The 72089-nt window shown below is 43.1% G+C and overlaps 1 protein-coding gene and 1 long non-coding RNA gene across 3 annotated transcripts; one reads left to right on the top strand and one right to left on the bottom strand.

Annotated features, from left to right (window-relative positions):
* The first annotated feature begins 4389 nt into the window (after positions 1 to 4389).
* LOC306917264 (dipeptidyl peptidase 4-like) lies at positions 4390 to 33084 on the top strand. Of its 2 annotated transcripts, XM_079495406.1 has the most exons (25): positions 4390 to 4524; positions 8141 to 8228; positions 15182 to 15283; positions 16590 to 16681; positions 18218 to 18292; positions 18393 to 18445; positions 18724 to 18793; positions 19796 to 19922; positions 20842 to 20996; positions 21513 to 21610; positions 22040 to 22169; positions 22884 to 22922; positions 23409 to 23510; positions 24578 to 24660; positions 25107 to 25160; positions 25350 to 25462; positions 26758 to 26919; positions 27233 to 27302; positions 28258 to 28452; positions 29103 to 29157; positions 29509 to 29608; positions 30161 to 30216; positions 30948 to 31020; positions 31720 to 31793; positions 32489 to 33084. In XM_079495406.1, exons 1-25 carry the CDS (start codon positions 4414 to 4416, stop codon positions 32579 to 32581), a joined length of 2370 nt encoding a protein of 789 aa, XP_079351532.1. In that variant the 5' UTR covers positions 4390 to 4413; the 3' UTR covers positions 32582 to 33084. The 2 variants fall into 2 exon arrangements, with proteins under 2 accessions (XP_079351532.1, XP_079351533.1); XM_079495407.1 differs by lacking the exons at positions 4390 to 4524; positions 8141 to 8228 and adding an exon at positions 12851 to 12974.
* Positions 33085 to 45526: 12442 nt separating this feature from the next.
* On the bottom strand, positions 45527 to 48414 carry LOC306916908. The gene is made up of 3 exons (XR_013789050.1): positions 48316 to 48414; positions 47118 to 47251; positions 45527 to 45827 (listed from the first exon to the last, which is right to left on the bottom strand). It is a non-coding gene; the product is annotated as an uncharacterized lncRNA (long non-coding RNA).
* Between the last annotated feature and the right edge of the window lie 23675 nt (positions 48415 to 72089).

A 72089-nucleotide genomic window follows, 5' to 3' on the forward strand; every position in this document is an offset into this window, starting at 1 on the left:
CAAGAGATTTCGGAAGCATAATTTTTGATAGAGGGAATGCTAGTGATCGTTTATCCTGGCGTCCCGACTTAAATGTATAAAGCAATTAGTACAACTAACAACTACAGATGGATATCACCATCATGTGAAGTGTTTTAAGATAATATAAAAGGAGATCAATCTGATCATGGCCAGTGCAGTGGACACTAGCTCAGGTCTGTAATTGATTATGGAAGCCCTTTAAAATATTGTGTTTGATAATCACTGATCTAGGCCCATGATTGGCACAGGGAAGAGTATAAGAATAGTTTAAAAAAATTCCATCACTAGCTAACATATTATTTTTAACATTGTTGGGGGGCTTCTATTTATTAGAAACCTACTAGAAAAATACTAAAAGAGTTTAATTCCTGAAAAAAAACGATCTCACTAACCATCTCAATTATCAAACTATAGATCCTACTAACGGTGTTGCCTTCTCTGACCTACACAATGCATTGTGGACACTAAAACTACGCACACAAGTAAAACGTAATAACTGTAGAAAAGCGAATGTATAAAATGTGAGATTATATACTGAGAATCTATTTTATAGTAAGATATAGACCAAAGTGCACGTGATTTATGCTAAATAGTAATGCTTCTCGCCTTCTCCAATCAAAGTGCACTGTTGGGACAACACCGTCATATCTTATTTGACCAGCAGATGGAAATCCAGAGCAGAGTAAACAGTAGAGAAAGAAACCACAAAATCAAATGTGAAATTATTAAATAGCATGCATAGACCACTGGTGGAAAAAAATCTATTTATTTTTCATGTATTTTACAGGCCTAAAAGTAACCTACCAATTTGTTACAAACATCTTATTTTATCTGGAGAGAGAGAGAGAGAGAGAGAGAGAGAGAGAGAGAGCATCTTATTTACTCTCCCTCTCTTCTGCTTTTTCTTTGTTAAAGGAGTAGTTCACCCAAAGAATGACTTATTTTCTATCAATGACACACCCCATGAGAAGTATTTTTGGGAAAACTAATCGTTTAAGATATGTCAAATTGAAATGACACTCTTTTGGCCATGCTTTCGACAACCATGACTGAGATGGTATGTTCACTATGGTCCTAGTGAGGAAATGTAGACTAATCATTAAAATGGGTTTCTGCTTTGTTTGACACAGAGAGGTTGGTGAATAACCGACCTTTTTGTGGAATCGACATCAAGAGATTTCGGAAGCATAATTTTTAATAGAGGGAATGCTAGTGATCGTTTATCCTGGCGTCCCGACTTTAATTTGTATAAAGCAATTAGTACAACTAACAACTGCAGATGGATATCACCATCACGTGAAGTGTGTTAAGATAATATAGAAGGTTATCAATCTGATCATGGCCAGTTCAGTGGACACTCAGGTCTGTACTTGAGGATTATGGAAGCCCTTTAAAATATTGTGTTTGAAAATCACTGATCTAGGCCTATGATTGGCACAGGGAAGAGTATAAGAATAGTTAAAAAATGCCATCACTAGCTAACATTTCCTTCCAGAGACTACTTAGGAGAATGTCTTTATTAGTCACTGTGATGAAAAGTTAATCTATAACATTTCTGCAGAATATACATATTTTTTTCAACATTGTTGGGGGGCTTCTATTTATTAGAAACCTACTAGAAAAATACTAAAAGAGTTTAATTCCTGAAAAAATAAATGATCTCACTAACCATCTCAATTATCAAACTATACATCCTTCTAACGGTGTTCCCTTCTCTGACCTACACAATGCATTGTGGACACTAAAACTACGCACACAAGTAAAACGTAATAACTGTAGAAAAGTGAATGTATAAAATGTGAGATTATATACTGAGAATCTATTTTATAGTAGGCTAAGATATAGACCGAAGTGCACGTGATTTATGCTAAATAGTAATGCTTCTCGTCTTCTCCAATCAAAGTGCACTGTTGGGACAACGCCGTCATATCTTATTTGACCAGCAGATAGAAATCCAGAGCAGAGTAAACAGTAGAGAAAGAAACCACAAAATAAAATGTGAAATTATTAAATAGCATTCATAGACCACTGGTGGAAAAAAATCTATTTATTTTTCATGTATTTTTACAGGCCTAAAAGTAACCTACCAATTTGTTACAAACATCTTATTTTATCTAGAGAGAGAGAGAGAGAGAGAGAGAGAGAGAGAGCATCTTATTTACTCTCCTTCTCTTCTGCTTTTTCTTTGTTAAAGGAGTAGTTCACCCAAATAATGACTTATTTTCTATCAATGACACACCCCATGAGAAGTATTTTTGGGTAAACTAATCGTTTAAGATATGTCAAATTTAAATGACACTCTTTCGACCATGCTTTTGACAACCATGACTGAGATGGTATGTTCACTATGGTCCTAGTGAGGAACTGTAGACTAATCATTAAAAAGGGCTTCTGCTTTGTTTGGCACAGAGAGGTTGGTGAATAACTGACCTTTTTGTCAAGAGATTTCGGAAGCATAATTTTTAATAGAGGGAATGCTAGTGATCGATTATCCTGGCGTCCCGACTTAAATGTATAAAGCAATTAGTACAACTACCAACTACAGATGGATATCACGTGAAGTTTGTTAAGATAATATAAAAGGTGATCACAGTGGACACACAGGTCTGTAATTGAGGATTATAGAAGCCCTTTTAATAATGTGTTTGAAAATCACTGATCTTGGTTGGCACAGGGAGGGAAGAGCATAAGAATAGTTAAAAGAATTCAAATTCCATCACTAGCTGACATTTCCTTCCAGAGACTACTTAGGAGAATGTATAACATAATAATGTATAATAAATAACTCTGACCTACACAATGTTTGTGGACGCTGAACCTACACACACAAGTAAAACATAATAAGTGCAGAAAAGTGAATGTATAAAATATAAGATTATATCTACTGAGAAAATATTTTATAGTAAGATAGACCGAAGTGCATGTGGTTATTTTGTCTGTCGCAGGTGGCTGATTCGGCCCAGCCCGTGGAGAACCTGGCAGGGGCCTCGATGCGGCGGCTGTTAGACCTCCGGCCCACGAGCAGATTAGCCCCTCGCTCAGGGCTTCAGGGCTGTCCTAACGCTCACCTGCATGGGAAACTCCCTCTGGATGCAGGTCATTCCACTACAAAGCCCCATTTGACTGAACAATCTTCCTCTTTCTCTCGGATCTGTTACCTGTCCTGTCCTGTCCTGTGAGGATTTCCTTGTATTCACACCTCAAAACATAGAAACAGAAAAAGAAAAAGTCACTGTACTGTACTGTACTGTACTCACAATTTCTTTGTCTAAAAATAGTTGGGGGGGGGTGGAGTGGGTGTGAGAGGATGAGCAAGCTCTATTGTGTATTGTGTACTGTACTGTCTATTGTGTAACTGCACTGTAATGTTTTGCCTGTGTATAGGACCGCCTCTAAAATGAGATGCTGCATCTCAACGGGCTATCCTCTTGTTATATTATTAGTTGCCCATGTACATCTTAGTCTGTGTAGTGTGTACTTGAACTTGAGATACAGTGTACTTGATATGGATTGTGTACGGTAGCATACTTTATGGATGGGCTACGAGAGACATCTCAGCCTTGCTGCATTAGTCATTATCATGTCACGTTTCTATGTCTCATATCTTGTTGTCACTGCATTATGATCCAGCACTATATGTTCCTGTTGTGTAATAAACTTTGTGAACCTTTAGCGTGATACTGTCTCGTGTCGCGTTATTGTTCTCCCGGGCCCGCTGCCGCAATCTCTGTACCAAAGGAATATATAATACCGGATTATCACACACCACCCAGCCTGCACACACTACCTGTCTGTCAGAACCAGACGAGGGTCCAGTTTAGAGATTACAACACCTCTCACTGACTAAAACATTCTGACCCTCCAGGCTCCACCCCTTTGCATCATGGAGTTTTAGTCTTAGATAGTTGGATGACTACAGCACTAGTTCTCAAAGTGACCCCTGTTCACCAGGGTTGTTTGGGGGGATTCCAGGTGGTCCCCAGCAAAATAAGTTTTTAAATAGCAAGTCTGTTTGTCAGTACATTGGATACTTGAAAATAGCTGATCTGCAAGCATGTCATATATCGCAACGTGTTGTGAGCTTGTAGATCTGCTATTTTCTAGACATCTTGAAAGAACTCTGGCACTCTGGTGGAGCTGTTGCCCCCGCGACCCGACTACGGATAAGCGGTTGAAGATGGATGGATGGATGGATCTTGAAAGAAATGTTACTAAGGAATGTGACTGGCCCGGATTGGCAAGTGCTGCGCTAGAAGAAACTTAAGAAGAAAACTATACACAGAGAGAGAAGAATAGACACCGAAGAATAGACACAAGGGAAGTTCCGCGGGAGAATGACCATTTCAGGGAGAAATACAACAGGGAATATACTGTAGCTCTGTTCTGACCGACATGAAGCTGCTATGGGAAACACCAATGGAGGAAGTAAGAATAATGCAGGAGGTTGATGACGTCACAATCCCCAGACACATCAGAGTGTTAAACTGCCTCACAGGACAACAGGTAAGAGCACTCAGGCAATTATAGCTAACAACAAGAATGCATTGCTGTCAGGCACAAAATTACAAGCATTGCACCAATTAAAAGTATTAAAAAAGTGCTTCTGATCCTCGAAACTGTTAAACAAAGTAGGAGAGAGTTGTTTTTTCATCATTGACGATTGATTTAAATGACGAAGTCAGAGGGGGGATCCTATCTCCACATTAATGGTAGGCCTACAGGCGTAAAGTGATGATAATGGCTATACACGTCTTTGATGAGGAAGTATTTTGTTGTCTAAAAAAAACACAAAATCAAAGAAGCAAGTTAAAAACACAGGAGATATATTTCCAATCAAGCTGGGAATTTGAAGTATAGGCTGATGGAGCTAAATTGTGTGCCACTTTCAAGAAATGTGGTGAAACTGGCAATTCCATTTCAACCTGCATTATCACGACATGGGTACCCTTTGAACAATGGGATAGAGAAACTCTCCTCCAGCACTTCAATCAATAGAGAGTATGCACATGCATAATTTTCCCATCAGGACACGCCCCCCTCATCTAGACTGAGTGGCAAAACATTGAGCAGCATGGAGTGTTGGAGTTTGGAAGCGCTCGTTGGAAATCACTCAACCGCCCTGCGTACCACCTGTTTCTAAATGTCACATAATGCAGGAGGCAGCAAAATGTTGTGTTATTGAAAACAAGCACTTCCAAACTCTGACACTTATAATAATCAAATGCAGGGCATTTCTTGACAGAAAGTAGCTCATAACTTTTTATGAAACAAAAACTTTGCAGATAGAAAGAGGATAATTCAAGCTTTTCGTACAGCTGCAATGTTGGTGAGTTTAACGTTGTTTAATGCAATCAGACAGGACTTTTCTGTTTGGATGAATGGGCTGTCAAGGCCAGCAAGTAGTTTGTTGCCACTCAGTGGGCGTTCCCACATAACTTCCAGGTACGATGATGTCACGTGCATACCCTCTATAGAAGTTTCAGGTATTCAACAGAATCCAGTAATAATGTAATTTGACCTCTAACTAATTGCAAAAAAAACAAACTCAACTGATTTTGCATCTTCAATATATCCTGAATAACAGAAAGAAAGTTGCCTGGAATTGTCTGAGGGGAAAGTGTTGAAAATGGCCTGTACAGTATGGCCACCATTGACATCCTATTATAAGGCAATATTTTCTAAATTTCCTTATGCTTTAAGTAGCATGTGACATATCAAACTAGGTTGTGGTCATGATGCTGAAGCCATTCCAAGCATTAGTTTTGCATAAAAACACTCATTGGGCTAAATTTGGCCATAGCAACTTGCCAAAATGTAATGAGGTCAGCACATTTGGGCAAGTTGCTATGGCCAAATTTAGCCCAATGAGTGTTTTTATGCAAAACTAATGCTTGGAATGGATTCAGCATCATGAAAACCCCCTAGTTTGATATGTCACATGCTACTTAAAGCATAAGGACATTTAGAAAATATTACCTTATAATAGGATGTCAATGGTGGCCACACTGTACAGGCTATTTTCAACACTTTCCCCTCAGACAATTCCAGGCAACTTTTTTTCTGTTATTCAGGATATATTGAAGATGCAAAATCAGCTGAGTTCGTTTTTTTTGCAATTAGTTAGAGGTTGATCCTGTATTTTCCATAGATTTCCTGTACTACCATGGAAGAGACAATGGCAAGTGAATACAGAGACAAATGTGTGGGGTCATTTTAGCACTCCAGACAGTTTTTAAGTCACTTGATTTAGCTATTTGATATTCATTTTTTCAGACACGCACCCTTTCTATAGGAATACCATTTTAGCCATGATAGATATACCCAGCAAGCACAGTCAGGACCTGGACGAATTAGTGTCCAGGTGCAGGTCTATCAGTTGTGGTGACTGATATTAGCTTCTGGCTAACTCTGGCCCATTTGCATGGATGTGAAAGCTGATGTGTTGATTAATGTGCATTGTCCCTGTCAAATACATGTATAAATAAATAAATGATCCTTCTAATATGTGAGGTGCCTTTTTCAATTAGGTACTGTTTTCATTAACACAAAGAGGGGAAAAAATGCATATCTACAACAGAGGATGGGTCTGGTCCACAAGATTCGATACACCACCAAGATACCCATGTACCTGTCTAAATCCTTTTACATTTTGGACGGGAACCCCTTTTGGTGTTTTAACTAAGCATTATGTTATACTTTAGCTATTGAAAAATAGCAGATCTACAAGCTCATAGTGCGCCACTCGCGCTACGAGTATGACTACAGCACTAGTTCTCAAAGTCATACAGTATACCGGTGTGTGTGTGTGTGTGTGTGTGTGTGTGTGTGTGTATACCGTATATATATATATTTTTTAAAGGGTTCCCCTCTGATTACAAGCCATTTTCTGATGCTAGTTAGAGAGTGTAGACGAACTTTACTCCTCCAGGTTTTTATGGTGTCACCTTTGAAACGGAACCTGAGATAATGTTTAACAGAATTTGGATAGCAGATAGCAGCAGTACTGTCTAGCGCTGCAGAAGTACAACAAGCCGCTGTAGGAATACAGACCACTGTCCCTGTAGCCATCCATGTGGCTACATGTGAGGTGAACGGAGTACACCATACGCTTCACGTCAGAGCACGATCATGGTTCGTATATACCGCCATTTTTGGAATCATTATTCACGTGTTGAATTCGGGCCGATTATATATAGAACACACAAATTCTAAATTGATTATTCGTATTGACCACACAACCCTGTATTATACTTAGTTGTACATTGGTTGCGTGCAAAAATAGAAGAAGTAGCCGACATAAGCTCACTATAGCAAATTGCGAGGCAATGTGAGCTTGTAGATCAACTATTTTCACTATTGCTTTGCTTTTTAATAATCGTTATTAATCGAGGCAAATAAAAAAATCATATAACCCAGCCCTACATTGAAGCAAATGTTGGGTGGGGATAAATTATTACACATGCTCTTCTGCAACCCTGCGTAGACAACCCACAAAAAAGACATGAGGTCGATTTTGTCTTCTAAATCCAGGTTCTGTCTCAAACCTTTTCATGTCAAGGACCCCCAGAATGATGTGCATGTATTCGGGCCGCTGTCCGACCCCCATCTCAATATATTTTGTTCCAGAGACCCCCGCAGAAGCAAAGATTTGAGTAAAAAAATGTTTGCTAAATAAATATTCAATGATTTGCACACGTCGTCACAGTTTTAAAAAAATAGCAGATCTACAAGCTCAGAGCTTGTAGATCTGCTATTTTTCAATAGCTAACGTTTTGAATAATGGTTAAAGTGGGTAAGAGCTAAGGTGACACAGGTACGTTCCAGGTCTTAACTCATTCTGGGCGGGAACCCCTTTTGGTGTTTTAACTAAGCATTATGTTATACTTTAGCTATTGAAAAATAGCAGATCTACAACCTCTACGAGCTTGTAGGTCTGCTATTTTTGAAAAATCTTGAAAATGCGGCACAAATCTTTGAATATAATATATTCAAAGATTTGTGCCGCATTTTCAAGATTTTTCAGAAATAGCAGCATTATATTCTTTCAGAAGACTTTTTCTTTATTTCGACGTCAGGCCTGAATGGGTTAATGGGCTAATGTTATATTTGACTCCACCAGGTGCAGTGGTCCAAGGTGCTCCTCGGCGTGCTCGGGTTGGCCGTGGTGGTCGTCCTGATAGCCGTGCCCACGGCCATATTTTTGAATGGTGAGTCTCGGTCATTATTATGTCGAATGAGTGGTGGTCTTCGATCGTATGGGCCGAATAAAGCACCCGAGAGGGGGAAAGAGACAATTGCGCAGTGGCGGTCTTTTATTCTTTCCTTTCATTTTTACAGACACACACACACACACACACACACACACACAGTCACACACAGTCACACACACATTCCTATGGAACTCAATTCCAGCTTGCATCGAGCTGATCCTCACCCTCGCCACACTCAACACCCACCTTTTCATACTTGCATTCCCTATCTAATCACAATGCCCTTTTTGAGTGGTGCAACCACTCCCTTACGGAGCTATGTGTGTGGGTGGGTGGCTGGCTGGGTGCGTCTGAGCACGAAAACAGCATGGTTGTTTTTCACCACCTGTGCGCAACCTAACGCACAAACACACACACACACACATATTAACTGTAGTAGTAGTAGTAGTAGCAGCAGTAGTGTTATCTTTGAATTCATTCAACATTCATTCCAATACTTATTGGACTGTCCTATCCAATCCACCACCTTGAGGCCTATTTATAGTTCAGTTTTCGGTGAACCATTTGTAAAAACAGATGTGTTGTGTGAGCGGTGACCATGTGTGACGTCATGTCCTAGTCTTTGGTGGTCATCTCTTCACCAAAAACGGGACTATGAATGGATATGCCTTTAGGCTTCATCTGAGGTGTGTGTTTATACCAAGAAGCTGTATTGTGAAATTATACTTTATGTTTGTAGCTGTCTGGAGCACGAGACTGCATGATCATTGACTCTACAAACATTCCCACGATCACATCATCATGATTCATGAATGAACTCAGGGACATTTCTCACATGAATCATCACCCCTCTATCCAACAAGTCAGAAACCTACAGTGAGGCGGCTCCTAAAAGTACTCATAAAGTACATGGCCGCGGGAAGATGTTTACAGTAGGAGGTGCGTTAGCGCGCGCCGCAAAATGCGTGTGCACGCGCCTCGTGCACGCGCATTTTCACGCAGAAAAGTGGCTTTTAAAGTGGCCTCTCCCCACGCATGAGCAAACTGACACAGGCAATTAACCAGGATAAGGCGCCGATACTGTGATACAGCATATTTATTAGTCCATTAACAGAAATCTGTTTTGATTACAATTATTATTATTTTCCCCCTCCTGTCTGAGGGGGGGCTGTGCCTGGGCGGAGAGGGTGCTCCACCCCCCCCAGCACCCCTACTTCCCTCAGCCATGCACACGCACACACGCACGCACGCAATTTGTTTACCCGGTTGAACCAGCTAGCCTAGCTACAGTATACATATTGTTCAGGGCATGGACAATATGTACTTTAGCATATATCCCTGAAGCCCCTTTTCCACCAGTTGGTTCCCAATGGGAACCGGTTCAGTTTTTTTTGGTTCTTCCATGAGCCTAGAGCTCCAAAATTGGAACGTTAATTATGAATTGAATGTGCAAAACCAAACCATACCTATATGAAATTGTTATCACCATGAAACTTCCCCAGTTGATTACTTGCACAAAGACAATGATTTATTGTATTACAAATTTAATATATCCTATTTATATAGGAAAATATGCAAACAATTGAAAATATGAAAAAGCTACTGTGGAAGGGTTATCATATGTTAATTTACTTATATTGATCCTATAAACAAGTGTATAGTTTAAAAAAAAACATCACATTCACAAGGTTCTGGAAAGTTTCGGTTCTGGGTTATAGCCTACCCTTCATAGTCAAAAAGAGCCATGCAGCCAAATGTCAACCCATTCATTAAGTTCCATTCATTCCATTTGTTTGAACTCTCTGAACTGCGAACGTGCATCTTCTTCTCACCAAGACACTAATGTGCAGTATGTACTCATGCCAAGGCACCTCTCACACAACACATGAAAGATATGTACTATAGCATTTCAGACCAGAGTTCAGTAGTATGTAGGTGTTAATGCATGCATGATGCAAGTCCCAAGTCCGAGATGTTTTCTGTGAAAAAAAAACATCAGGTTGAATGTGGTTTAAATTGTTATCACCATGAAACTTCCCCAGTTGATTACTTACACAAAGACAATGATTTAGGTTAAATGCATGTGCATAAACTGAAGTATAATGAAGATTATCTGGCGGTATACAAGGAGACAGTATAAACACGTGTTGTTTTGTGATGCATTTGTCAGAAAATTATATTAATCCAATTCAGTCCAGACTTCATGTTGGAGGAAATGCTACACCTGTACACTGTGACATACACTGTGAAATGTGTATCATATTCTATAGTAATTAGTAATTACTGGTGGGTTTACGAGCTCAGCTCTTGACACATACATACTCGGCCATAAAATAAATATTTAAATGAATGACATAAAGCTGCACATCGGGAATCATAGGTCAGTTTCTGTCAGACCACAGCCTTGGTGAACGCTTCTCTGGTCAGTTTGTGTGTCTATATTGTAGAAATAGACCACCTGGGTTGGGTGCAGGCAGGCCCCAAAAACAAGGTTTTGGGGCCTAACATGTCCTAGCTAACATGTGCAATGTCAAGACTCTAGAGTCTAGACCAGGGGTTCTCAACCCGTGGGTCGCGACCCCTCGGGGGGTCGCCAAATTATTTTAGGGGGTCCCCAAATTATTTAAAAAAAAAAAAAAAAAAAAAAGTTTTTTTTAATTTTATTTTCACGATTTTTCAAAAATATCAGACCTACAAGCTCGTAGCGCGCCACTCGGTGGCGCGCTATGAGCTTGTAGATCTGCTATTTTTCAATAGCTAAATTATAACAATGCTTAAAACACCAAAAGGGGTTCCCGCCCCAAAATGGTTTAAGGTTATTGTAGCAGTCAATTTATATTGGGGGTCGGGAGGGGGCGGGGCGGGGGTCCCGAGACATTGCCAAAGCATTTCCGGGGGTCCCCGGCCAAAAACGTTGAGAACCCCTGGTCTAGACTACTGTTGTTGGGCACATTGTACCTGGGCCGTACTGGCAGAACATTTCATGAACCACTTCTGGCGCGGTAGCAGTTCTCTGGTCTGGAACTTCATCATGTTTCTGCATGGCCACGTGGTGAAATAGTCTATTGCTACTACGATGACATGTAGCGGTTCACCATGTTAGTGACAGGAAAGTGGCACAGGATGTTGACTCCCACACCTGCCACCCCGCCTTGTATATACCGTTGCCACGGGGAATAGTAGTAGGCCTAATATTCTGAAATTATAAATAGTTATTTATTTCGAGACAGTTTCTCATTATAATGACATTGGAGCTGCGTAGAGCTGGGTTTCCAGCCAGGGGGACAACCAGATTGATTCTAATAGAATGGGTTCACAGTTCACACTATAGGGTGACCACCAGATTCAAACTGTTCATTTGAGGGACAGACGTTACGTATCACTTGTGTGGGACAGGGGGGACGGGACAGGGTTAACAACTTATTAAGTGCCTTGATTGTCATATTCGACCATAGGCCTAATATTGCCTACAATTTTGTTATTAAACCCCTCTGGCGTCTCACATTTCGTTTTAAAATGTAAATTTCGGGTGGTATGGTCGAGTTGGTACTGTAGCCTATAGGGGATATTTCTCGCAGGAAAAGAGACAATGACAAAGCTTTACAACAGAAAGCCAACTATTAGGGGAATAACTATAGAGGGTATGCGCATGCATAAAGTGAGTGGCAAAATCGAGTGGCAAAGTGAGTGGCAAAGTGAGTTTAACGTCGTTTAACATCGTTTAATGTAGTCAGATAGGACTTTTCTGTTTGGATGTATGGGCTGTCAAGGTGTTGTATCTGGTCTATACCATACTGTTAAAACTGGGAGAGCACCGAAGAAAGTTTGTGAGACACGGCAGACAGAGCAGATGAGATGTTGTTTTTTATTTCAGCTAAGTACAGCACGGCACAGGTTAAGGCTCACGCCAGCAGACATGCTCCACACACAGGGCTCACGCCCAACTGACAAAGTGGTCGTATTCTAGTTAACCGTTTAAGCATTTTACATGAGTGTGGGGTGTCGACAGAAAGATGCATACACTTTAGTGACAAGTCCTTTGATCAACAAGTCTGTTCCTTCAGGTCAACAAACTCCTTTTTCATACAAACCATCACCCTCAGGCAGCTGAACACACATGCTGAACACACATGCAGGAACACACATTACTTAGAATTATGGAATTCCAGATTCCACACATGAAAGTCGTTTAACTTGAAGGTATGATGATAAAGTACTCAAATTCATAGAAGATCTAGTGCTGTACAACACTGTAACTTTAATGTGTGGTAATATGCTGCCGTCGTTTACAAGGGCTGAGAACTGTGAGCTTTTATTCTGATGTTATGGTCCAAAATTCGTAATCAACTCAACAGCAGGAAGAATTCACACCACCTCAGGCCTCAGGGCCTGGGAGTGGGATGTAGCGTATAGAATAGACAATGTGGATGAGGGGTCACTTGGGAGTAGGCACCAATATACTATTAAGATTGCACAGGGTATGGATTAGGTTCTAGAAATAAGTTTGACTTTCGTCTGATCCACGCACGGGTCAGAAGGGGGCGGTAATGCAACTATTTGGATGCCAACCGCCAAAAAACCCCACGAAGAAGAAGAAGAACCCAACAGCAGGTGTGAGTGATGAAAGCACAGAAGTCAGTCAGTCAGTCAATGTCAGCTGTTGATGCTGAATGCACAGCAGCATGTCAGTCCTGCAAGTGTTCTGCTTCGGCTTATGTTCTATTCTTTTCCAGAACATTGTCGGTATGTATTTGATACATTGTGTTTGTAGAGATTGTTAGAGCAGCGACTGCTCCAGAAAATGGTGACTGGGGGGGGGGACTATGGGGGGCTGGCTATTTAGAGGGGGCTAATGAATGTTGGTTTACATAGAAGTCAGTCAATTTGGTTTGTGGGGAGGGGGGGACTAAAGCCAGGTCCTTGTAGAGATACAATACCTGCATTGATGTTTTGTGTGTGTGAATTACAATAGCACATTTTGTTGTTTAAAGAAGTGGTTTTCAACCCTTTTCATCCATTATTTATTCAGCATTTGAGCCAGCAGAGCCACAAACCACCATTTGATGAGATTTAACCTCTCAGAAAGAGGAAAGAGTTTCTGTTGCAATTTGTTTGAGGTTAACCCCTTATTATCCATTGCCTATACTAATATGGAACCTCAGAGCTGTGACATTCTAAATCTTACACAGTTTGTGCTTATAACCACACCCCGCTTCTGTGGCCAATGTGGAAGTGCCTCTTGCCTCTGGGCCTCTCGCCTCCAACAACTGCAGACTAGAGCTAGTATATTAGAGTATATTACTCTATGGACTAGACCGCGACGGAGGCCCGCCGTCTCAAGTGAACTTCAGCCATGTGAGACACCACAGAGCGAGCTATAGCGAGCGAGTTGCCACGTCGAACGTTGCGAAGTTCGCTTAACCAACTCGGGCCCATTCGAGGTGCGACCCGATAGGCAGAGAATAGTAAATAATGTTCTGGTGAGAGCGTTTGCCCCGACTGCCACTCAAGTCACAGCGCGTCCTTGCACAACCCATGTAGGCTTGGACTGGGGTCCCATATGGGGCTACTCACAGTGGTACTGCAGTGCAGATGGGCAACAGGCGGCCATTGGGCCAGTACTAGCCCGACACTTTATTTTGTAAATCATTTACAATAGCTGACACAGTGACAGTCCAGGTAGGATATGGACAGCAAGCAAATGGCTTTGAATTGATGAAACCGGGTAGGATGAAGAAATAGTTCTATTTACATTCTTTGAATTATGTTTTCACTGTCAACTTTCCTCTTGAGACTGAGAGATGAAAAACAAAGCAAAGCTGTGTTTCACATGCCTTTTTATGAGACCTTGTTTCTCTCCGTTCGAAGAGACCTTGATAGAAAGAGCTCTTGTTCGAAAGAGAGTCTCCAGAAATTTTTTTGTTTTGAAACTAAATATCCTCTTAAGTCCCACATTCAAGGATGAAACATGCACAAAAACAAGTGCATTAAGCATTTCTGTGTACACCTGTAACATTTGATTCTACATGCTTTTCTATCTGTATGCATTAACTTTTATAACACTTATCTTTATTATTGTATGTAAGGTTGTTTGCAAGGCATATTTCTTGCTGTGGAGTTGTAGCAAACTTTAATGGCTTACTATGGGAGCGGTGTTGACATGCAGCCCAGCGGGCATTGAGGCGTCTACCTATTTATGTCTATGGCTGAGACCCAAGACAAACAATTGAAAAGCAAGATCCGCCAACTCAGCTATACCTCCTGTATCTGCTGTGTGGCGTATGTGACCGCCTCTTTCTTTAGTACAGTGATTCTCAACCTTTTTCAGGGTGCAACTATGATTATTTCCCCAGAAATAAAAATATTTCAACTGGGGAACCACCAAAACGATCATATTTGCACTGGGGACCCCCTCACCCATAAAAGTCCTTAACATTGTAAATGTACTGTCATCTGGGACCCCGCCCCCTGACATCATGTGGGGACCCACAGATTGAGAACCACTGCTTTATATTTTTAAGCCATTGACGGACACATTATAATTACAAATATTGGTGAAATATTGGTTCAGTTCAATCGGAATTATTTTGATATCTGTTCAATACCGATATTGCATTTTTTTTTTTTTTTTTATCAATGTGTGTCTGTTCTCTCCTATGTCACCACATAAATACAGCATGGAATTGTGGGCAAAATCTCATCCAACGATAACAAAATATTCAAAGTTTTAGGTCCGAGAGCCTAAATATCATCAAATAGGTGGTCTGTGGATCAAATACCGGAAAAATACAGGGCAAATATGAAAACTCACTGGACAATAAAATAAGAAGGCATTACAGTAAAAAATGCCCTTATCTTGCTATAATCTTTACGATCATCATGATCTTCCGTGTGCGAGTGTGACATAATGCCTGTCACTGGGCTAATCTGACTGATGTTTCCGTTTTCAGCGGACGATGAGCCCGAGATCAATTCGAAGAGGACTTTCACCCTGGAGGATGTCTTCAACAGCTCCTACAGCCCTCGGTCCTACGCCATGCGATGGATCTCAGGTGACGCACTCGCAATAAGCCTATCTCACAGAATTTCCCCGCCCCCTAAATACGCCCCCTTTCGGGGTTAGCGTGACGTCACTCCATAGACGCTACATGTTAACAGAGATAATTTAAGAAGTCTACAACTTTTGTTTTCTCAAGGTAAGGTTTGTTCTATCTGTTCGACCTGATTTACCATCTTGTTTGCTTCATAATAATATTGGTCTGTCACATTTTTACATTAGAAAATGTACTTAGATTCTCCAGAGAAAAAAACGTGTAAATGCTCATGTTAAAGACACCACTATTTACCGGAAGTGGGCGTGGAAAGCGGGCTGTGAGATAGGCCTATCCGACCGGATCTCCAACGTACCGTCACTTTACAGCCACTACAGTAAAGGCCTCCAACTCCTGAGAGTGTGCAAATGGAGCGGTACGGGTTCCATGTGCACACTCTCGGAGTCAGAGTACACACAGTACAGGTCATGCTCATTTATTTTTTTTATATACTGGGACCCCATTTTATGGCGGACTTTTTGAGGCTGCAGAATTAATTTGTAGCTCAAAATAGAAATAAAGCAAACATTTGTATACTTAAATACTAGGTATATAAATATACGTGCATATAAATGAACGTGCATTTTCAAAGCGTTGATTAGTACTGATATCGATTACATGTCTGCAACTCTGAGAGCGTACAAATGGAACCAAATGGACCCTGACATAATATCTGTAACTCATCAACTCATTTGTTTTCATTTGTACACTCTCGGAGAGAGAAAAAACAAAGTTTGAGAACCAATGTGCTAGGCCAGGGAGGGCATGGCGTCACTGTAGCTAAAACAATACATCTTGAGTAATTAACCCATTTTGGGCGGGAACCCCTTTTGGTGTTTTAAACATTATGTTATAATTTAGCTATTGAAAAATAGCAGATCTACAAGCTCATAGCGCGCCACCGAGTGGCGCGCTACGAGCTTGTAGGTCTGCTATTTTTGAAAAATCGTTAAAATGTGGCGCAAATCATTGAATATATATTTCAGAGCAAACATTTTTAACTACAATATTTGCTTCTGGGGGGTCCCTGGAACTACATATTTTGAGATGGGGGTCCGTGGCCCAATGGCGATAATTCTGGGGGTCCTTTGACGTGAAAAAGGTTGAGCACCACTGACACAGAAACATGGGTTTTTCAGGAAACTATAGGATTTAGAAGCCTTTTTTTTAATCGACATCAATCCAAAATGGGTTAAGTGTTTCCTCACTCAGCTTGTCTAACACTAAAGGTTCCACGTACGTCGTACGTTCTCCTTCTCCTCTGCAGATAGTGAATATCTGACCAAGACCAACGGCTCAGTCTTTCTCAACGATGTGATCGCAAACACCTCTGTAGAATTTCTGAGCAGAGCAACGTTTGTAAGTGATTTCGCTTGAGTGAAATATTTGTTTATAATATGATGTGTGCTTATACTGTATACAAATTGTGTCTGTGGGCATTAAGGGACATCTTTTTGGGGTTAAAACGAAAAGTTTTTGTTAAGTTGCTTTAGAGTGTTCAGTAGTAACTAACAGGGTTCTCCCAGTCTCTCCAGTTCTTTATTATACAGAACATTTTACCGATTCAAAGTCCTTTACCGGATACCAATTCCATTCAAATTCCACAAAGATCATCAGGTTTAATTATATAGCGTTCCAATTGTGTCTGTCTAATTGTTTTATTCATCACTTCCAATATTGTGTGTTCTTGCTTACTGTAAATCACTCTGGATTAAGAGCGCCTGCTAAATGCCTAAATTGTGCTTATTTAACCCATTTAGACCTGGGAACGATTCTACAAATGTCTTTGACAGTTTTCTGAAAAACCCCATGTTTCTCTGTCAGTCGTTCCAGGGACCCCCCAGAAGCAAAGATTTGAGTTGAAAACGTTCACTCTGAAAGAATATATATTCAAACATTTGGGCCACGGTTTAAAAAAAATAGCAGACCTACAAGCTCGTAGCGCGGCACTCGGTGCCGCGCTATGAGCTTGTAGATCTGCTATTTTTCAATAGCTAAAGTATAACATAATGCTATAAACACAAACGGGTTCCCGCCCAGAATGTGTTAAATTGCATCCTGTATGAGTTTCCTCACCTGATTGGATAAATGTGGTATCCCGACCTGAAAATGTATTTTCTGTTTGGCCCAAAGAGCTGGAGGGGCAGGAAGACCTTACTTACGTGCACTTATTTTAACAAAACAATATCACTTACAATACATTACCTTTTACAGTAAGTGCAAAAGTGATGAATATGTGAGTCGGCTGTAGGCTATACAAGTGGTGGACAGAAAATAAGTACACTTAAAGGGGCATTCCACTCATTTTCAACATTTGACTATGTCATTAATGTACCTTAGAGCTGTTGTGTGAAAATAATAAAGTTCCCCCCATTCTGTGTTTCCTAGAACTGGAGGTCTGAAAAAAATCATTAACATGGTGAAACACATCTTGATGACATCATCAAGATGTTTTTCACCATGTTAATGATTTTTTTCATAATTACAGTTCTAGGAAACACAGAATGGGAGGACTTTTTTATTATTTCCACACAACAGCTCTAAGATATATTAATGACATAGTAAAATGTTGAAAATGGGTGGTTTTCCCCTTTAAGTACTGTGCCTGTGTCAAATACTGTCAGTAGTTGTATTTTTGGATACGTATTACTTCCCTTCATTTCAAAGACAAATAGGCTATTGTACTTTTGACTTCACTACCTGTCTGCTAAGGTTCACTTATAGTGTGGTGATGCATTGAGCTTTATAGTTTGTCAACATTTTAGTCGACTAAATGCATAGAGTGGATTTTGTCATCAAAAATGTATTTTGGCAAGCCTTGGTGGCGTCGTAATGGGTGACACCTGATGTCGTAATGGCTCTTCTCTAACGTATGTGACTTCTCTCTCCACACAGGAGCGAGTGGACGCCTACGATTACCAACTGTCGGCAGATCGTAAATATGTCGCCTTCATGAGCAATCACTCAAAAGTACGTACAGCTTTTATTGACTTCACGCACAAAAAATACAAAATGAACTAATAAAATGTGGCTAAGTTCCTCATTCCTTGTTAATGTTTGTCCCGTTTAGGTGTGGAGGCATTCGTTCACCGCATCGTACCACATTTATGATCTGACGGCAACGTACGTATCATAACCACACGCCTCAGAAGCCATTTTCAAACGTTGCATGTCCATATTCAACAATTTAGTTTTTATTTATTTTTTTAATTCATGAAACGGTGTCCTATGTCTATAACTGTGTCGCAAGCTCACTACCGGTTGCGATGCGATGCATTGTGAGCTTGTGCATCGCCTTTATACGTTTTTCAGAAACCGTTTTAGAAGACATTAGGCCATGGATTAAACTTAAACATTGTAGTCTCTGAATTAATGTATTTGTTTTTCCTGCTGCTTTATAGGGACTTTATAACAACTGATCTTCCACACAAGATCCAGTACTTCTCCTGGGCTCCTGCGGGCCACAAACTGGTAATATGGACTGACCCAGGGGTGATTTTAGTCTCCGCCTGCAAAGGGGGCAAGAGTATGCCATGAGAATATAAATAATACAAAGTTAAAATGTATGACAAATTATATATATATATATTGTGTGTGTAAAGATCCAATCCCACTATACAATTGCTACTGTATAAGGGTTATGTATGTACATTATTTATTTGAGTGATTTTTCTATGCTTCGGGGTAAAATGATGCAAGAGTCTATCAAAGGAAACGTTTTCCCAAACACTTGGGATTTGAACCCCTCTAGCATCACCGATTTAGTCTGTGAATAGGGCTGTGATGGCGTTGAAATGCCAGATTTACTCAGCTGTGTGCTGAACATAGCAGATCTACAAGCTCACAATGTGTCTCAGGCGCAGCGCGACACGTTTGCGAACTTGTAGATCTGCTATTTTCTGAAATTGTCACCCTAGCACAACCGAGCATAAAATTACTTTGTCTTTTAAATGTCTTAATTCCTGAATCTCTTCTCCACTAGTCCCTCCCTAACATTTGGTTGACGAAATTGTCAGTATATTTAGTCATAGTTTTTATTTAGTTTTGATGTAGTTTTTGTCGGTGGAAAAAAGGTATAGTCGTGTTTCGTCATAGTTTTAGTCGACGGAATCAACAGTGGTATGAGTAGACCCACTGAGCATTGTTGTAGTCTAATAGACGTCTAAATGGCTAAAGAATTGGTCTAAAAACTGGGGTAAAAATAGTCTAAAAACGTTTTTTAGCAGTCTAGGCTTAGATTAGACGTTGAAACAACGTCTAATCTAATAAAACAACATCGTTTCTACGTCTAAATGTAGACCGTCTCTATGTAGACGTTGAAACGACGTTGTTTCAACGTCTAATCTAAGCCTAGACTGCTAAAAAACTTTCATTTTTAGACCCCATTTTTTAGAAGGTCATTTAGACGTCTAAAATTGCTCAGTGGGGAGGGCTTGCTGACCGGCTTTGTGCGCATTGATTGTTTGCATATAGGCATTTGTTTGGAACTATAACGTGTTCATAAAGACCAGCCCTGCCCCTGATGCCGTACAACGTCAAGTCACAACCAATGGAGAGTACAACAAAATCCTGAATGGAATCCCCGACTGGGTTTATGAAGGTAAATGACAAAACGCTGGAATTTCAAAACACTGGAATTTAACATGTTCATGGTGTACCCTGAGTTGGATAACAGTTTCATCCTGACCTGAAAATATATTTTCTGTTTACTAAAGATTGATTGATTAGACAGAAAGTAAAAACAGCAACAGAGTACAGTCAAACACTCAGTCCAAAAAGGATAGCAGGGATACGTTGTTTCCATTTAGGCCCTATTCATAGACATGATAAGAATAGTAACAACAAAATTCAATATCATCACAGGTAAATATTTTTAATTTCAATAACATTTTATTAAAGTGAAGTATCCCTTTAACAAAATGCATCGCTTATACACACCACAACACACGTCACAGCTGGTAGCAGATCGTAAAGGGACAACAATGAGGGAACCCGACCTTCCAAAAGGCGACCGTGCGTTCTTGGTCGCTGCACCCAAATCTCAAGTTAAAACGCATGTTCTCCCTGGCCTTTTAGAAAAGAATATGTCCCACTTTTTTATCATGTGTTGTTGTGTCCTCTTTGAGTGGTGCTAGCGCCACTCCTATGCGGAGCTATGTAGCTACTGTATGTGTCCGTGCTGCAACACCTAAAGTGGCCAGTAGAGAGAGAGAGAGAGAGACACACACACACACACACACACACACACACACACACACACACACACACACACACACACACACACACCCCCAGGCCAGGGAGGAGTACAGTACAGCACCACTCACTTACTTCAGTCTCATTTTATAGTGATTTCTGTATCTTTGCATACTATTTTTGTGTATTTGTTTCTACTGTATATGTTTTGTTATATGCTGTCCAGCACTTTGGTCAACCCTGGTTGTTTTAGGGTATTTTTAAATGTGCTCTAGAAATAAAATGTACTTGACATCCATAACGTTCCATCTTTGCTCCTCCGACAGAGGAGATGTTCTCGTCCAACCAGGGCCTGTGGTGGTCTCCTGGTGGTCGGTACGTGGCCTATGCACAATTTAACGACACGCAGGTCCACAACATCGAATACGCATGGTACGGCGAGGACCAGTACCCCTACACCGTGGTCATCCCGTATCCCAAGGTGACGCACGCACATCGCACGCACCTCCCAACTGCGTCTGAAGCCTGAATTGGCACTATGCACATGCAGCAGCCATTTTGGAAAGAACTTGGGCCCCTCACAGGTGTTACCGATGACACTAATGAAGGCTCTGTTCCATTCTGGTCAAACAGAGTCAGGATGCTGCTGTTGTGCGTGTTGGCTCACTGGAAACACTCATTACACGTTAAACTTTTTACAACGGCTTCAATGTACAGATTTTTTTTTAATATTATATACTGTGTAGACTGATGCTAGGTTCATAGGCTCCTAGTTTACTTGGGCATGACACTGTCTCGTGTCAATGTATGTGCTTATTGTAAGGCGCTCTAGATAAAGAGTGTCTTCTAAATGCCTAAATCGTTTGTTAAATGCCTAAATTGTCTGCTAAATGCCTACATTATCGCTCACAGCACTATACGGGGTGTGTATCAGATTGATATAATGCATTTGAACGGGTGGGACATGGTCTGACATCAAGCTGTTTTTCTCGTCCAGCCAGGTACTCCCAACCCTGAGGTCAAACTGTTTGTAGCGGACGCCACCTTCCTCACAAACGTCTCCCAGGTTGTCGTTCCTGATATCGTTGGCTCAGGGTAAACCCAAATGAACCGTTCATATCTAGGGGTGCCACCGACATAACATTTTACTTGAGGATTAATTTTTATAAATATTGGCAATTATGCAAAAATGTATTGTGAACTATCTCAAATAACTGCGATAGATAATTAAGTCACTGACGTCTGTCAGTGACTTAATTATCTATTCAAGTCTTTCAAGATAGTCTGTATACTTTGTTGTCAGGCAGAAATCTCTCATCATTTTTTTTAATGAATCCCCTATTTCATAATACTATACAGTGCCACACAAAAGTAGCAAAAATAGCCGATTTACAACCTCAAAACGTGTCACGACTAGGCTTTGAGCTTGTAGATAATCTATTTTCGCTATTGCCAAGTTGAATCCTGAAAAGCAACAGTTCTGGACATCATAGACAACGTACTCATGTTTTTGCTGTCCCTCAGCGAGCACTACTTGAGCACGGTAACCTGGGCGACGGACGAGCGCCTGGCCGTCCAATGGCAGAGGAGGAAACAGAACTACGTGTTTCTGATGATCTATGGTCCCACTAATAACAGCTGGACTGGAGTTGAGGTGCATTGTCTGTCTGTCTGTCTGTCTGTCTGTCTGTCTGTCTGTCTGTCTGTCTGTCTGTCTGTCTGTCTGATATATGCAGTGGTGGAAAAAGTACGCCCATTTCTTCAGTAAAACTGCAATATAGAAATAGTCTGTTACAAGTAAAAGTCCGGAATTCAAAATATGTGACCAAATTTGACTGAGAGACTGCCATTGGATTTTTTTGAATTTTTGTTTCTTCATGTCATATGAAAGCAGGGAATCATAGCTTCAAATTGACATATTGGTTGTTCAGTTTGACCCACCAGTTTTGGAGATATGGCTTATAGAGTAATGTCTTGCAGAAAACAGCGAGTTGAGAAAACGGGCTCGAAAGGTTCACTTATGTGGTCTCTAACATTACACCTAGCTACATTTAGTTGTAAGCATTTATTTCATATTTACATGTCGATTTCAGCTCTGACAAAACAAAACTTTTTCTCCTCTGGTGAAAGGCTGGAATGTGCGCGATGGCAGTCTCTCAGTTAAATCTGGTCACATATACGTATGTACTTTATAGTAAGTGGACCACCACTGGATCTATGTTGATACTGTAGGTTCTTGGTGTTACCTGTGATCCTAGACGAGGCACTACACTGTCTCTGCATTTGATGGGTTTTTTACCTTGCTTTATTGTAAGTCTCTACGGATCAGATCTGGTCTGCTAAATGCCTAACATCTATATCCATCCAGGGTCTGTCGTTAAGAAGTACTACAGGCTGGGTTGGACGGGTATGTTGAGTACAAAACACTATTCACACGGTCACAACTTTTATTTATTTTAACCCATTTTGACCTGAGATCAGATTCTAAAAATGTCTTCTACATCCTGACAGTTTTCTGGAAAAGCTATGTTTCCATGTCAGTGGTTCTTTGATTTTTCAAAAATAGCAGACCTACAAGCTCGTAGCGCGCCACTCGGTGGCGCGCTAAGAGTATATCTACTTTTCTACTTGTATATCTACTTTTTTTCAATAGCTAAAGCATAACATAATGCTAACACCAAAAGGGGTTCCCGCCCAAAATGGGTTTTAATCAATCAATAACATTGGAACTAACGTTAAGCTCTTACTGATCGGTATCACAATGAAAACATTTTTTTTACGTTTTGAAAGAACTTACGATGATATTTTCTATGCAATTAACTTTAACTTTTTTTCATGTTTTCCCATTATGTGGGCTCCACTGCATGATGATAATGCCATATTTTCTTGTTAGTTTTCCCCCACAGAACCAGTGTTTTCGGCAGACAAGAGCAGTTATTACTTGATAATGAGTGACAGCAATGGCTATAAACATCTCCACCATGCAGTTGGCCAGGTAAGCACACGTACCTTAAGTAAGTCAAGGTCCTAATAATTTGAGTTTTTCTGCTTTTTATTTAGTTTAGATTTTTTTTTTTTCAGTTTCGATTAGTTTTACTATTATCTAGAATCCCAGTTGGTGGCGCATTGGTAAAGTATACCTGCCCGCCACAGCATAGGTTGTGGTGGGCAGTGGGAGGTGAACTTGATCCATCCTTTTTCTATCCGACTGGTTCTCCAAACTTCTGTAACATGGAACACAATCGGCCCCCGTGTTCAGTGGAGGGAAACCAGGCGGGGAGGGTGATAATTGAATGCCACAGACGAAAAACAGTCCACACTATTATTTATCCATAATGTATAAATGATAGATAAGGGGTCAGGACAACGAGGCCTTTTCGTGGAGGGGTCAGAATGACATTTGGACTTAGACTGTTTTTCGTCTGTGGTACTCAATTGTCGCTGCACATCCAACTCTACGGCCTGGGGCGGCACCTGTCAGCAGGGAGTGTTGGGCGGGAGGAGTAGGACGATTAAGGCTCTATGTCCTCCCGGTGGGGGCTCCTCCCTGGGGTGAGCCGCAGTATAGGAGCAGTGGCAACCATAGACGTAGAAAGGTAGACGCCTCCTTGGGCTCTGGGCCGTCTGTATCTCGGGCGCCATCTTACAGGGAAGGAAGCCACAGAAGCTTGAGCTTCTGTGTGCGTCACAGAGCGGACGTTCGGTATAGGCCAATCAGAGGTGGGCGGGGGGTGGATCTTAGTCACCTGAGTGGCAGTGTGCCTTCCGCACTCCCGCTTGACTTCGCTGTGCCTGCTTCCATTCGATACAGGTCGCTTCAATGAATTGCAGTGGCCAATGAGGTATCTAGCTTTTTATGTCTGTGGTCTAGCTTTGAACATGTGTGAGCTGTGAGGAGCAATCCTTTGGCACAATGGCTAAATTGGGGAGGAAAAAGGGGTAAACGAGCACAACAAATGTGAATAACTCACAACTGTTTTCATGTAACGCCACAAAACCGTTCCTTTTTTATTATTTTAATAACAATTTCTCTCTTTCACAACCTGTCACTCATATCTGCAGAACCCTGCTTTCACCATAACCACAGCTATCACTACAGGCCAATGGGAAGTGATTGACATTCTGAAAGTAACTGCAGACAGCGTGTAAGTTGGAACAATCAATCTACATATAATCTATTATCTCAATCTTCGATAAGCTTCCTTGAAAGGTCTTGTAAGTGCAACTATGTTCTGGTATCAATCATTGCTATTGTGGTCGTTCAGTAACGAGGGTCTTCCTGTATCGCTATCTCTATAAAATAAAAAAAACAGAGCACATTTTCAATCGGGATGAAGAATCCATTCATCAGCTTCAATTTGATAGTGTACCAATTTCTCATTTGAGACTTCCAATTTTATGCATTTATCCTGTGTGAGTTGAGTTCTCTCTCCTGATTGGATAAAATTGCTATCCCGGTATGAATTTTCTGTTCACTAAAGAGAAGGTTTCCTAACGATAACGGCAATGGTTATCAGAATATAGAGCAGCTATTTAAGATTTGCAAACAAAATAACTTCAGTTAATCTAATATCGTCACACTGCTCCACAGATATTATTCAAGTAACGAGGTGGGTGGTAAACCAGGTAGCAGGAATGTCTACAGGTGGGTTACGTCGCACCTAAGCTCTTTGTTGTGCTGTTAAGTTAACACGATAACTTTAACGAGCATCCAAACTGAAGTACAAGTTGTCAAACAATACTGTACAGTCCAGTTTAAGTGGTTATGTCACCGTTTCACTACTGTGGGTGTGTGTCTGCTTGTGCGCATGTGTGGGTGCATGCGTGTGCATAGGTATCCGATCGCTGGTGGTGAGCCTGTACTTCTAACACGTGGACCGGAATTCTGCCAGTCCAACTCGGCCTACTTCAGCCACGATGCCTCCTTCTTTCGCCTGGGCTGTCACGGTCTGTCACTACACACACACACACACACACACACACACACACACACACACACACACCCTCATAGCTACATTGATTAAAGTTCTCAGTCGCCGTGTTGTGAGCTTGTAGATTGGCTATTTTTGGTCATTTAGTTATTTTAAGAAAGGTGATCAAACTAGCAACAGAATACTGTACATGTTTAGAAGAATCTTCCAGAAACATGAATGGTCTCAGAAAAGTCATTTCCACTGGTCGGCCTAAAATATCATTTTATATCATTTTCTGTCTTGAGAATTTATTTTTGCTTTATTCCATTGTAGCTAGAGAATGTGCCAATGCCACGTTTTCCTTCCCGATTCCGAGGCGATAACCCATAATTTGCGTATTGGGAATACCGGTGTCTAAATAATAACAAAAATAAAATATCTAGCACCAGGGTTCCCCTGGGAGGGGGTTCCAAAGGTACCCTTAAAGGTCTGTAACGGTCTGTAAAAACTCCAGTAAGGGGTCCATTTGGTTCCATTTGTAGACTCAAAGCTTGAGAATCACTGATCTAGGAATACATAAAGGTTCCATTCTTGGTTGTTAAAGTACAGCTACAAGTTAGTAAAATAATAATAATGTAAATAGTAGCCTACAGTAAGAGTATAAAACGTCAATAAAATATTACTGTAAATTATACGTGTGATATGAGTGTTATCGGAATGGCATAGACTGACATACTCACCGATAATTATGTCAGTTTTTAGTCTGTATTCACAGATTTCTGATTCGAACAACTCTAACACACGCTGCTTCTCAAACCTTTATTTTCATATCAAGGACCCCAAATGTATGTATTTAGCCACGAATCCCCAACTGAACGTTAAGGACCTGGCGTGGAGGCCCCAGACCCCCCTTTGAGAACCACTGCTGTAAATAACACACCTGCTCCGTCAAAACACAAGGGATAAAATACAACAGTAGTCCACTAGCCAATGTTGTGAATGCTTATATTTTTCGGTGGCTTAAATTGACTGTATATGTTCTTTCCCTTTTAGCCCCCTTATATGATGATTTCCTGTTTTTATATATAGAAGTGTATATTTGTACGTCTCTAAATGTTCTGATGAATTGAAAATGGTGGACCCTATTGTAAACAAGTGTAATGCTTTATGGTGTCGTCCACAGTAACAGTTTTTGTATTGAGTTGTGCTTTCGTTTGAAATGTACCCATTCTGCAAACTGTTAAATAAACTGTTAAATAATCCAATCAATCAATCCGTGGCTCAAATTCTCTCCCTCGCTTAACATGCCATTTTTCTTTGCATCCAAAGGTCCCGCGATTCCCCGCTTCTATCTGCATGACAACAGGGAGAGTACGCCTGAAGATGGTCGCTGTCTGAAGCACCTGGAAGAAAACCTGGACTTTGAAAAGCGCATTTCAGAGATCAACATGCCCCAGGTGCGGCTAGACACCATTCAGATTGAAGGAGAAAGTAAGTGCAGTGAACAGTCAAACATTTTGATTATCCTGTCTACAGTACATTTAATTTGCATCATTTATAAATCAACCAATCTGAGAAATTCAAATTGATCGTTTTAAAATCGACTAAATTGATTCGACTGATTAACCTTTTAAGCCTTAGGCTATTTTATTCTTTGTTGTAACAAATAGCAGTTTATAAGCTTGTGAGCTTGTAGATCTGCAATATTCACTATTTTTAAAACATATTGAAATAAAATTGTTAAATTAAAACATTCTCCTGCGTTCCTATTTGATGTGGCTTTCCATGTGTTTGTCCCATGCAGAGCTGTGGTACATGATGACGTTGCCTCCCGGCTTTGATGAATCCAAGAAGTATCCGCTGCTCATAGACGTGTAAGATACTCATTGTCATGCAAACGTACAACTCCCGTTGCGTTCTCACTTTTTATTCAGCGTTTACACGGAGACACAACAGTGATTTAACATGCTGTAGTGTGCATGACAGGTGGCGGTGACAGTGCCAGATAGACCAGGTACCTTAGAGTATATATGAATAGAGACGGCACCTGAGTTCTCCTCCCATCCACTTGCGTTAAGTTGCTCAAAAGCGCATGAGGCGATTTCACTCCTCCTTCCGGGAGGTGGTCCGTTGACTATTATTGCACTGGTCCGTTGACTATCATTGCACGCGTTCACGTGCGTTCACATATGAAACAGCGTTCACGTGTCATCATGAACGTGCGCAATGATAGTCAACGGACCAGCGCGTTCACGATTTGGGTCCAAACTGCAATACCAAATTCGGCCACTATGTCCATTTCGCCTCAGGGTTTCCTCCGGGTGCCGTCTCTATTCATATAAGCCAGGTACGTACTAGAACCACTTCCGTTCTACTTCCTGTCACAAGGCTGTTTGTTTACATCATATAACTCTATGGTTTACATTCACCAATGCAGCGACTCACTAGTCGCTACATTTGTATTCGTAGGATGAGCAGGGCGAGAGGGAGTGCTTGCTCATTCTAGGAACTCCAAATATCACCTACGGCTCTACCCATGTAATAAACATGAGCGACGCGAGCAGACGTGAGCCATGATCTCACATGTTTTGCAGATTCATCGTTTTGTCGGTTTTACATGGGGATGCCAGGCAGAGCGTTTTGAAAGATTTCCACTCTGGAAGGTGTTTTCACTTTGTTATGTTTTCAACCCCCCGAAAACACAGTTGTCTAAACGGACTAACCCGTGTAAATGATACTTTAGTTTGCCGCTTTCTATGGAAACCGTTCTCGTGTAAAAGTGGCCGTATAAATTTGCCAATAAAGTAAAGTGCTTGTGTGGTCTTCCAGGTACGCAGGTCCCTGCAGCCAGAAAGCAGACTACCGCTACCGGACGGGCTGGTCTGCATACCTGGCCAGCACGGAGAACGTCATCGTGGCCAGCATGGACGGACGGGGCAGCGGCTACCAGGGCGACAAGATAATGCACGCCCTCTACGAGAAGCTGGGCACCGTCGAGGTGGAAGACCAGATAACGGCGGTCCGGTGAGGAATCGTGGGAGAAAACCGTTTTTTAGACGAGCCAACGATAAATCCCAATTCATTCAATACTCGGTGTGTGAGGATTGGGACCCTCAATAGGGCCGTTAAGTCAACGAGTAATTGTCACACAAATAATTGCGATTAACCAATTATTTGTGAGGTTTTTTTGCATTTAACATTGTAACGTTGCACTTGCAATTTGTATTTATGTTTTGCCTTTTAGGGTTCCAAATCGCACAGGGCATTTAATAAGTTTTAATATTTTTTTCTTTCCAAATAGTTTTGGAACATTTTTTGAAAATGATTTTTTTTTCAACATGGAAACGATTGGACAAAAACCAGAAAATACAAATCATAAAAAAAATAATAATAATACAAAAAGAGGTGGAAGCTCAGGTGCAGAGGAACATCTACATGTATTGAAACACACAAACTGAACAGAAAAATCCAAGTCAAAAGATAAAGAAATATAGATGGCCTGACTTTTTGACCTGTTAGTTACTGTTAGACAGAACTATGTCCATATACTACAGTAGCTGTTGTTCATACACGTCATTAAAGGTGGAATCAATGTAAAGAGCTTTGAAATGTGGTGCAGAGAGGTGCCAGGTCACTGTGGAACACTAAAGGTCTGATCATCTTTCTCTTTCTAGTGAATTTATCAAAAAGGGCTTCATTGACGAGAAAAGAATTGCAATCTGGGGTTGGGTAAGTTTCTGAAAAAGGAAAAAGAGAACCAGTAGCATTTTTTTAAATCATTTTGTAATTACACTGTTATCCATATTAATCGTAGTGTCCTTATTTTAGGCATGTCATTATGAGCCAAAAATGCATACATTTCCAAGAAAAGAATTAATTGCAAAAAGTTCGATCTATAAGCTGAAAACGCGTTGCGGTGCAAAAATGACTGATCTATAAGCTGAAAACATGGTTGCGGTGCGAATAGTGAAAATACTAGAAAATATACTACAAGCTCAAGTCATAACGCATTGGTGCTGTTGTGTATATGAAAGGAACACTACACTGTAGGTGTAATGTACATGTCTTCCATGTTCACAGTCCTATGGCGGTTATGTCACATCAATGGTGCTGGGATCCGGAAGTGGACTGTTCAAATGCGGCATGGCTGTCGCTCCCGTCTCCAAGTGGGAATATTATGGTATGCTTCATCTTTTCCGTTTGTTTAGTTTCTACCAAAATCCTTAGTAAAGCACAACATTACCGGAACAAAAACACTGAAATTATTGCAGCGACGTACCGTACGCCAGGGGTTCTCAACCCGTGGGTCGCGACCCCTCAGGGGGTCGCCAAATTATTTTAGGGGGTCCCCAAATTATTTAAAAAAAAAAAAAAAAAAAAAAAATTATTTTCACGATTTTTCAAAAATAGCAGACCTAGAAGCTCGTAGCGCGCCACTCGGTGGCGCGCTATGAGCTTGTAGATCTGCTATTTTTCAATAGCTAAATTATAACAATGCTTAAAACACCAAAAGGGGTTCCCGCCCCAAAATGGTTTAAGGTTATTGTAGCAGTCAATTTATATTGGGGGTCGGGAGGGGGCGGGGCGGGGGTCCCGAGACATTGCCAAAGCATTTCCGGGGGTCCCCGGCCAAAAACGTTGAGAACTCCTGCCGTACGCCAGCCATATCCTTGACGTTTGTGAAAATCCTAATGTTACTTCACTGTATGTCTTGTCTTTACTTATGTTCCAGATACCATCTACACGGAGCGTTACATGAACCAGCCCTTTGAAAACCCATACTATCAAGTAAGTACGGTAAAAACGTACATTTTGTTAAAATAAGTGTTAAATATGTCAATAATCATTGCAAGAGAGTGCATGTTCAGTAACGGGGGTCTCCCTGTCTCTCCAGCTCTTTAATAAACAGAAAATGCAGGAACAGGATAAACCACTGATATTGGAAGTACTGTCGCAATGAACATGAGCAGACAAACTTTAAAATGGAACACTATACAATTTAAGCTGATAAATGGTTACACTCTCCCGATTGGCTGAAATTGGCAACCCACCTACATTTATTTTTTGTGTTTATTGAAAATATGAAGGCAAAGGGAGACCTAGCTGTTACAGAAAAGAATATTCTACAGCAATCAAAGTCATTCAACTTAAGCCCTATACACCAAAGGGTCACCATACAACTCCTTGGGTCCAAACGGTTGCAAGGAGTTGACGCTAAAACCGTCTCGACCCTTTGGTGTGGTTTGGGCCATTGATTTCCATGCGTTGAATCACTAGGGTCAACGTGCAACAAGACATATCACACCGCAGGGACAGCGCTAAAACCATCTTGACCCTTTGGTGTGGTCCTTATTTGTGTCTGGGCTGATCACGTACACTGTACAGTAGGCCTATGTCATAGAATAAAGTGAAACAAATAAACCTGATACCACTTAAAAAGGCCTCATTTTATACACTTATGATAAACGGAATACATTAAAGGAATACGAATACACATTCCGTTTCATTTGTGTTTCCAGAACACCACGGTTACCGCCTTGGCCAAGAATTTCCACAACGTGGAATATCTTTTGATTCATGGAACAGCAGATGGTAAGATAACCACAATGATTATTTTTTTCTTTTAGTCTTATTTCTTTTTCTTTTAGTCTAATTATATTCTTCTGCCTACACATGCGTGGCGTTTCAATGATAACGTAGTCTGCGCCAGAAGCGTCAAAAGTCTTCCCAGCTGGGGGTGGTGTGTGTGTGTGTGTGTGTGTGTGTGTGTGTGTGTGTGTGTTATATATATTTGCTTTTGTGCAGATGTGTTATAATTTATAAAATATGACCCCTCGATAAACACCATTAATACTTTACTTCACTTTATTTCAGTGTATCAGTAACCAAACGACCACAATAAATGAAGCATAAATCGTACCACATTTCAGATGACAGCACGTTGCTATATTTTCTGTGATTTAAAAGCCCGAAAGCGGCTTGCTGATGGCTTTACGGCCCAACAGAGTAGTGTCTCTAATGGTTTTACAAGTTGTGTGCAATTTGCAACCTTGGGAAACTTGGCAAGGTTGTCAAAATGTCCACTGGGCTGTTTTGAGAGAAGTCTCAGGGCCTTTTCCCTTGAAGAGAACTATTTTCTGTGAAGACTTTTTTGTTGTAGGGGGGGGGGGGGGAGAAAAGCAGACAAAGTGCCTAGAGGGTGGAATTGTTGTTACAATTTGAAACGGGTCCTAGAAAAGTATTTTAAGCTTAACACCAGAAATGTGCTGATGCACCCGTTTGTTGTTTCAGACAATGTTCACTTTCAGCAGGCAGCTCAGATCTCCAAAGCCCTCGTCGAGGAACAAGTGGATTTTGAAGCCATGGTGAGTACATTACATATTAAAATAAAGAATGAATTAACTACCGGTAATAAAAAAAAACGCATTAGGATGATATTGGCCACCATAACCAGGGGCGTGTGTTTTTGAAATTAGTCTGTGGTTAATGGTGGTGGGGGGGGAGAAAACTAGATATATTTTTTTAAGGCCTGGCCCTACCTGCGCCCTCAACAAACCCTGACCTCACAAAAACATGCAGTAATCCTGGTCTCTAAAACTACCTCCCCCTGGCCAGCCGGGGCGCCTGATGGAGGGGAAAGGAACTGGTCGGAATAACGTGTTCCTTCCACGCGCTACGTCCAGCCAGGGAAATTCCCCCGTCAGGTGAAAAGAAGCAGCTTGGACTCCTCATGCATAGAAGGAGGCATGAGGTCAGTCCGCTGCCCCCCCAAGTTGGCAGAGGAAGTGTAGCGCCCAGTATTACATTAGATAATCGGCACTGGGTGAAAAAAACTGGGTTGCAAAATTGTGGGATAAAAAAAAAAAAAACTACAAGCAAGGGGGGACATACAACAAAGGAAAACAAAGAGAAAGTGAATGTCTGTAGGAGTGCAGGTCTGCCGCCTGCAGGCTATCAGAAATGACTTTGGACAGATGGAAAAATCTTTAGTTAAACTTGCAGAGTGAGGATTACTAATATCTAATACTACTAAATGTCTTCTCCTCCTTTGATTCTCCAGTGGTACACCGACAAGGACCATGGCATCAGCGGTTCGGCCAATAAGCACATCTACACCCACATGAGTCACTTCCTCCAGAGGTGCTTTGCTTGACGTCCCTGATGGTGTAATCCTCAACCTGACCAAGGAATCCATGTCATTTCACTAATAAAAAGATTTTATAGCCCGTAGCTTATCAGGGAAACTAACTTTTACTCTGTTGACATTCTTCATATTTATTATACGGTAATGAAATGAGAACACAAGCGTTGGAAATGTGTGTAGAGATTGTGATTTTATTTTTGGCCATAATGTGGCAGCTTTGCGTCTTAAGTGACAGACTCCAACTATTGCTTTTGTCTTATCCTTAAAATCGAGGTACATTAATCCGGACAAATGTGCTACCAAAGATATATATATATTTTTGTCCTTTTATTTGCGCTGACTTACTGTGTACATTTGTGCCTTACATTGACCATGTGTGCCACATTTTTTATCGCACTGACCTATGCACAGATTGTAGCCTACTATAATAACTTGATGATAAGAGGTGTGTTGGGTATTTTTGTCAATGGCATATTTTGTACAATAATGGATATTTATGATTATTTCAATAAAAAAATAATCACTTAAAATGTTTCTTTAATCTGCATCATTCTCAACATGTGCCAATGTAACTCTTACAACATTACAGTTTTTAAAAATGAATATGAACTTGCCATATTGTTAAGTCAAACTCTGAAAACACTTTTGACCAGTTGTATAGGACTTTGTGAGCAATGGTCCAGGCTTCAGACGTGCCTCCTCAGGAGACTTTGCTCAGATCAGAACCCATTTGATTTGGCGTTGGGAGCCCGTTGCGACCGCATGCCCATTGAGTGGTAAATAAGGGTGCGTGCAATATGAAGAGTGGGCACCTCGATGTTAAATTGGCATTCCAAATGTAAAAAATAAGAATTTGGAAAACTGAGGTAATGTTAGTATAGGGCCTACTTGATTTGAACATGCATGGTACATCATTATCAGACTTGAATGTACACAGTTCAACACCATCTTGTTATTTCCAAATATTTTAAGTATAGAACTTAGAGTGAAAATTACGCTGTTTCAAAATTAATGTATGTAAAATTGCATGGTTTGTACTATAGTGACAGCAACATCGAGTAAAGCCTCTGTTGTACATTTAGTTACAGGCATGCTGAAAATAGTAGATCTACAAGCTCAGAACGTGTTTCAATCAAAAGCACTCTGAGCTTGTAGATCTGCTATTTTCTGACGCGCCACTAAATCAGCCTTAATACATGTCTGCCAAGTTGGCAGTGCCAACACAACTCAATTCACCTTTGCAGGTTGCTGATCCGTTCGGGGTCTGATTTTGATAAAGGTTGTTCACACTTTTATTACCAACCACCTTGATTCTACGATGCACTAAATGATGGGTGTGTTTATGGGACCATTACTATTTTTTATATGAACCTTTTATAGGCATTTAAATGCCTTTTTATGGCTTATGTAAAGCACTTTGAACTGCCTGGTTATGTGCTACAATGAATGTGCTTATCCTTGCCACCTGTAGAGACCAGAGTGTACCAACTTGCACCACTAGATGGGGTAGCTAACATATTAATGACAACTACAAGCTTCAACAACTATTGGAATGACTGGTTGTCTCCACCAGGCCTAAGGCATGGGGAGAGAGAGTATGTTTTGCACTCCGTCCGTGTGTGTGTCCGTCCATCCGTCTGTTACCAACTAATGGCACCGTTAACCCGGTCGATGCCAAATTTTGCACACACACTCCCTGGATTCCAACAATGAACCTCTGCCCTAAAATTTCCAGAACGGCCTGTTATAGCACCACCAGGAGGCCGACTTTTTAAAAACAGTTGTTGCAGACAGCGTACTGAGCATAGTGCTTTATCGTGTGTGTGTGTGTGTGTGTGTGTGTGTGTGTGTGTGTGTGTGTGTGTGTGTGTGTGCGTGTGTGCGCGTGTGCGTGCGTGCGCGGCCTTCATACTGTACATGCATATCGTCTTGTCGTGTGGAAACCTCATATGTCCCCAAACTGTGATCTTTGAAAATTCTGACAAAAGTAGCAGATCTGATGCTTTTGTGTGACGCTGTAGTATGCTGTATTTAAAGTTAAAATATGGATAGCCTATAAGACATTTCTGCCAAACAGCAACAATATCCTGTAGCCTGTATACTGTAGGCCTATACATACATACCCATCATAAACAGTACCTGTCTGCCACCCACTCCCTCACGCCATAAATACATTTCCACAGTAAATCACACACTGCCAGGAGAATCACTCTGGCTACAGCAATACAATAATTGCAGTGTTTAAGGGCTTTGTGATTGATGTTCGCCAGGCAGGCAGGCAACAAATGGATAATTGCAGACAAAATATTGTGCGTGTGCGCAACTTCATTAGCATCACAATGAACACACAATGCTTAGCTTTTTTTTCTTTCTTTCATCCATGAGAGAGAGAGGGAAGAAAACAAAAGCCGGGTTCAAATCCAGCTAGTTATCGTGTCCTGTATGCCCTTGGACTTTTTAAAGAGCCATTATACATAAGAATGTTACTATTTTAAACCCCCTTAATCATTTCAAAGCACACACTAGGAGAGCTACTAAGCTAATATAACACACTGAGTCGTTTTATATTAGTGTGGTTGCCCTAAATAATATAATAGACTAGAACGCTTGCCTCGACACAGCTAGTCACCCCGGGCGTACACCCGGCAGAACTGGTATTCCTAAACATAACCAGCCTGGTATTCCTAAACATAACCTCAGTAAACTATGCCTAAACGGTTAAACCTAACCTTAACCTCAGTTAAACGGTGCCAAAACCTAACCCAATTCCCAAACTTAACCCCAGTAAAACTATGCCTAACCCTAAACTAATTTCTACCCTTATTCTCAGTATAAACAAATACAAGAATACAAGAACTGCCCCACCGAGCGGCCGGTGTGAGAAAAAAATCACACCCGTGTGAACTGAGTGGTGTAAGGTCTTATATAGACTGATCAGCTGTGGTCTGACGTAATGAAATCACACCCGTGTGAACTGGGTGACCATAGCAACCATGCTCATTTTTTGGTACGAACAGACACGTAAACTAACAAATCACACCCGTGTGAACTGGGTGACCATAGCAACCATGCAAATTTTTTGGTACGAACAGACACGTAAACTAACAAAGCCAGTTGTAGGAGTGGTTTACACCACTCAAAAAGACAAAACAAGGGCGAGCGTGAATTAAGGCGAGCATTCCGGTTACCCTATAGGTCCGTATAGGTGGTGGTACAGTACGTGTGTTGGATTGTAATGACGTATATATGCGCCAATGGCAGTCAATCTCCATGTATGGGCATAAAAGGGACTCAGAGAGACAGACAGAGACAGATGTTTTGGATTTTTGGTTCTGGACAACCGTCGGTCTGACCGACTTCCCACTACAATCAGCACAAATCCTAACCTCCACATGTCTAGTTTGAAGTCAATCATCCATCCATTCTATCCATCCAGATATCCATCTTAAATTTGAGAAGTTTGAGATCTGCGTTTGTCGCTCCCTGCACATGCCAATGGTCAATCCCCATGCGCAGTTCCATATTGTCTCTGAATTTGGTACAGATACTGTATAGTCGTACAGAAACAGGCTTCTCCATATATGGGCACAAAAGGGTCACAGACAGACGGGTACAATGGGTGCTCTGACAAGGGGCGCATATACGTTCATCCGACGTGCGACAGTCCGACACATACATGGCTGGTTAAAACCTATTTTGGGCGGGAACCCCTTTTGGTGTTAGCATTATGTTATGCTCTAGCTATTGAAAAATAGCAGATCTACAAGCTCGTAGCGCGCCACCGAGTGGCGCGCTACGAGCTTGTAGGTCTGCTATTTTTGAAAAATCGAAGAACGACTGACAGTCTGACATAGAAACATAGCTTTTTCAGAAAACTGTCAGGATGTAGAAGACATTTTTAGAATCTGATCTCAGGTCAAAATGGGTTAAGACTCACCCATGGCTTCCTTGTGAGGTTAGGGTTTTGGGGTAGGGTGTCAGACTAATGCCTGTCAGACTGTTAGTATACGTCGGACCAAACACATGCGCACCCCCCCCCACAAAGCCCCCGGCACTATGACTCGGTGTCAGACATATTGGTCGGATCAGTGCTCATGTAGCCTACGTGTAAGGGGGCCCGAATCTCTAGTAAGTTATAAATGCTTTGTGTTAAGCGCATTCATTCATTCATTTCTGTGTTTAAGCGTTAAACCACAGAGGAATTAAGTCCTACAACACAATGACTCACTACAAATTGAAGCGTACAGAAGTGCAGAACAATGGATGCCAAATAAAAGAAAAGGCTTGCGTGACAGAAGCAGCAGAACTTCAGTGACAGAGCAAAACAAAGACATGGAGGCGGAGGCGGTACAGGAAAGTTGACAGTGTGACTGTTTATTCATATAGCCTACAACCAGTGGTGAAAAAAGTACTCAAATACTGCAATATAGAAATACAAGTATAAGTCCGGAATTCAAAATGTATTAAGTAAGTAAAGGTACAAAAGTATTGGCATCAAAATGTACTTGAAGTACCAAAAGTAATGCACAATGTATGAAAATCTTTTGAAAATAGCTGATCTACAAGCTCACACTTAGATCGGCTAGAACATGCGTGTGAACATGCAACTTATTCACCCCTTTTGCAACCAGATCTTCAAATAAACTTTCCTGGGGTTTTTACAGTGTGTGTAATTTGTGTTTTTACAGATATTTTAGTATTTCAAAGTGCCTGTGATGTCATAGACACTGGTCTCACTTCCTTCCTGGACTAGACGTTGTCTCAGTAAGACAGCTCTCCCCCTCATAGACATAGAAAGGTACTGTAGACGCCTCTAATGGATGTGCGTGCGTGCGTGCGTGCGTGCGGCGTGCGTGCGTGCGTGCGTGCGTGCGTGCGTGCGTGCGTGCGTGCGTGCGTGCGTGCGTGCGTGCGTGCGTGCGTGCGTGCGTGCGCTGAGTCATTGTATTTGTGTCCTAAATCCTCTGCAGCCAGCAGTGAGCAGCCCCCGTAGCGGGAACACCATCAATATTTCACACTGATGGGCCCTCGATCTGCAGACACCACCATGGTTTTTATTATCTGTAGACTGGGAGCCAGTGCTCTCTCTCTCTCTCTCTCTCTCTCACTATCTCTCTCTCTCTCTCTCTCTCTCACATGTGCGCACGCACACACGCACGTGCGCGAGCAGAGCTCATTCATTCATCTTTCATTCATTGAAATCCCCAACATCCAACAGAGCCAGTGAGTTATAGCATTCCACGTGAAGTGCTTGTGTGTGTGTGTGTGTGTGTGTGTGTGTGTGTGTGTGTGTGTGTGTGTGTGTGTGTGTGTGTGTGTGCACACGTGCGTGTCTGTTGTGTCTGTGTTTTGGCGTGTGTGTGTGTGTGTGTCTTGGCCTGGGTGTGTCCATGTGCATGAGTGCGTTCGTCCGTTCTACACACATAATTAGCTACATCTTCTCTCTGATCCTCCATGCTTTATTGAATATTTCAAAGCAGACTCCAGCAAATCCTCGCCGGGCCACGCTGTGTGACCTCCAAGCGGGCGTCTTCATGGTGGTGGGGGGTGTTCAGGAGGAGGGGGGTGGTCAGCCATTAAGGAGTCTCAGAGTGGCCTGGGCTGAACCTGCAACTGCTGAATAATCAATGTCCATCTACCATATTTGGAAGCACTTTGGATCAATTGTGACGATAATGGCTCCGTCTATTTGTAACAAAGGCCATGGACTCCCAATGCCGCAACCTTGACTAGCCCATTAAGGCCTGGAGCAGATTCTATACAAATGCAGTGGTTTTCAAACAGTGGTTCTTGAGGTGGTTCCAGGTGGTCCCCCCCATGCAGCTAAATGATGGAGAGTTAGTTGGTAACCAAATGGACCCTTACAGATCTTTTACGCTCTCAAGAGTTAAATTATTGTTAAACATCGCTGCATCACTTACTTTACAAGAAGTCTACACAAATTACAGGAATTGTTATTTTTCATTGTTTGCCTGTTGTCTCTATCTGTGGTACATCTCTATACAGCATGGAATTGTGGACAAAATCCTATCCAACGACAGCAAAATATTCTAGTTTTTGGGTCTTTTTGGCTCATCAAATGGTGCTCCGTGGCTCAAATGGCAAATAAATAATGGAGCTTAATCCATTCTGGGAGGGAACCACTTTTGGTGTTTTAAGCATATTGTGTTATGCTTTAGCTATTGAAAAATAGCAGATCTACAAGCTCATAGCGCGGGGGGGGGTCCAGGGGGGTCCCTGGAATTACATATTTTGAGATGGTGGTCCGTGGACCAATAGAGATAATTCTGGGGGTCCTTGACATAAAAACGTTTGAGCACCACTGACACTGAAACATGGGTTTTTCAGAAAAATGATTTTCTTTTAATCGAACTCAGTCCAAAATGGGTTAATAAGAAAGGGTTGAAAACCACTGGTCTAAAGGAGTAGTTCTCAGTTTTTTGTTTCCCCTTCCAGTTTGAAAGTGGTTAATTAAAGACAATAAAGACAGTTGCAGACAATAAAACGTGCACTGCTGGTGTGTGGGTGTGGATTGAGAGGCACTCGGGGCCGATCTAAAAATGTTTGTGAAACAGCTGCACTTGAGGTTAAATATGAACCCTATATATCCCAATTGACTGCCCTGCTTTCATGGGAAAACAACGGAAAGATTCTGATTCTGAGGAGTTCTTTAACATTTGAATGTAAAAGAAAAACAGATTGGTATACACATTAGACTGCAGGCCACAGCTACTGTATATTATGTTTGAGTCCCTTTGGTTCCATTCGTACATCAGAGTTACAGACCTGTCAGGGTGCATTTGGTTCCATTCGTACACTCTCAGAGTTACAGACCCATGAAGGGTCCATTTGGTTCCATTCGTACACTCTCAGAGTTACAGACCCATAAGGGTCCATTTGGTTCCATTTGTACACTCAGAGTTAAAGACCTATAAGGGTCCATTTGGTTCCATTTGTACACTCTCAGAGTTACAGACCCATAAGGGTCCATTTGGTTCCATTTGTACACTCAGAGTAAAAGACCCATAAGGGTCCATTTGGTTCCATTCGTACACTCTCAGAGTTACAGACCTGTAAGGGTCCATATGGTTCCTCACTATCAGTCATTTGGCATGGGGCCCCCCCTTGGAATCCCTCCAAGGACGCATGGGGGCCCCCTTTGTTATCCCTCCAAGGACGCATGGGGGCCCCCTGAGCCCACTTTGAGAACCCCTGCGTCATGGCCAACATGTTGCCATGGCGATGGGACAGTTTTTCCCCTGACATTTTCCGAGATTTCCATCTCTCGTAATTACAACCTGTTGTTGGCTTTTCATATAATATGAATATGAATCATATTCCATGAGCATGCCTGCAGCTCTTGTATTGTGGGACTGTGATTCTCGCCGTAGCCATGGTGATCGTAAAGTCAAGAATAAAGGCTAAGGAATCTATATTAGCGAAGAACAAAATGATTTCTCTTAACCCATTTTGGGCGGGAACACCTTTTGGTGTTTTAAAGCATTATGTTATACTTAAGCTATTGAGTATCTACAATCTACAAGCTCATAGCGCGGCACCGAGTGCCGCACGATGAACTTGTAGGTCTGCTATTTTTGAGAAATCGTGAAAATGTGGCGCAAATCTTTGAAAATATATTCTTTCAGAACGAATGTTTTCACTCAAATCGTTGCTTCCAGGGGCGTCCCTGGAACAACATATTTTCAGATGGGGTGCCGCGGCCAAATACATATAATTCTGGCGGTCCTTGACATGAAATATTGAAGGCATTTTTGAATAGAATTGTTACACACAGGTGCACAGGGTTTATCGTTTAGTGTTTGCGACCATCGCTGAGTGGGAAGAGAGCCTGTCTGAGAATGGACTTGCAGGTTGACCAAGGTTCATCCCCATGCTTGTTTGTGGTAGACATTATTGTCAAAATTACATTTTCGCCACAGACATACAAAATGAGCGGATAGATAGAATAGAAACACATAATAAAGAGATATCCTGGCCTGAATGAGCAGAACCGGTTCCATTTGTACACTCTCTCAGAGTTAACAGAGTCCTTGCAGAGGGCAGACAGGGTAGGGGTCGAAGGTTTTGAGGTGATGTTCTTCCCCTCCTTTGCACTAGGTATGTCGGTGTGTGGTATTTAAATGTTGTACGGGTCACTGTGTGCCTTTGTTGTCTTGTATTGTGCATTGTATTGTATCTGTATGCTGCAGGGCGGGTCCTTGGGGTCCAAGACAAATTTCTCCCTCGGGAGACAAAATAAAGAAACCTTGAACCTTGAACCTTGAAGGGGGTTCTAAACATGAGAACCACTTGTAAATAAACAAAGTTTGCTGGGGACCCCCCCCTGGAACTGCCTTAAGTACCCCCAGGGGTCCCCAGACACCAATTCGACAACAACTGCATTGAAATAGATTTTTAAGTTGTACAAAATGCCCAGCTGAAAGAGAGTTGATAACGCTTATAGGTTAGGCCTTGTGATTAAGGGGGGGGGAAAGACACTTGAGAGGCAATCAATGAAATTGACAAACAGACATGCACGCACACACAAACACAAGGACGCATGCAGACACTCGCACGCACGTCGCACGCACGTCGCACGCACGCACGCACGCACGCACGCACGCACACAGCTTTGTGTCAGCTGTAAGCTCTTTCCATTAGACCTGCGCTGCATTAAGCATTTGGGTTAAAAGCTTTGACAATCAGGTGGGCTCTCATTTGGCATGCAGCCATTTCCACGATCAATACTTGTCCTTGATCTGAGCTTGTTTCTGCTGTGTGTGCGTGTGCGCGTGCGTGCGTGCGTGCGTGTGTGTGTTGAGAATTTCCAAACACAGTGGTGGAAGAAAGTACTTAACATTTTAGAAAATACCAATAGTTTTAGCAAAACTATATAAAAAAAACATGTTACCGTCCTAGACATAGGATATGACAAACATTCTGACCTGATGGCCAATATTACATGTATCCCCTGAGCAGTGAGCACACAGACAGGCTCTGTTAGCTCAATGGTAAAAATCGTAGTACTTGTACACAGGAAACAAGGTTCAAATCCGGGGTTGAAGAGGAAACATGCATACTGCAGCACTGCAGCTTTAACCCATTCAGGACGGGAACCCCTTTTAGTGTTGTATGCATTATGTTATACTTTAGCAATTGAAAAATATCAGAACTACAAGCTCATATAGCTGCTATTTTTGAAAAATCATGAAAATGTGGCGCAAATCTTTGAATATATATATATTCTTTCAGAGCGAACGTTTTTAACTCAAATCTTTGCTTCCGGGGGCTCCCTGGAACAACATTTTCAGATGGGGGTTGGCGGCCAAATACATATCATTTTTGAGGTTCTTGACATGAAATAGTTTGAGAACCACTGATATAGAAACATTATTTTTTTCAGAAAACTTTCAGAAAATATATATTTTTTTTATCGGCCTCAGGTCTAAATGGGTCAGAGCGTGTACAAACCGAGTGTACCCTGACAGGTCCACTCGGTTCCATTTGTACACTCTCACAGTTACAGATGGAAGTCTCAGCGAACAGCACCAGTGGGTCAACTTCAAATTGTAAACACCCAGTCGTTGTTTGTTTGTTTTTTACCTCTACCAAACAACCGCCTACTCAAATAACCCCAAAGCCCTGTAAATGTACCGTCATTTCATTAATGAAAACACAGCTCTCTCAGTGCGTGTGTGTGTGTGTGTGTGTGTGTGTGTGCGCGCACATTGCAGTGCACACGTACATTGGGTGGAGACCTTGTATGTACAAAACTGTAATTTTCAGGAAAGTTCATAAAAGAATAACCTGTGTTCCCATGGATCCAACGTTATTATGTAATCACAAGCTCAATTCAAGTTCATTTTTTATAAAATCCAGCACTTTCACAGCACATTGCGAGCTTGTACATCGGCTATTTTCAAATGGCCAAAATGTACTGTATAGTTAAAGTGGATGAAGTGGTTAATGTATAAAAATCTACAAAGTAACTATAGTAATACAAATAATTGTACTGGAATACGACAATATTTATACAAAAGTAACATTTTTGGATAGTAAGTAAAGTACAAATGCCTGAAAAGTACAGTACTTGAGTAAATGTATTTAGTTACTTTACACCAGGGGTTCTCAACGTTTTTGGCCGGGGACCCCCGAAAATGCTTTGGCAACGTCTCGGGACCCCCGCCCCGCCCCCTTCCGACCCCCAATATAAATTGACTGCTGCAATAACCTTAAACCATTTTGGGCGGGAACCCCTTTTGGTGTTTTAAGCATTGTTATAATTTAGCTATTTAAAAATAGCAGATCTACAAGCTCATAGCGCGCCACCGAGTGGCGCGCTACGAGCTTGTAGGTCTGCTATTTTTGAAAAATCGTGATTTCTTTTTTTTTTTTTTAATCTTTTTTTTTTTTTTTTATAATTTGGGGACCCCCTAAAATAATTTGGCGACCCCCCGAGGGGTCGCGACCCACGGGTTGAGAACCCCTGCTTTACACCACTGATATTTACACATAGGCCTACTGTATGGAGATACAGGTTTTCTGGCCGACACCAGGGATATTTGTTTGCGAGTGTGTGGGTGTTGTGAAAACTGTGCCGGCAGCAACATGTTTTTTTTCCTTCTTTTTCTTCCTCTGCATGGCGATCGATACGTTAACTCCGGGGGATGTGTTGACCTGTACGGATAGTTTAAAAAAAAAAAATCATAACTACTTCTGCCTTGGAAATGTAGATTAAAAAAAAATCATAACTACTTCTGCCTTGGAAATGTAGATAATATTCTCCATGGAAATACTGGCCGACATGCAGTTTACAGCAGTGGTTTTCAACCAGTGGTCCGGGGACACACCAGTGGTCCTTGAGAACGTTCCAGGTGGTCCCCAGCGAAATTATGGGAAGTTGGTAACCAAATGGACCCGGAGGGGTATTTTGATCAACATTTGCCTGTTATCTCTCCTGTGGTATACCTACCAACATTAATAGAGCATGGAATTGTGCAAAGACCTTATCCAACGATAACAAAATATCCCTTAGTTTTGGGTCTGCAAGGCTGAATGTCGTCCGTGGCTCAAATTCTGAGTAAATATTTAAATGGGCCTTGACATGAAAAGGGTTGGGCAGAAACCACGTATCTCTCTCTCTCTCTCTCTCTCTCTCTCTCTCTCTCTCTCTCTCTCTCTCTCTCTCTCTCTCTCTCTCTCTCTCTCTCTCTCTCTATATATATATATATATATATATATAGACCTGAGGCAATATAGACCTACATTTGAAATTTGAAAGTTATATATCAAACGTCGTGAAAAATCTGAAAATGCTTTGTGCCAGTGACCCCCCTAGAAGAGAACATTTCTGTAAAAATTAAATCAGAATAATTCAAAACTTTCTTTTGATGATGGTATAGGCAGGACACTCCACATTTTGGTGGCATAATATAGTAGAATGAATGTGCCGAACCTAGGGGGGGGGGGGGGGGGGTGAGATCAGTGGCGCTCCCTCTGGTTCAAGGACACTTCGACAGTAACTCAATGATAACTGACAATCTTATACATCATGTTGTAGTCTGGTTTGTATTAGTCATCAGACCAGAACCCCCAAACCGGAATCAGAATTACCCAAAATAATTCTATGCGATCAAGCCCAAAACAATTAAAGCAACACCGGGAAAAAAACGGAACCACCTTACTGGAATACGATTTTTTTTTTAAATATATTTTATTTTATCATCCGGTCTTAAGCCACGCCTGGACCATGGGCGATGCGGGAACACAGACCAGGCTTTCCTCCGAGGTGGAAAGTCTGGTGACGCCGGTTCTCTCAAGCGGCCTCCTCTATACCTCCTGAGCCACTGCCGCTCACAAGGCCACAGAGCTGGTTCAGGGAGGGGGGGAGTTGGGGGCAACAATGGACCCTATATGTCTGTAACTCAGAGAGAGTTATGGGCATCCTTGGGAGAAAAAAAAGGTTTGAGAACCACTGCTAATAGGTTGTGCTGGGTGTGGATGACGACGGCTCGTCAAGTGATGGATTATACACAATGAAACGTGAACACTGCCTTTACTGTCTCGCTCATTGTTTTCCGTGGCCCTGCTTTCCCCCTCGTGTTGGCTCAGCAGCGCTGCGCTGTGTCTGTGAGGCCTCGTTCGTTCCCCAAACGTCCATTTTCTCTTAAAGCCGACATCAGAACATGATGATGCCTCGTCAGATGATGGATACTGTAATCTATACGCCGGGGACAAGACATAAACAACAATGTCTCACCCCCTCACCCGCATGCAGGGCCCGCGCACCACGCCACTGTCTGGAAGAAACCTTGTATCTCCATTATTATTTCAACTTTTCTATACAAAGACCCGAGACCAGATTCTACAAAATATCTTCTAAAATCCTGACAGTTTTCTGAAAAACGTATCCCGGACCCCCAGAATGATCTGTATTTGGCCGCGGACCCCCCTTCTGAAAATATTTAGTTCCAGGGACCTCCCCAGAAGCAAATATTTGAGTTGAATATATATTAAAAGATTTGCACACATTTTCTTTTTTTAATATATTTTTTATCCCACGATTTTGTAACCCATTTTTCGCCAACCTCGCCACGGGTATGGGCACTGATGACGCGGAGGAGGAAACACGGCGCCAGCACCCACAGCGTCCCGAGCGGGATTCAAACCCAGGACCTTCTAGCTGTGAGGCGACAGCACTACCAACTGTGCCACCGTGCCCCCTGCACACATTTTCATGACGCCAACCTAGCCGTCGGGCTTTTAAAAATGTCAAAATAAATTGGTTAATCACTTAAAACCCGGGTCCCTTATAGGGCTCGATACGAATATTGAACGAAAGAAACACATTAACAAGAGCTTGTGAGTGACTATAAATAATAAGTACATCGGATCCATTGGAAGTTGGAAAACTTGGTTATTTTTCCCCCCCAAGTACCTGAAGAGTAAGGGTTTTGCACAGACGAGGTTTCCACCCGACAGTGGCGTGGTCTTGAGAGGACTGTGTGTCTGAAAACAGAGGATGTTCAGCCGCCTGCTCATATTGACACAACATGGCAGACAGTCTGGCTGAGAGGTACAGTTGTGGTTCTATGACAGTTATAGGATTACAGTTTAGCCCTGTGTTGAAATTTCCACACGCGAGATCCAGCGTTGGGAATGAGCCTGTCCTTTTTAGTTTACTGCAGGGGTTGTTTTTGTCCGACCACGGATGGACGCCTTAAGCTGAGAGAGAGATGAAGCATGGACTCCTCTCCTGCATATTGTATAAAACATTGCATGTCAGGATTAGCACCTATACAGTAACAGTATACAACAGTGTGTTGTAATGTTCAAGTACATGATACAAATGACTTGTGGGGCTTCATACAGACTCTCACCGTGCAATTTTGTTTTGATTTTGATTTGTACACATTATGGGGGGAAATTCTGTGTTCATCCAGCTGATGGCTGCTGCCTGAGCCACTACACTGCTGACTGCTGAGCCATCGACAAAAAGCCAAAAAGCTTGTACTGTGGGAACCAACACACGGGCATCGATCGAGAGGACGTCCCACACCGACCTACGTGGCCGTACTAAAGAAAGACGCTGGTGCAGAAAGCACAAATGAGCTGGCCAGATGTATGGAGAACCGAGATGACTGGAGACGTCGATGGAGGGCTCGTCTGAGGACGACGTAGATAGAGAGATTGCCTTGCTCGGGGACACTTCGAAACGGGGAAAATGGAAACGTGGAATGTAGTAAAAGCGGATGCACCTCAAATTCGTAAATATAGTACTTGAGCAAATGCACAGTGTACTTAGTGTTACTTTCCGCCTCGGCAGTGACATTCCACTGCGCATGTCCGTGGCCTTGCCGTCGCAGGCCGCGAGGTCTTTGTCCATTACCCAGTCAAAATCCTCAGTGATCTGATCTGAATGCATCCATTCTGCGACTGCAAGAGGGTGCAAATGGACCATTATACGGGTCCATTTGGTTCCCCTTTATACCCTCTCTGAGTTAAATCACCAGACAGTAAGGATTTAATTGGGTTCGCTCAATAGGCCGCGCGTGGTGTGGGCAGCGGCCATGCTGCGGGGCTAAATTAGTGTCCATCGCTCTTGCCTGCTCATTCCAGGCATATTTGTGACACGCTCCTTATTGAGCTGTTGTTCTGCTTACTAACAACGGGCTCTGTGTATGCTGAGAAGGCAGCCAGCTGTAGGACAACACAGTCAGACAGCCAAGGGAGGGAGGGAGGGTGATCCTACTCTATGTTCAGCAGGAGCTTTCTGCTGACTTTAAGGCCCTGATATCAGCTGGTGGAACGAACCTGCACAGGATAATTATGGGACCAGCAGCGGCTCTGGCTGTGCAGAACTAATGCTGGGGGCATAACTAACGTCTGGCATGACCATATCTTTTCCTTTTCCAGAGTTTTTTCTTCCTCCTCCTCTACCTCTGTAATGGTGTATTTATGCTGAGCCTGTATCCAAAACGCTTACATTCACACACACAGTGTCACGCCGACGGCAGAGGAAATGATGCAAGTCAAAGTCACAAACCTGGGATCACATCAGGAGCGATTGGGGGGTTCGCCGTCATGTTCAAGGACACGTCGACAGTAGTCTTGACAGTAGTCTTGACAGTAGTCTTGCGTAACCAGACAACCATTCCACTATCTCCGTCCGAATGCCTCCTGAAATCGGAAGCAGGAAGTTCTCATATTTTGTTTGTCATTCTGTTCACGGACATATATTTTAAAATGTTTTTTATATATTTTACATTTCTGCTATAAGAAGCTAGCTGCAGTATATGGCATATGCTTTCATGATTTAGATTAATATTAGGATACATTTGCGCAACTGTAAAGATGAAACAGAAGTGGGGAGACCGTTTCACAACCGCTTTATCGTTTGATGATCAACAGAGATTCCGTGCTCCAGAATGTGTGACCCGAAGCATTTAAAATGGTACAGGTTAGCCGAATTTTGGACCAATCTCGAAAATAAATGCTTTAGTACCAATAGCTTTCTTCACAAATGTGTTCATAAAGGTGTCTATCACCTCTGAATTAGTTCCAACCCAACTCTGCATGTGAGGGGTCAAACTATAGGGTTTTTTATGATTCTTGCAAGCATTTGTTTTGCACAAAAAACAGCCATAGCCGTCATCACAAAAATACATTTTGTGAATTTTGCCATATGGGTTGTTAATGGTACCCCACTTTCAGCAGCTGTCACATTCTCTTAGGGAAATTTAATTTCAATCTTGGTGAGATGTGTCACTAGACACCTTTACAAACACATGGTGAAGAAATGTATTCGACAGTAACCCAGTGGGAACTGCGCTGAATCGAATCAAATGCCTCCTGAGCCCCATCCTCTCTCTTCTCACGAAAACTATGAAATGACGGACATTTCTTCATACCTTTAAACCTGTGATGTGACAATTAAATCTTTCAAAAATAGCATACAAGCATATACAATCTGGTAAATTGATCGATTTGTGATAACAAGCTAAATCTACAAAGTAACAAAACTACCAAACAATCATAGTGCGGAAGTACAACATTTACCTTGAGATATAATGGAGAACTAAAATAACAAAGCATGCAATTGCTCATGTAAAGCACAAACCCCTCAAAATGATGTGTAGGCTACCTAAGGGATATTTCACTTTCAAACATGTTTGAAAGTGAAATATAGTAAATATACCTTTAAATACAGTACTGAAAGTAAATATACTTAAATTAGTTCCCACCGCTGGACGCCATGCCTGTTGATACATCACGGGGACACATCTTTACCCCACACAGGGCACGTTCACTGTTGTTTCCTAGGCAACAAGCACCCCCTCCCCTCTCCTCTCCTCCCCAACTCTATGCTCCCTCCTCGTTGCCCTTGGATCATCTGGACCGTACCACGTGTGTTTATTACAGACGGGGGTGGAGGAGTCCTGTCATACTTTACAATTAGTCCACCTGTGAGCGAATAGAATAACAACAATAAATTAAATAATATTGTGTTTAGTTGTGTGTCTGAGCTGGTTATAGCTCGAATTAATTAACAAAACGCGCATTTATAGATATTTATTAAAAACGGACACCCCTGCCATTTGCAAATTCACCAAACTGTCAAACTCGCTTGTTGCTTCGCCGCTCTCCTGCAGTTCTGTTCTGCTCTTCCCAGCCTCAAAAAGTAGTTTAGCAGCAGAGAGAGCCACGTACGAGTCTCTCACCTGCCTCTCCTCTATTCACAAAACAATAACACACTTTTAACACTCATAAACTACAGTCTGGCGCGGGGTCGAAACAAACAGAAACGACGACAAAAAAAAAAACCAAGAAGGGAAGAAAAGAAGCGGACGGCCAGCCAGAGAGGCTTCAGCGGGTGCTTGTTGGAAGGGTAGCCGGCTCGCGCGTCGCCTCACCCAGCTGCAGCTGGATGTGACAGGTCGCTCCGTCAGCATCAGGTAGGAGCAACAAGCAGCCTGCCCTTTACTGTCTGCATGGATGGGCAGTGGTGGAAAGTAACTAAGTACATTTACTCAAGTACTGTACAGTAGTTTTACTTTAGTGGAATATTTCCAATTGTCAGTACTTTTACTTCTACTCTAGTACATCTCGAGGCAACAATAATGTTGTGCTTTTACTCCACTAGGAATCTTTAGAACTTTAGGCTACTAGTTACTTTGTAGATTTTGATATTTGTCACAACACATACAGTAAACACGTCATTCCCTGTAGCCTACATTTCTGCCATTTGAAAATAGCAGGTGTTGCAAGCTCACTGCAAGGCATTGAGCTTATAGATCTGCTATTTTCTAAAGATGTTATACATTTTGAAAACTTTTGATACCAATACTTTCGTATTTTTACTCAAGTACATTTTGAATCCGGACTTTTGTAACAGAGTAATTCTACTGTATTGTAGTATTAATACTTTTACTTAAGTAAAACAAACTCAAGTCCACCACTGCACAAGCAGGTATAGGCATACTGATACTTCATGGATGGAGGGTTAGCCTAGCATTTAGCATGCTGCTAACCCCCATAGGCTGTGTATAGCATGCATTGAGAGCTAGCCTGATATGCTAAAGTCTGGATGTGGCTTTGCCTGGGAAAAGGAACAGATCTACAAGCTATCAACATGTCATAGCTTGCAGCTTGTGCTTTTTGGTAGACATGTGAGTGGTTCATTGTTTTTCATCTGTGTGCATGAATCCAGCTGGGGATTACTTTGATAAATGGATGATACTGTGATCTCTTAATACTTCTCATCATAACAGACTGAATATAGTGGAATAATAGTAATACACAAGTTATGAGGTATGTGAAATGGAAGTATGAAGTATCAAATTATGTGAGTTGTAAAGGTAGGTGTAAGAGTTGTACTTGAACGCTAGGCTTCTGGAGTTTTATAATAAGACCGACTTTATTTCGGATAAACTTTTTAATTCCAGATAAACCTTTGGTGCCGTCATGTGGGTCAATACATCATCATCATCATCATACTGTGTAGGCTACTTAGCGAGCTGCTCGAGGGAAAGTGCAACCACACTTGGGATTTCCCAGAATTCTATTTAAAGTAATTACTACTTGTCCATACCCAGTTGGGGATATTGACGATATTCTTTTTGCTTTCTTTTTGCTGAATGATGAATGAATGAATTTGGTTGAGTGCATTGTGAGTACATTTAAGGAGGGTCCGGGCTCTGTTCTGTCCTCTTATCATCTTTCCTCCGTCAGCAAAACCTACTTGAGTAGGTTAATAGAGATACATTACATTTTGAGCACGGAATATTCATAGTCCAATTTTCGGTGAAGAGGTGGTTAGTGAAAACAGAGAGCTGTGCTGTGTGAGCGGTGATAACCGTGGCGTGATGTCATAGTGGTCACCAAAATCTGGACTATGAATAGTCCTTTGTATATAACAGTCCGGTGTCCCCATCCCCCAATCACAGCGCAGAATCGCACACCGCTTCCAGCCAATCACAACGGCAATCACAGCACCGTTGTGGAGTAAAACATACATTATGGGATCATGTACAGTATAGTGGAGTTGCGCTGTGTGTGAGTACTCAAATGCCCAATGTTTTGAGCACAGTACTTGAGTGAATGGACTTTTTAAATAGGCCTATTGCAGCAGATGAGCTGATAAGACTGCAACTGCAATTAAGTCATTATTATTATTATTATTATTATTATTATTATTATTATTATTAGCATCTGGCGGAGTCAGGTGGCGCTATGAGCTTGTAGATCTGCTATTTTTCAATAGCTAAATTATAACATGCTTAAAACACCAAAAGGGGTTCCAGCCCAAAATGGGTTAATAATAATAATATAGTACTTAAGTTGAGGAAACACACAGACATACAGTACTGTATATGTCGTCTCTGTCGGGTGGAACGTTGGAAACCTCATTATGTCCAAAACTGTGACCTTTCAGCGTTCAAAATTGTAAAATAGAAAAAGTAGCATACAGTATCTGCAAACTCAAAACACGGCTGCTACTTTTGATGCGTTTGTGTGGCGCTTTAGTGTGATCAAGTGGGGCGTTAACCCATTTTGACCTGAAATCAAATTCTAAAAATGTCTACATCCTGACAGTTTTCTGAAAAAGCTATGTTTCTATATCAGTCGTTCTTCGATTTAAAAGAAATAGCAGACCTACAAGCTCGTAGCGCGCCACTCGGTGGCGCGCTATGAGCTTGTAGATCTGCTATTTTTCAATAGCTAAAGCATAACATAATGCTAACACCAAAAGGGGTTCCCGCCCAAAATGGGTTAATTACCAAAAAAACAAACAAACAAATTAGTTAGAATATGGAGATAGGAGGTTTCTGCCTGACGGCAACAAAATGCTCTATTGACTCAATGGTTGAGTCATCAAATTATAAAAGGCAACACTGTGTAAAACAGTACTACAAGGTCTACAAATGCTCCAAAATACAGTATACAAGAATCTTGATACATAGACGATCTACAAGCTCACAAAAACAGAATTGTGAGTTTGAAGATCGGCTATTTTCCATATCGGTCGACCTAGGACTAGGAGGTCTTCTTCAGGGAATTCCCTGAAGAAGACCTCCTAGGTCGAAACGTTGGATTCTTGTCAATAAACATACAGCATCGTGGCTACGAGTGTGCAGCCTTTTTCTTATTTTTCCGTGTTTACTTGCCTTAGGCCAGCACCTCACCAACACTGGTGTGCTCCCTTTCCTGTTTTGTCTCCCTTTTGACTCTTATACCTGTCCATTTAAACTCTAGACGGGCCTGCCCCAAAGTTATTAGTGCAGCCGCTTTAGGACGAGGTCGCTTCTCACCCTCAGGCGTCTTACTGGTATATAATAATAATAATAATAAAAAAAAGATAATTGATAGTTACGGCCCTAAATATGCACACTGGTTTGGTGAGAAGGAATTGTGGTAGAATTATTTTCATATTGTTCATGTTCTAAGAGTGGCTTAGGGCCTGATGATAGCTCTATTGTTTTGGTACATCGTGTCTTGTTTTCGGTACAGCCTGTCCTTGGTGTCAGACCCCAGTACAGTATTTTGTACATTTTTTTTGGAAAGAAACAAAGTATTAAATGTGTCAGTGATTTCTTTGTATATTTAAGGAGTGCAATTAGCAGCAAAGGACAACAGATGGGTTTTAAGTTTAAAAGCCCCAATCCACTGGCACAACATGTTTTCAGATGGGAGCTCCGTGGCCAGATTCACGTTAATTTGAGGGTCCTTGACGAGAGAAGGCTTGAGAAGCACTGATCTAATGTACTTCTCCCCATGAATTCATATAATTTAACTCATTTCCATAGCTAAAATCTAAAATGACACGGATGCTTTCTCTGATTGAACAACGGGTCAAAGTACAACCGCCACCTTGAAATGCTTTGACCCGTCGCCTTATTGATCGACCAGAATTGCTCGACATTGGACATGGAAATAGGATGCCGAAATAGGATACTATGGTTTCATCCAGTGAAACCATAGTATGTGATTTATTCCACCTGTGTCAGCTATGTATGAATGATGGTCTCATGATAGAGAGAGAGAGCATTCCTCTCCGGTAGCCATGGAAACCAGTTGACAGAGGCATTGGAACATGCCACGGACTGGTCAATAACGCAGGAACATCGTGTTATCATTGATGTCTCTTATCTCCATATTTTAACTTGTGTGTGTGTTTCTTCCTCCTCATAAATTAGCGCCCTATACTTGATCATTCTACAGCAGTGTTTTCCAACCTTATTCATGCCAAGGCCCATTATTTATTTGACATTTGAGCCACGGACCACCATTTGGTGAGATTTCGCCTCGCAGACCCAAAACAAAATGATATTTTTGGTATTGTTGGATACGATTTTGTCCATAGGTGATACCATAGGAGAGATAACAGGCAAACGTTGATCACAATAACGATTATTTTACTACATAATTCAATTGTGTAGACTTCTTGTAAAGTAATGCAGATGTCTAACAAAAAATTTACTCTTGTCTTGAGAGTGTAAAATGAAACCAAATGGGCCCGTAAATCTCAAGTGTTAAAAGGTCCATTTAACACTTGAGATCAAAACCAGTGGTCCGGAGGGACCACTGGTTTTGAAAGCCACTGTTCTACAGTGTCACACAAAGGCATCAAAAGTAGCGGATTCTGCGAGCTCGAAAGATTATGCAGATCTGCTGCTTTTGCATTTCTTCAATTTGAATCCTGAAAAGTATAGCACCAAGAGGACATGTGAGGTTTTTCCACCGGACAGAGACGATGTGCTCACTGCTCACGTCTTTGAAGTGAGCGGAATGTTGTTGTTTTTTTCTCCCTCTGGACGTGTTGTTGTAACGATCTGCACCGCTTGAGCTTGTTTTAGGTTTGAAGAATGGGAGGTTTGGAGACTGCGGAGAAACCCGTAGATTCTGAACTCAGATTGTTCTTGCACCGGGAGCCTGAAAACAGACTTACAGAGAGAGACTGCCCCCCGATTTATGTCGTCATGCCAATTGATTCCTCCCCACACACACATTTTTATGTTGGCACTGCACTAGACGCAGTAGTGCTGCACGATTTAATTAAAAAAAAAAGAAAACAAGAAATGATCACATAGTGATATTTGTCAGGTGAAAGAAGCGCTGGTTTCTTTATTTAGTAACGGACGCTCCAATCAACCGGCCGGTCTCAATCATAACATTACGTTACATACCATTGGGTGTCTCTAAAGATTTCTGTTACCTGCTTCCTGTTACCCGTTTCCTGGTCATGTGACCTGAGTAACCAATACATGACAGCAGTGTGTGTGGCAGCCAATCAGGACTAGGTCCTCAGTATGACTCATGAACCGCAGCCTCACTCCCAACCTTCCGCCGTAGTCTGAAAACCCACCTCTTCAGACTCCATCATGGCCCGTAGCACTTGCCCTAGCCCCGACATTTTTATGTAGACTTGGATAGCATTTTATGTAGACTCAGTGATGTAAATAGGTTTTCAATGTAATGAGTCCCGGGATGCAGGGGTGTTCTTTTAGATGAGTCCCAGGGACATTTGATGAGTCCCACTTCAGCGACGTTTAAGAGTCATATTTTGCCATTTTTACAAATTGCAGCATTTAACTCCCATTTCATCTTATATGGTTATAATGTGGTTATATTCATGTAGAAAACGAAGAAGAAATTATTATTATAACTAAAGCTAGCAAAATAAATTATAATAAAAAAAACCCTCTACATTCATACTACATACATATTTCATATGATTTTGGCTATATGAAATCTATAATAATTCTGCCAGTTTTAACTGTTAATAAATCTTTATGTTTTCATGACACATTACACAATACATACAAAATAAAAATGAATGCTACAAAACTAACCTGGAGATTAAGTAGAAGCAGTCATGGAGGAGGTAGGCTGTGCACAGCAGCACACATCATCATCATTAGCAGATGATGATGTTAGATTTAGAAAATAGGGTTGCTAATATTTTTTGTTGCCCTGCAGTTGGCTTTGGCACTTCTTTTTTGGGGGGGTGGGTGGGGGCATGTTAATGTGTGGTGGCACCGGTCCACAACGCACAACATACAACAGTGTCGGCGTTTGTTACAGTACACAATGTGTGTTTCCCATTCAATCGGGTCTACTCTGTTTGTCATGCTCAAAAATGTTCGCCTGTAGATGAGAGAGTTGCGACAACCGCGTTCACTGTTTATTCACGGAGCTTCATGAGTCACTGAACGGTATGTTGTCGTCACTCTCTCTCTCTAAACGGCTCTGGTCTCCAGGCTGCGCTCCGCTCAGCGCTCGACTCTGAGCAAGATGGCGGCGCCCGTCAGACTGTGTTGTTGTTAACTTACAAACTAGTTGTTCTACAACGAGTCCTACGTGGATTTTATCGTTTATAACGTAGGATGAGGTCGCATGCGGCCATGCAAAATGATCGTGTCCGTAGATTATTTGTTTTACCGCATTTTATTCCGCGATTTTTATTTCTCACGTGGATTATTATTACTGTACACAGAGTACAGTAGTGCATCCCGTGGACGCACGCATGTTTTTGAAGTGCGGCCCAAAACTATAAAGTGCGTTTTGGGACGCAAAACGCACCCTATTTACATCACTGTAGACTTATAGCATTTTATGTAGACTTATAGCATTTTTATGTAGACATAGCACTATAAAGTATACATGCATAGTTCCATTATATAGATATTCCACTGTTATGTTCCTCGCTTACGTATGAGTCATGATAACTACTTTTTATGTATGTGATGTATTGCCATGCTTTTTGTTCTTGCTTAATGTAAATCGCTCTGGATTAAGAGCGTCTACTAAATGTCTAAATTGTTATGTTATGTACATTTCATGAGCTTTCACTAGTCATGTTTCACCTGACAAAAAAAGATTGCAATCTAGATTCATACAACTATGCGATCTCATTTCTAAATTTGAGCAAGAATCGTGCAGCACTCGTTGGCTGTCCATTTTTTTTTATTACTTGCTACAAAAGAGACTTTATGAGAGAGGTTTAATTCAAGCGCTTTGATGTTGTCTGTTTAAAGCCACAGGAGTTGGCATCAGCCTAGGTGCCACATTTTGAATGTAGTAGTGTTCAGCAACTACAGACTAAAGACAATAAATATTTCCAATGAATGAGAATCGTGTGAGAATCGTGATCTCAATTCTTGTGGAGGAGAATCGAGATTCACATTTGAGCAAGAATCGTGCAGCACTAACTGAGCACTGCTGTCGTATCCTGCACTCCGCATTAGAGATCAATCGGCCACCGATCGGTGATCGGCCGATATTCACTCCAAATGACTTGATCGGTGATCGGTAATTTACTGGAGAAAACGATCTTTTATACCATTTTATAAAAGTCAGATATAGTATAAAATCATTTTGCATCTTTGTGACAGGCCTAAACATTCTCCCCTTCCTCCCCACACACACAGGAACAGTTTTGATGTCGGTTTTGACGTATAACAATTTGGGAAATATTCAAAATCTCCCCTCACGCACGAGATCGGTATCGGCCGATCATGAGAAAATCAATCTGTGATCGGGGATCAGTCCCCAAAAAAGCTGATCCGAGCATCTCTACTCCGGTATCCTACCTACATTATCCTTCACCTTCACTTGAAACATTGTGTCCCTATTCCTGAGGGGGAACATTTGGTGAAAACAGCCGATTTACAAGGTTTATGTGAACTTGTAGATCGGTTAATTTCGCTGAAGAGATTTGGTGTAGAGAAGGAAAAAAGTAAGAGGGTCTATAGAGCCCTGAGGGGTTGGTCAACCAATTATATAGGGTTTAAGACTTAAGCCAATGCGATTATTACACTTTAGTGAATTCTGTTAATGGGTTTTTCATTATGAGTTGAACTGAACTTCTGTTAAATACAAGACAATCTCGAAGCATGCATCCCAGTCATTCCAAGAACCAGGGGTTCAGGAACTATTATATTTTCTCCCCCGCTCACAGTGGCAAGTGACTTCTCCTGTCACTTTCACCATTTTAGCCAAACAAGTGTGTGTGTGCGTGCACGTGCATGTTTACTTGTATTAATATACTTGTGAGGACCGTACAAATGTCCCCACACGTAGAGTAGAATGTGAGGAATGGACATTTGTGAGTCATTTTCCCTGGTCCAGTTGGGGTAAAAGTCCTTTATACACATTGGTGAATTAGCAATGTGGTCAACTCAACTGTCATTGCATGTCTGTCTGTATGTATTTTTTTATTTTATTTTACCGGCGGCACGAGTGGGTGGCCGACTGGCCGTGGATCCCAAATGACTCTGAGCCCCATCACGGTAGTGAACAAGTGATGGAAAGGATAACAATGACATAAAGCAGGAGGAGGAGAGGAGTGGAGGAGGATAGGACTCATCGGAGTGGCGAATATAATCGCATGTACGTGTCGCATTTCGCCGGCCAAATATTTCTCATTTTCGGGGTCATTTATTTGGGTCGCATCGCTGATTCGCCAATGTGTAAGGACTTATACCTGATTTTCTAGTTAACCCACTCCCTGCCTTTGACTTAGATCTACGCCAATTGGTCTTTTATAGTGCTTATGATCGATCAAGTCGCAATGCTACTCACATGAGCATTGGGTTGCTAGCACTCGCATGACTGAAGTAAAATGTGACAGAAGTAGCATGTGCTTAAATTCATATTTAGACTTGGGGTCAAAAGTATCTGTGTGTCTGTGTGTTTCAGATAAAGTTTACGTGTTATTTCCAGTTTGCAGAAATGACGTGAGGAGCTAACCTACATCAGGCTGGTTTTATTATATATTATTATTATTATTATTATTATTTTATTTTATACAATAGCTACTTTGCGTCATCTCCCCCCCCCCCCTCCACGGGGCTCCATGTGATAGACTCAAGAGTACAGCTGCTGTTTTATTTATTTAGTTATTTATTTATATATCTATTTATTTCACCAGAAGCCCAGCATCTCTTCCGCTTGATATTTGATTACAGCTTAACAGCAGGAAACTGCCTCTTCATTGATCTCTCTCTCTCTTTTTCTCTCTCTCTCTATCTTTCTTTCTCTCTCTCTCTCTCTCTCGTCTCGTTTCTCTTCCCTGGTGACTTTTTTTGTCCCTATAACCTGAACCTTGCACGCTTCCCATGTTAAGTTTTCTTTTGCATCTAAAGGTGCGTTCAGCCTTGAATGGTTAGAGCGGTGCGATTGTATACAAAGTCAATGCAAAGACGAGAAATGTGCGAACGGGCGCGACTTGGCACGGTACAAACGGGACGAACCGAGGCGAATATATATATATATATATATATATATATATATATATATATATATATTCAGGTCTGAATGCAGCTTTACACACACGCCAAGGACGTCTTTACAGTTCAGTTGAACACAGTTGTATACAATTATTATATAATAGCTTGAGATGATCGTTTTTTTCTTTTCCTCTTTTTATTTTTGCATAACCGTTAGCATCTCCATTCATCTGCAGACATAGCCAATCTGTAAGGTTGTGTTGCAAGCCTTTTTTTTACTTTTTTTTTTAAAGCATACAATTATTACAAATATTGCCAGTTTTGACCGTCGTACATTATGTATTTTTATTATTGGTACCAATCATTGTCAGATCGTTCTTTTGTATTTCTTCAGTTATTTGGCATCTGCCCTCCAATTGTTTTGTTTACAAACTGTGAAAGGCAAACCGAAATGTCATCTCTATTTCCATGTTCCGACGTCAAACGCCAAAAACACTTATTAAATCATCATTTGTAATTATCTGTATGACAGTCGAATCAGCCCAACCCGCGTGAGTTATACCATATAAGACATTTTACTAGGGTGTTTATATTCACATAATACATTCCATTACAGCTCAGAATTGTACGCTGTTCTGTTTTAATTAGAGGGAATTCAATTGAAGAAGTAATGAAATTAGCAGAGCTTGCGTCTAACGTCTAATTGAGCTAAAAAGTGTGGGAACCATTGATCTAACTCAAGGAAATCAACGCAAATATAAGACATTTCACTAACAAATACGCCTCTTATGTCATCACATTCAGGGCTAATAAAACATTTCCTCATAATTAGCCAACACTTTTCAGCCCGCTTCCTTGTGTTCCCTTCGAGCAGTACCCTACCGTACGTGTGGTGGTTGTGATATCACAGTGAGCCCAGTCGTTCAGGGGGTCTTCCTTGTGTTCCCTTCGAGCAGTACCCTACCGTATGCGTGGTGGTTGTGATATCACAGTGAGCCCAGTCGTTCAGGGGGTCTTCCTTGTGTTCCCTTCGAGCAGTACCCTACCGTACGTGTGGTGGTTGTGATATCACAGTGAGCCCAGTCGTTCAGGGGGTCTTCCTTGTGTTCCCTTCGAGCAGTACCCTACCGTATGCGTGGTGGTTGTGATATCACAGTGAGCCCAGTCGTTCAGGGGGTCTTCCTTGTGTTCCCTTCGAGCAGTACCCTACCGTACGCGTGGTGGTTGTGATATCACAGTGAGCCCAGTCGTTCAGGGGGTCAAAACCAAGCCTCCAGAACGCCTGGCCAACGTTGAAGCCGTCAAGCCTACTGGTTAAAGCCGTGCATATAGCACGAGGAAACCCTGCGCAGCTGGGGTTTAGCGCTCGTTTGCACTTCCGCATTTGCCAACCCAATTGTTGGTTGGGACCCAATTGTTGGTTCAGGGACTGCCCCTAAGTCAGACATCTCGTTAAAATCCCGGGTTAAATTTCACCCCCCGTGGCTGCCAACATGCGTGGTGGGTTAAAACTAATCTGTGCTGCGGGTTAAAAATCACCTTTGGCTTCCCGTGGAGGTTAGGGTTAGGTAAGGTTAGGGTTTGGCTAGTCTTAGTTCGGAATTATGTGAGGCTGGAATATTGAGAGGTCGGGATAATGACCTTTTCCGGGTTGCTTCAAAACGCAGCTGAGCAACTTTCATTGAAATGAATAGCAGGGGGCGGGGCTGTCGCGCCACGTCCGCACTAGGGATGTCGGGGGTTAAACGGCTAGCCGGTTAGCTGACCGTTAAGAAATATCCGAGTATGCTTATCAGCTTTACGGTTAATTTGCATAATAATAAATGCGTGTTCTGATCTTAAATCCCTTTTATTTTAGATAGTTTTTAGTAATAGTACAACATAAATAAAACATGCATGCTGATCTTCCTTAATAATAAAAAAAGGCTTAGCCCATGCGTCCAGTGGTTTATAGGTATAGGCTGCTCAGATCTGGACTGGACTTATTTATGTTTTGGACTAGAACCGGCGGACCTCTGTACTGTAGACGCGCAGATGCATGCATGCATGCAGATGCGATGCGTTGTTTATTGATGATTAAGCCTACAACAATTTATTTATATTGTTAAATGTTGCTTTTTTGTTTGTCTTTTAAAAAGGAACATAAATAAATGTATACCATTCGTCTACCAACTTTAATTATGTAGCCTATACATGCATATTACATTTGGGGTAGCCTATTAAAAAAAAAAAAAAAAAAATCAACAACCGTTAATTAACCGGATAATGCCATCGGCTACCCGGCTGGCAAATTAACCGTTACCGACATCCCTAGTCCGCACTCTATCTTTTATAACTCTATGGTCAAACCAGACGGAGAGCCCAGTTGTTCGGGGGGGTCAAACCAGACAGGCCTAACGGTGAGAGCCGAGGAGAGGGAGGAAGGAAATGGTTCTGCTTGTTGTTTTGTCCACCAGGCTTTTGTTTGTTTTCCTGTCGAACAAATCTATTTAGGAGGCCCGCTATCTGCGGCCTGCCGGTGGACATTAGCCACGACCACGGCTCAAACACGCTTATTGACGTTGACGTGGCCTGAGCGATGCCAGGGTTTTTGGAGAATCCTTGGATTACTGATGTAAAAAAAAGTCTCTATTCATTCATCTATTCGCAACTCTATTCATTTTTTTAGATTATGATATACTGTAAGTTTCTATTTCTAGAACATTTAACTAATACAAAATACACAAAGTGAACTTTGTTTTGTTTAACCACTTAAAAAACGTATTCAAAACATTTCAAAAATAGCCGTTTTAACAATTGGGCCACTGATGGCCAAGTGATTTAAGGTGCGTATACCACATTGCTATTTTCAAATGATTTACTGTATATGCATTTGAAAACTTGAAATGGGACATTTCTGCACAATGAGTACTTTTACTTTTGGTACTTTAATGATACATTATGATGCCAATACTTTTGTACTTTTACTCAAGTGCATTTTGAATTTCTGACTTTTACTTAAAGGAGCATTCAGTGATTTGGGTGATTTGGAAAACCCCCGGTCCCCCCCGGTAACAAGATGTGCACATGCACGCACTACAGTGGGGGGGACACGCGACAGGCCAACAGCACACACACCAAGGCCCGCCCCCGCTCGATCATGATTGGCGGAAGGCCCCTGTCTATCCTGATTGGATGAAGGCTTGGCCACCTAGCCAAAAACGAAACCTAAGGTTTTTTGACCCCCAGGGGTTAACTGGAGACAGGGAGGAACTCCTTATATGGTCAGCACACTCTATAGTAGGGAGGATTATCACATCAAAACAAAAAAATTAATGATATTTGAATTAAGTGAAATCACTGAATATACCTTTTAAAGGAACACTTTTCAACGTATCTTCGTATAATTGGTCCTCAGTTTATGATAAAATTCATAAATAGCATTAAAACAATTTTTCAAACACAATTTTTATTATCGTGAGAACGATGGCTTCCATTATCACGTTGCAACTTTTCAGGAATAGAAAGCCTGCAGTTTCTATATCGGCTTTAGATTCCCCATCGATGATGTCTCTGGTGGACGGATTTCTGAACTGCCCACAGCCCTCCCATGAGACACAGACCGAGACACAGACCGAGTAGTGGCATTTTACCATGAACATTTTGTGAAGGTAGGTTGAAAAGTGGGGAAGTGGTCCTTTAAGTCAAAACATTTGCGTACTTTTTTCCACCTCTGCAAATAGGTCATCACGGCGGTCTGGCCTGGATTATAACAATGACTGTCCCGGATGAGTCATGGTCTAATATGTACTTCTATAGGCCATGAATGGAAGTATGTTCCACAACGCGATAAGCAGCCGCCCTGCGTTTTCACCGGTAATGGCAGGGCACATAAATTGGCCTTCCACATGCACCCACTGCCCCGAATGAATCATAGACATTCTAGCGCAGTAGGTTCCCAAAGTAGGGTCCGGGGACCCCACTTTGTACAAATGGAAACAAATGGACCCTGATGGGTCCATTTGGTTCCATTTGTTGTACACTCTCAGAGTTAAATTAACATTGATTTTACAGTATAAATCAGGGTCCCAGAAATAGAAATGCCATTCAATGGGGGTCTGTAGACTAATATGCATGTCAAACTGGGGGTCCTTGAAATTAAACGGGTTGAGAATCACTGCAAAAGCCGTAAAAATATTCTCTTATGGGGGTCCCTGGCATATCTTTTCAAATAGGGGTCCGCGGGCTAATTAGTTTCAATTTGGGGGTCCTTGACATGAAAAATCTTCGGAACCATTGCTCTAGCGCGGTTCTCAAGCTGTGGGCCTGGGGCCCACTAGTGGCCCGTGAGGATATTGCAAGAGGGCCCCCAAATTATTGGCCAAACACAAAGATTTGAATGGTAATATAAAACAACGTCAACGTTCCTCTTCTACCTTGGATTTGAACACTGCTTGCTAACATTTCCATGGTTGCGCTAATGGAGCCTGCCAGCTTGCTTGCTTGTTCAGGGGATAAATTGAATGTTCACCGGCGGGTAAAAGAATCATGTCAGATGATCCTGTGTCTTATGTGAGACATGACCTTTGGCTTTGACACCATTGAAATGTCTCGGATGGAAGAGCAGGGAGAGAAAATACAACCAAACCACCCCAATTGTATGAGTTCTATTGTATTCCCCCGAGCAGTGGGAATTCCCTTTGGCTTAGTGGTTTAAGATGTTGGCTTTCGTAAAACAAAAATAAAAACCAAGCTAAGATGACTAAAACTAAGGCTTAAAATATATCGACAATTTCGTCAACAAATATAACCCAGACTAAAATGTTAGGGAGGAACTAGTGGAAAGACGACTAAATATGACTAAATTAGCTGTCAAAATCAACCCTGGTGGCCCTTCAGGTGCAGCCGTAAGGTGACACGTCCATTAAGGACAAAGGCCCCCCCTCTCGACCCCCCCTGCCCCCGCCCATGTTCCAGGCATAAAATGGTGACTTGTAGGTCACCAGAGACTGTGGCATTTCACTACAGCTGGCATGACACCACTCCAGATGACGTTTGGTGACGTTAACCCATGCATTAAGACCTGATGCCGATATACAATGTCTTCTAAATAGTTTTTTATAAATAAATAACTAACAAACAAACAAAGACAAAAAATATACTTACCTTATATGATCTCATGTATCTGTGGTGGTTTGATTGATTGATTGAATAGTTTATTAATGTATAAACAAATCGATCAATTCATTGACATGACATGAACAATAACAACAAAATTCAATATCATAGCTAAAAAAACAACTAAAAAAACATGACAATGGTGCTCAAACCTTTTCATGTCAAGGACCCCCAAAATGATGCGTTTGGTCACTGACCCCCATCTCAAAATATTTTGTTCCAGGGACCCCCCAGAAGCAAAGATTTGAGTTAAAAACGTTTATTTAAAAAGAAAAGTATGTATTATTCAAAGATTTGCACAACTGTTGACAATTTTTTGATTGCCAAAGTATAACAAATATGGTTACAGTGACTTAAATGAATAGGTTTGTTTTGTGGTGAAATGTAAAGTCTACGTTGTGTGTTGTGCGTTTGTGTGTTATTATGTGGTCACATGGTCACCTGTACGTGTGTTGAGTGGAACATGGACAGAGAAGAGACAGACAGACACAGAGAGAGAGCAAGACTTACAGAGAGAGAGAGAGAGACAGAAGATGACAGACATGGAAAAATTGAGAGATAGAAAGAGAGAGAGCAAGACAAAGAGAAGACGAGACAGACCGACAGACAGACACAGAGAGAGAGCAGAGAGCAAGATTTACAGAGAGAGAGAGATGATGACAGACATGGAGAAATAGAGAGACAGACAGAGTGAGAAGAAGAGACAGACAGACGGGCGTACAGCTGTTCTATTGAACGTGGATCAAAGATGGCGAGTGGTGGTACAGTAGCAGTGACTCATGACTCATCATCGTCAGTAGTGTGAGTGACGTCTTGCGGCAGCGGGGCTGCCAGCGTGGAGCCTCCATCGACGTCACCAGACTCGCCATGCAGAGCCGTGTGACACAGGAGCAGAGGTGATGAGAATAACATACTGTACCTGCTCACTGAACCCACTGTACTGACTATAGGGCTCACGCTGTCACCATTGCAAATTTAAGCTGACGATTAATTGTTAGCTTTTCTTATTGTGTTTGTTTGCATTGAACAATGGAACGTTAAAATTTGTATTTCTGTTTGCCTTTTAGGCTTCGTAATCACAAGTTGCACAGGGCAGATATGACAAATAACTTAAAAATACAAAGAAATCACAGACATTTCATCATTTTTCTTTCCAAAAAATTTACAAAATAATTCACCCAAAGACATACATTTTGTAACCGCGACCAGCGAAGCTTTAGTTATAAAGTGTGTTTTGATGAAAACCGCAATCTGGGAAAAGAATCGGAGAAAATGTAGTTAACATTGAAGCGGACGGAGGCAGACTTTTTTATTACTCACGGTTCATTTCCTGTTTATTGATCGCCTAGCAACCGAGAGCTATTCATACTGTGGTGAGGAGCGCAATCTAACTTCGTAAAAGTCGTCCTTGGCAGTCAATGAAGAAATGAACCACTTGAACCCCAGCATGCATATTGCGGGGGGGAACATTATCCAAAATCCAAGCTCACAAAATAAAACAAATATTAATGAAACGATAACCATTAAAAATGAACGGCGTTGCCGTGTGAGCTTGTAGTTCGCCTGTCTCTGCTATTTGTCATACGAAGGAAGTGTATACTGTAAGGCTTAAATGTTTAATGAGTGCAACACCTCGCCTGTCAAACACACCGAGGAATGACATGGAAATATGACATGCAGAGAGAGAGAGAGAGATTAACAGGAAGGAAGAGGGGAGCAGAGAGGAGGAAAAGGAGAGTATATATATATATATATATATATACAGTATATACACGGGAGGCAGTAAAAATGTGCATACATAATACATATAAAGAAAGCATAAATAGATGATGCGTCGCATTGTAAGGTCTTAGATCGGCGATGTCAGTCTGCTGTTTTAGTATAAAATGAATGACTATAAAAAAAATCAGTTATTTGTCATATCTGCCCTGTACACTTTTTTTGAGTGGTGTAAACCACTCCTACAACTGGCTTTGTTAGTGCAGAAAGAATGAGCATGGTTGCTATGTTCACCCTCTTCACCCGGGTGTGATTTCATTACGTCAGACATGATTTCATTACGTCAGACAGGCTATATTACACCACTCGGTTCACACGGGTGTGATTTTTATTTATTTATTATAACAGTAACACTACAACTCTGATTGCGGTTGCACAGTCCTGTGTACAATGGCCACAGTGTCCCAACAGCATCCCCCATGCCTGTACCTGATTGGACCACAGCATCCCCCATGCCTGTACCTGATTAGACCACAGCATCCCCCATGCCTGTACCTGATTGGACCACATGGCGTCACCGCAGTGTCGATCACAATGACGACAACTCCAAACGGCTATTTAGAGAGAAGTCTGAACAGGCGTTCTCATTGTACGCACGGCTATGCTACAGAGAGGGTTTGGACTACAGCGAGGAATAGGATTGGATAGAACCAGGGCACATCCTTCCCCACAAATCAAATGGCGCTAAATCCTCAGGTAATGGACGAAAGGGACCTGTTTCTCAAGCTCTTAGAGCGATCACTGAAGACGTTTTATAAAGGCAGACGCGACTGCGTCCAGGCACAGGGACACGTCAGGGACCAGGCGTGGAACCTGGATTGGCACATGAAGGAACAGTTCAAGATGCTCCACGGCTTCCTGAATCACACGGAGAAGGCCATGGCGGCCGAGCTGACGCGGGACGAGCAGGAGAAGCTGAGGGTGCTCGCGGCGAAGCTGGACGGCCTGGACGGAGGCATCTCCACGCTCCTGAACACCATCAAAGGCACCAAGAAGGACAGAAGAGTGAGCCGCTCCGTGGTGGCGCTGCGGGAGCACAAGGCCCGAGCGGAGCCCGAGCTGCGCGCGCTGCCGGACCCGCGGCTGGACCGAGGGGCGCTGATCGACGAGGTCCACTACCGGGGCAACCTGGTGTTCCGGGTCTGGGGGAAGATGAAGGAGGTGGTCACCTACACACCCGTCCTGCTGGACCCCAGCACCGCCCACCCCATCTGCAACCTGACCGGCGACCTGACGGGCATGACGCGGCTCGACAACGAGAACAAGTTCGAGCCGCTGCCGGACAACGCCGAGCGGTTCGACTACTGGTACCTGGTCCTGGCCTCCGAGGGCTTCAGCTCTGGCTTCCACCGGTGGGACGTGGAGGTCGGCGACAACGAGCGCTGGCAGGTGGGCGTGCTGGAGGAGTGCTTCCGCAGGAAGGGAGGCAGCGCGGGGAACTTCTGGAGGATAATGTACGCCGACGGCGAGTTCAACGCGCGCTGCTCCCCGGGGCGATACCAGGACCTGGCGGTGAGCTCCAAACCCTGGAGGATCAGAGTCCTGCTGGACTGGAGCCAAGGGAAGCTGTCCTTCTTTGACCCCGACGCCAACACGCACATACACACCTTCAGGCACACGTTCACCGACACGCTCATCCCGTTCGTTTATAACCGCACAGAGGAGCCCCTGAAGATCTCGCCGAGGGACGTCAGTGTCGTCACAGAAGGAGACGTCATCGCCCGTTTAGAAGGTTGCGGGACTGAACGGACTGAGCGTGGCTGCTCGGCAGCATCGCCTCAGCCCGGCCACGGCACACAAACGGAACCGGTTCTAGAGGAGCTCACCAGCGGGGAAGCAGTGCGTGTTGAGGAGAACCAACCACTTGAAGGTTTTGAAGTCAATGATGCTGGAAATGGAAAGAACTTTAGACAAGATCCTGGGCTCACCGTGGGAGTAGCACCTTCTGGGGACCTCTGTGGAGCGACCCAGCCCAGCCAGGACCTCTGTGGAGTCTCCCAGCCCAGCCAGGACATGCACACCTTACCGCTTACGGAGGAGCTCAGCTGCAAAGGGGGAATTGCTGGCGAGTGGCATGAGCTCATCAACTCTTTAAAAAAAAACTCTACAAAGAAAGGAGTTGTTCAAAAGACGTTGTTTAGAACTCGTACTAAAGAACGAAGGGCCGCTTCCGAAGAAGTTCCTGACCTTGCCAAGGGAACATCAGCCTCCCAAAGCATTGGTGGAGCACACCAGGACAGTCAGGACAAGCAAATGTTGCTGGTTACAGAGGTGCCTCTTGGCAAAAAAGAAGAGAGAAAGCCGCATGGCGCCAGCTCTAAAGAACGAACAGCCGCTTCCGAAGAGGTTCCTGAACTTGTCAAGGGAACATCGGCCTCCCAAAGCATTGGTGGAGCGCACCAGGGCACGCGAACGTTGCTGGTTACAGAGGTGCCTCTTGGCAAAAGAGGAGACGAGAGAAAGCTGCATGGAGCCGGCTCTAAAGAAAGAACGACCTCTTCCAGAACATCGGCCTCCCGGGACCAGGAGAGGCCTGGAGAGTTCTTCTGCGAAGGAGGAGTTCATGGTGAGGAGAAAAGTGGAGCAGACGCTGCAGATGGAATGACCGTTGCACAAGCAGATCCTGGGATCACCCTGGGAGTAACAGCCAGCCAGGACGTCTGTGGAGCGTCCCAGCCCAGCCAGGACCTCTGTGGAGCTTCCCAGCCCAGCCAGGACCTCTGTGGAGCGTCCCAGCCCAGCCAGGACCTCTGTGGAGCCTCCCAGCCCAGCCAGGACATGCACACCTTACCACTTACGGAGGAGCTCAGCTGCAAAGTGGGAATTGCTGGCGAGCAGCATGAGCCCATCAACTCTGTAAAAAACTCTACAAAGAAAGGAGTTGTTCAAAGGACGTTGTTTAGAACTCGTACTAAAGAACGAACGGCCGCTTCCGAAGAGGTTCCTGACCTTGTCAAGGGAACATCGGCCTCCCAAAGCATTGGTGGAGAGCACCAGGACACGCAACCGTTGCAGGTTACAGAGGTGCCTCTTGGCAAAAGAGGAGAGAGAAAGCCGCATGGCGTCGGCTCTAAAGAAAGAACGACCGCTTCCAAAGAGGTTCCTGACCGTGCCAAGGGAGCATCAGCCTCCCAAAGCCTTGGTGGAGAGCACCAGGACAGCCAGGACACGCAAACGTTGCTGGTTACAGAGGTGCCTCTTGGCAAAAGAGGAGAAGAGAGAAAGCCGCATGGCGCCAGCTCTAAAGAAAGAACGACCGCTTCCGGCGCATCGGCCTCCCGGGACCTTCGTGGAGCGTCCCGTGGAAACCAGGAGAGGCCTGGGGAGTTCTTCTGCGAAGGAGGAGTTCATGGTGAGGAGAAAAGTGGAGCAGACGCTGCAGATGGAATGACCGTTGCACAAGCAGATCCTGGGATCCCCCTGGGAGTAGCAGCCAGCCAGGACGTCTGTGGAGCGTCCCAGCCCAGCCAGGACATGCACACCTTACCGCTTACGAAGGAGCTCAGTTGCAAAGGTCTAATTGCTGGCGAGCGACATGAGCTCATCAACTCTGTAAAAGACTCTACAAAGAAAGTAGTTAAAAGGACGTCGTTTAGAACTCGTACTAAAGAACGAACGGCCGCTTCCGAAGAGGTTCCTGAACTTGTCAAGGGAACATCGGCCTCCCAAAGCATTGGTGGAGAACACCAGGACAGCCAGAACATGCAAACGTTGCTTGTTAAAGAGGTGCCTCTTGGCGAAAGAGGAGAAGAGCGAAAGCTGCATGGAGTCGGCTCTAAAGAAAGAACGACCGCTTCCGGAACATCGGCCTCCCGGGACCTTCCAGCATTCCGTGGAAGCCAGGAGAGGCCTGAGGAGTTCTGCGAAGGAGGAGTTCATGGTGAGGAGAAAAGTGGAGCAGACGCTGCAGATGGAACGACCGTTGCACAAGCAGATCCTGGGATCACCCTGGGAGTAGCAGCCCGCCAGGACCTCTGTGGAACAACCCAGCCCAGCCAGGACATGCACACAATAGTGCTTACAGAGGTGCTCCTTCAAGGTGAGGAGAAAAAGCTATGTGTCAACTCTCAAAGAAACTCTAAAGAAGGATTTATAAAGAAGCTGTTTAGAACTCGTACTAAAGAACCAACGGCTGCTTCCGAAGAGGTTCCTGAGCTCGCCTTGGAAGCATCCGCCTCGCAAAGCACTTGTGGAGCAACCCAGGTCAGCCACGGGGAGCCAGAGGAGCTCTTCTGCAAAGGAGGAGAGGATTGTGAGGAGAAGAAGCCACGTGGAGGAGGTTGTGTTGAAGGAACGTCCCTTTCAAAAGCAGTTCCTGGGCTTGGCCAGGGACCGGCAGCCTCCCAGGCCAAACCTGGGAGCCGGCACCTATCCCATCTAGTGACAACCTTCCTGAAGAGGAAAAACAAAACTTTTCAACTGGAGAACTTTGGTGGAAGAGCCGGTTGCACGGGACATGAGCTACGTGTCGTTGGAAATGACCATGCTGGTGGAGCAGCATGCTCTGGAGCTGGACAAGCCCTTCCACCTATAGATCCTGGGTTTGGCCCGGGAGCAGCAACCTCACGTGGCATTTGCGGAGCACACCAGGGCAACCAGGACACGCACACATTGCTAGTTACAGAGGAGCTCATTGACACAAGAGGTGTTGGAGTTGTTGAGGAGAGAGAGCCTCATGGAGCCAGCTTTAAAGAACGGACAGTCACTTCCGGATCATCAGCCTCCCAGGACCTTTGTGGAGCGCCCCGTGGAAGCCAGGAGAAGCCTGGGGAGTTCTGTGAAGGAGAAGGAATTCCAGGTGAGGAGAAAAAGCCACATGGAGGAGGCTCTGCAGAAGGAAGGAACCCTTCAAAATCAGTTCCTGGCCTTGTCCTGGTAGCAGCACCTCAGCCCAGCCACGGCATGCAAACACAACCAGTTCCAGAGGAGCTCTTTGGAGAAGCAGGTGGTGGTCAGGAGCGAGAACCACTTGAAGGTGTTGGACTTCATGATGCTGGTGGAGCAGATGCTGGAGAAAAAGCCACAAGGAGGAGGTTCTGGAGATGGAACGGCCGCTTCAAAACCAGTTCCTTGGCTTGCAGGCCTGAGTACAGCAGCATCGCAGGACAAACCCAGGAGCCGTCGCCTGCCCCAGCTTCTGGCAGCCTGCCTCAAGAGGAAAAAAGAGCATGCTATGGGAGCCAAGAGAAGCCCAAGGAGCTACTCTGCGAAGGAGGTGTTGATGGTGAGGAGAAAAGTGGAGCAGACGCTGGAGATGGTACAACAATTGCACAAGCAGATCCTGGGCTCACTCTGGGGGTAGCAGCCTCTCAGGACCTCTGTGGAGCTCCCCAGCCCAGCCAGGACATGCACAAAATACTGCTTACAGAGGAGCTCCGCTGCAAAGGAGGAACTGCTGGTGAGGAGAGAAAGCTCCACGTCAACTCTCTAAGAGACTCTACAGAAATAGTTCTAAAGTCGTTATTTAGAACTTGTTCTGATGAACGAATGGCTGCTTCCGAGGACGTTCCTGACTTTGCCTTGGGAGTGTCAGCCTCCCAGAACATTTGGGGAGCACCCAAGGTCAGTCAAGGGGAGCTAGAGGAGCTCCTCTGCGAAGGATATGATGGTGAGGAGAAGAAGCCACATGGAGGAGGCTCTGGAGAAGTAATGGCCCCGTCACAATCTGTTCATGGCCTTGTCCTGGTAGCAGAACCTCAGCCCAGCCACGGCATGCAAACAGAACCAGATCCAGAGGAGCTCTTCAGTGGGGGAGCAGGTGAAATTAACCATGCCAGTGGAGCAGAAGCTGGAGATGGAACAACCATGAAAGCAGATCATTGGCTCACCTGGGTAGTAGACCTTGCCTTGGTAACTTCAGCCTCACAAAACATCTGTGGAGCAACCCAGGACAGCCAAGGGGAGCTAGAAGAAGCTACAGGAGAAGTTGACAGTGAGGAGACAAGGCCACATGGAGGGGGCTCTGGAGAAGGAATGGCTCCTTCGAAATCAGCTCCTGACCTTGTCCTGGTAACAGCACCTCAGCCCAGCCAGGGCATGCAAACAGAGCCATCTCCAGAGGGGCTCTTCAGCACAGGAGCAGGTGGTGGTGAGGAGGAGCGAGAAGCATTTGAAGGTGTTGCACTTAATGATGCTGGTGGAGCAGACACTGGAGATGGAACGACCCTTGCACAAGAACATCTCTTCTGCAAAGGAGGAATTGAAGGTGAGGAGCGAAAGTTTCTCAGCAACTCTGTAAGAAACTACAAAGGGGTTCTAAAGACGGTACTTAGAACTTGTTCTGAAGAACGAAAGGTTCCTGACCTTGCCTTGGGATCATCAGCCTCCCAAAGCATTTGTGGAGCGCCCCGGGACAACCAAGGGGAGCTAGAGGAGCACCTCTACAAAGGAGGAGTCAATAGTGAGGAGGAAACGCCACATGGAGGAGGTTCATCGTCATCGGAGGAGGTTCATCATCACTATCATTATCATTACTATTACCATGCAGGTGGAGTAGCAGGCTCTCTTTCACAAGAAGATCCTAGGCTCGGGCCGGAAGTGGAAACCTTGCAGGGTGTTTGTGGAGAGCAAACATCGGCAGTTGCCGAGGAGCTCCTTGGCAAAAGAGGAGTTGGATTTGATGAGGAGCGAAAGCTGCATGGAGCCGCCGGCTCAAAAGAACAAACGGTCGCTGCAAAAGTAGTTCCTGAGCTTGGCCTGGCATCATCAGAATCCCAGGCCCTTTGCAGAGCCCCCTACACCAAGCCCGGGTGCCTGTCCCTGTCCCCCCATGCCCCCTACAACAAGCCCGGGTGCCTGTCCCTGTCCCCCCATGCCCCCTACACCAAGCCCGGGTGCCTGTCCCCGTCACCACACGACTCCTACACCAAGCCCGGGTGCCTGCCCCTGTCCCCGCATGCCACGACCGAGCTGAACAGGCAAAACGAACCAGTTCAACTGCCGAACTTCGGAGGAAGAGCTGGTTGCGAGGAACAGGAGGCACCTGGAGGTGACGTTGACCATACTGCTACAGCAGCGGACTCCCGGAGTGGAACGGCCCTTCCACAAGCAGATCCTGAGCTTGACCCCAGAGTAGCAGGAGTGTCCCAGCCTGGCCAGGACATGCAAACGTTGGTGGTTACAGAGGATCATCTCGGTGAAGGAGAAAATGAACTGCCGCATCTGGAGAAACTTGGCGGAAGACCTCGTCACAGGGAACAAGAGCTATGGGGCTATGAGGCGCAGGGGGAGCTTCCGTGCAACGGAGGAGCAGGCAGTGAGGAGCGGCACACGCCTGTACGTGGACGTAGCGTTGCTGCTGCTGCTGGTGGCGGCGGTGGAGCGAGCACCGGGAGACCAACCGCCGCCGCCCA

Source organism: Electrona antarctica, assembly GCF_951216825.1.
Source record: "Electrona antarctica genome assembly, chromosome: 24".
NCBI lineage: Eukaryota > Metazoa > Chordata > Actinopteri > Myctophiformes > Myctophidae > Electrona > Electrona antarctica.

What these genes read in the sequence shown, in the direction of transcription:
- LOC306917264 (XM_079495406.1), top strand. Translation starts at nt 4,414, where the DNA reads ATGAAGCTGCTATGGGAAACACCAATGGAGGAAGTAAGAATAATGCAG. An exon ending in CTCCTGCGGGCCACAAACTG is followed by an intron (nt 18,794 to 19,795) that starts GTAATATGGACT and finishes GTTTGCATATAG; the next exon opens with GCATTTGTTTGGAACTATAA. An exon ending in GGTAGCAGGAATGTCTACAG is followed by an intron (nt 25,161 to 25,349) that starts GTGGGTTACGTC and finishes GCGTGTGCATAG; the next exon opens with GTATCCGATCGCTGGTGGTG.